Here is a 72,089-nt window from a genome sequence, read left to right as displayed (position 1 = left end):
AGTCGTAGACATACATCTTTACTAAAAAGTAAGGAGAGGCAGAAAGGTGAGTCAAATGTTGCTTCATCCTCTAGGACGTTCCATAGAGGTTCGACCTCAGGAACGAAGTTTGCAACTTCTACTTCTACCTCTGCAAAGTGGAAGAAGAAGAAGGGTGGTTAGGGAAAAGGGAAGGCACCTGCTAACCCACCGCCTGTCGCCCTGAGGAGGCGTCCATAAGTTGCTAAAGGAAAGTGTTTTCATTGCAACCAAGATGGACACTGGAAGAGGAACTATCCTCAGTATCTGAAGGGGAAGAAAGCAACCAAGGCTAAAGCTAAGGCGGATAAAGGTAAATGTGATTTACTTATGCTTGAAATTTAGTGGAGAATGATGATTCTGCCTAGATAATTGATTCAGGTGCCACTAAACATGTTTATTCTTCTTTTCAGGGGATTAGATCTTAGCGACAGCTGGAGACTGGTGAGATGATGATGTGAGTAGGCATCAGATACGTCGTCTCAGCTGTGGTAGTGGGAGGACTCCAGTTAGCTTTACAAAATAGCTTTCTCATTTTAAAAATGTATATATTGTTCCTGAACTAAAAAGGAACCTTATTTCTGTAAAGTGTTTATTGCAATGTAAATACACTGTTTCTTTTGATTTGAATAAAGTGTTTATTCATAAAGATGGTGTCTTTATTTGCACAGCAAATATGGAATCGAATTTATATGTGCTAAGGTTGTTAGCCATTAATTCCCTCCATAATACTGAAATGTTCAGAACTGTTGTAACTCAATCAAAACGTTGACGAATTTCTCCAAAAGAAAATGCCCAACTTTGGCATCTACGTTTATGGCACATCAATCTCAATAGGATTGAGAGATTGGTGAAGAATGGACTTCTAAATGAGTTAGCAGAAAATTCTTTGCTTGTGTTTGAATTTTTCCTTGAGGGTAAGATGACTAAACGACCTTTTATTGAAAAGGTTCTAGAGCCAAGAAGCCTCTTGAGTTAATACATTCTGACCTTTATGGTCCTATAAATGTGTGAGCCCAAGGTGGTTATGAGTATTTTATCAATTTTAATAATGATTACTTCAGGTACGGGTATGTTTATCTTATGCAACGGAAGTCTGAATCCTTTGAAAAGTTCAAAGAGTTCAAGGGTTAAATTGAAAACGCATTAGATAGACGGATTAAAACACTTCGATCGAATCGAGGTGGAAAGTTTTTGGGCTCTGTATTCCAGGACTATTTGATAGAACATGGAATCATTTCCCAACTCTCAATGTCGGGTACACCTCAATAGAATGGTGTAGCAGAAAGGAGAAATAAGACCTTGTTAGACATGGTTCGCTCGATGATGAGTTACGCTTTCTTACCAGACTCGTTTTGGGGTTTCGCAGTGGAGACTGCGGTGTACATACTCAACTGCGTTCCCTCCAAGAGTGTTGCAAGTACACCTCTGGAGTTGTGGAATAGGCGTAAAGTGAGTTTACGTCACTTCCGCATTTGGGGTTGCCCTGCACATGTGCTTGAAGCTAATCCCAAGAAGTTGGAACCACGATCGAGGTTGTGCCTCTTTGTAGGTTACCCCAAAGGTATATGAGGGGGTTATTTTTATGATCAAATGGAAAATAGGGTGTTTGTTTTAATAAACGCTACTTTCCTAAAGGAGGATCATATAAGGTAGCACAGTCCATGAAGCAAAGTCGTGTTGCATGAGCTTTCCAATGAAACTACTGAAACTTCAACAAGAATTATTGAAGAGCCTGCTACATCAACAAGGGTTGTTAATTGGAGTTCATCCAGTAGATCGGTTCCACCTCATATGGTCGCTAAGGGCCCAATTGAATCTAGGAACATGTAGGTTAGTTAGGGCACGGTCTTTCTAGCCTTAATTATTAATTAGGACGCTTGAATGGTTTCAAATTAATTGAGTATCAGCCTTTGTAGAGATTAGTTAATTCGCATCAATTGGGTAGCTATTCATGCGTAATTCAGTGACATGATTCATAGGCAGAAAATGATGATTTAAATTACATTGAATCGCCACTTGATTCGAGAACTAGATAAACCAATTATTGTTTCATCTATCCCTTGCAATTTATTTTTCTTGTATGTTTTCAAATTAATAAAAAATCAAAAACTAGTTTTTACTGTTTTTCCACAGTCAAATTTAATTCAAAAGAAATTAATTCTTTGCTTCTCTGTGGTTCGACCCCGCACTTACCACTATTGTTACGTTGTTGTAATAATAAGAGTAGTTCGGTGTTTATAAATTTTCTTTTGATCAAGTTTGAGGCTTATTAACAACGTAAGTCTCGGGCCTGTCAATTTCAAAGAGGAAAAAAATGACCAAGTGTGAGGCTTGCGTTGAAGGCCATGAAGAAGTCAACAGAGCCTACCAAGGGAATGGCTATCGAGGATACGTTGGCTTCATCAGAGGTTAGTGAAGGCCAGAGCATGCGGTATGCTTGCAGCTAAACTTGCCTAGAGAAGCGCATGAGAAGTGCCAAGGCAAGAGCTAGGTGGGCTGCGAGGCGCAAGGTATATGTTGACTAAGGAACAAAGAGGTTAGGTTGATGTGGATGACTAAAGGAATAAATGCTTGCTTGAGGGGTGTTGAGGTGTGCCATAGAGGTTAAATGAGGCCTTAATGAGCGGCAAGTCTTAATGCAAGTGCCTAAGGCAAATCGCAGGAGACAATAACCGAGAGAGAAAGGTCTAAGCGATGAACATCACCCTATGCGATGGTGTACAGCTGATGCATTGGGTGAGGCTAAAGTACTTAGGTTAATCACCCGGTTAAAGGGGCTAAGTGGTGTGTTTAGAGCTTTAAGCTAGAGTTAGTGGCCTATATGTCACTTTATTAAGCCCTCTAATCATGAATACACTAGTATAAAAGGAAGATTAAGAAGAAAAACTTGATTTGGGTGTTTTCACTCGTGCTATTTGAGAAAAGTTGCTACCAAACTTAGGGTTGATCAGTGTTAAGGGCGGTTTTAGGCTGCCAAGAAGAAATTCCCACGAACTGGAGCTGAAAGTTGAAGAATTCCTCAAGTGCTCAAGATTCTTAGGTTACTTGGATAGGTTGTAAAGATTGACGAATTTCAAGCTTGTAGAGAGAAATCAAATGCTGGAATTTTAAGGTAAGTTAGTTAAGATGTTTGAGAATAAATTCTTAGAAGGAAGGTTGATAAGATAAAATATGGAATTTAAGTTATTCAAGTTAGAAATTAAATCTGGAATTTTTTTTTTTTGATGAACAAATAGGCAGCTGCCACCCAAGCATAAGCAACCACCTGGCCGGCTGAGGCTAAGTGTGGGCGAACGCACGCATAGGTGGGGGTATGCAATAGAACAAGCAGGAGCTAGCCAACGTGTGCACACAAATTGCACGAGAGGCTACGTGCAATGGAATATACACATTAAGGGTTGCGCCCATCGCATAAGCGAGGTAGGCACATTCTAACGCCATTAAGCACCTGTGTGCGGATCACTACCCACTTAACTAATCGCAAGGTAAAACCTAGTTAAGAATTGGAATGCTTTGAATACCTATGTACTGGGCATGCATTAAGTAAAATGGAATGTGATAATGCATTGAACTAGATTTGGACTTAGTATATGTTAAAGTTGAATAGTGAAGTTAAGCTCAAGAGAGAGCTAAAGGTATTAACCAAAAGGTTCCTATTAATTTAAAAGGACAAATGCATATAAGGGAGGCTTACAACCCTTGGAGGAAGTAACTCAAAGACAGTGAGTGACTAGTTTTCAAAAGTAGCTCATTCTTTTAAATGTTTTCTCTCCCTAGTAGCGGTCAACATCCCGAAGCCTAGAAGATCTTCCAGTCAGTGTTACACCCCCTCTCGAGCCTCATCTCCCAAACCCGGAAGGATACGTGAAGACAACTGATACCACTCTTGTGATACCAACTGCCCAACTTCATACCATTCCACAAATAGCTAATAAATGAGAACTAAATTAATTTTGTGAAAGGTTACAGAGTTTCTACTATTACACAATATTAGCTTTGACAATCCTAATGACTTTCAAAGATAACCCCAATCCAAGTCCCACACAGTGAGAGAGTAGTAGTTTCAGACCTTGCATGGCTTTTCCCAAAACGTTCCGCTTTTCATTACCTAGGGGAAGTAAACATTGAAAAACGTGAGCTAGAAAGCTCAGTGAGTGGTATCCTTCAAAAAGGAAAAACAAGTTTGGTTTAAGGAATGCATGTAGAAAAACAATTTTCACATGAAGATAATCATCACAACAATAATGCAACCCTTCCAGCCTGGTAACTGGATAACGCTGGCATGATCATGTATTTCCTCGGGTATTCCTAGAAGTTCCTGATATGAATGATGTGGAAACAATTCCAGTACCCTTATAGCTCGTCGAATGTGCACATGTCGACATTATCCCACTAGACGTTTTGTAGGCACGCTAACAATTCCCTAGGGTACAATCCCAGTTTTCAATGCAAATCACAACAAGCAATATATCATGAATTAAGTCAACCAATAAAATCCACGAAAAACACATTTCCCGTTCATGCCAATTTTCCAAACTTTACATATATATATATATATATATATATATATATATATATATATAGAGAGAGAGAGAGAGAGAGAGAGATAGAATTCAACATAACAAAATACTAAAAACCACTTACAGTCTTCCTGTTTATCCTTCAAGATTTTGCCTAGCACAGCTCCTGGCCCAAGTTTCCTTGAATTTCACCTCTTTTCAAGAAATCCCAAATTAGTCCAACAATTCCACCAGTAATTTTATTTTAATACAAAAATAACTTAAAGGTAAAATAACCAACTTACCCCCTTTAAAAATACCAAAATAGGCTTAACTTTCCAACAAAATAGCCTTTGGAGGTTATTTGGTGGGCTGATGGGCGCTGGAGCCAGAGGGTGTTGACGTGAGCAACTGGTCATGCCCCCTCCTGAGCCTTGTCTCCCATGCTCGAAAGGAGACGTGATGACGACAGATACCACCCTTTTGTGATACCTACTATCCATCTAAACATGTTTCACTCTTTAAACTTAAGCCAAGTAAATAAGCAACAACTATTTGGCTAAATTTATTTTAGTACAAACAGAATAACATTTATAGAACTCACAGACTTAACTATAATGTCTACAATAACAACTTAAATCCAGAAGTGTGACTACGACGTGGCAAACCTTGACCTTAGCAGCACCCTAGAACTCCTCATCTTCTGCTACCTGGAAAAGAGAAACATGAAGGAAACGAATGAGCTTCAAGAAGCACAGTGAGTGGTAACAACTTAAATAGTCTCTTTCAACTTATAGCGATACAATCATATCATAACACAAGGTTACTATGCAAACCTCCATCTTGAACGAATCTGTTCTCAATTTTACATACACACATGGTAGATAGTTAAAATTAATACTTATCATAAACGCTTAATCTTCTATGTGCACATAGATTCCCTTCTTATGGGCTTAAAGGCTAGGCCCGTCGGCCCTCTGACCATCCCATACAAGATTCCTCTCACAAGCTCAGGAACTAGGCTTCATGGCCCCCTGACCATCCCCTGAGATTCTGCTCCGGGTCACAAACTAGGTCTGTTGACCCCCTGACCATCCTGGCCACATATTCTTACTTTTGTTATGGTTACTTGTTAGCTCTCAAAAAGAGCTAGTATTCCTAGCTTAATTTAGGCTCCTTAGTGAATTTTATGTGTTTATTTCCCTATTTTGTAGGTACCGAGCAAACAAGAGGTAGAATTAATCATTTGGTGAAGAACGGGATTAATTTGAAGCAATTTGGAGTTAATTTGAATATCCGGTTTCAAAAGAGTTGAAAGGACCAAAATGCATCGAGTTCCACCGAGAATGACCAGCCATCGAGCATCATCGAGTACCATCGAGGAAGGCTGTCAAGTAATCAAGAAAATGCTACCAAATGAACGAGGATCGAGTATCGAGTCATTAAGCATCATCGAGTACCATCGAGGAAGGCTGTCAAGTAATCAAGAAAACGCTACCAAGTGAACGAGGATCGAGTATCGAGTCATCAAGCATCAAGTAGTCAGTATCTAGCAATGGACGCAGTGTAGCAACGCTACTCCAAGCATCACGACGCTCCAAAGTTGAATCATTACCAGCATCCCAACGCATCCTGGCACTTCACTCTAACACTTGAAGGTAGAAGCATCAACGTTGCAATGCTTCTTAGAGCGTTGCAACACTGCAATGAATGAAGGACATGGAGCTGAGCGTGCATGCAATCAAGCATTGGACTAAGTGTTGGACTTCTTGCCCGACGCATCCCTCTCACCGCATCAGCATTGCAACGCTACTAAGTGTTGTAATGCTATGTTGATCACTTTATATATCCTTCCTCGACCTCAGGTCGAAATATGCTAAATTTTGAGGGTACAGGCCGATTTTAGGATTTGAATGCATGGTGTTGAATTTTATATCCTAAAATTCGTAGTTTGTAAATTGATAAACATATTTTGTTTTGTTTTTCGATAAAATTGTTACTGAAATTGTAATCTTGAATCCAATAAACTAAGGTCTTGAGGCTATTTAATGTAGACTTAAACTTTATGTGATGACATAAAACATGGATCAAGATCGGGTATATAGCCTAAAATGGTCTATAGTATAGGGATGAGGTTTGACCCCTTGTTCTGAGGACACTATGGATGCGGCCTACTTTGTAATTAGTACAAACAATGTGATCCTAAATCGTTCATATAGAGATATGTGAGTAGGAGCATCCTATGCAATGAGTTTGTATAAGACTAGACCACGACTTAGTCACTTTTACTTTATAACACCATTTACTATTTAAAACTGACTAATTCAAATTTGATGACCTAGATAACTCGATCACAATCCTGAGCTAAATATGAACTCCTGTTTATTCGGGATTATCCTTAGATCTGCATGGGTGAGAGCAGCTCAACAGCGCTGGCTCAATAAACCTCCCATTTCAGAGGTAAGACGGGGTAAATAGCTGGAGACATAGGGTGCAAGATGGACTTCACTCCTACCCATCTCTAAGAGTAGTAGATAGGTTGTTCCCTTAAGTACTGACTTATGAATAAGAACAAGGGGCCCCACCCTCTCACTAGGTTGAAGGGAACTGGATTTGTTAGTTAGACCCAAATCAATTGTTCTTTAGAGGTTCAGTGGGACTGAAGGAACAAGAAGTGTTCTCGAGGGTAAAACAGTATTTTAACCCAGCCAACCACGAACAACCTGTGAAAGATTGAATTACTGATTATGGTTATATCAGATGGACAGAAATATATCTATAGTGAGGGGAATGCAACTACGAGACTTTAGTAGAATGACCCGTTAGTTAACAAATGTTGATTAATTATGTTAAAGAGTTTTACCGGTTAATCTCGGATTGTTAGAGCCCATGATCTGTAGGTCCATTAGGTTCCTCTGCTAGCTCATATGGATTAAACTTAGAACAGTATGTTGGATTAATTCGAATTATTTGAATTAGGAAAATGGATTAAAACCGACAAGTATAAGTGATATCGCTATCGATTTTTTGTATGGCGCTCTATATTCAAATGTGATTTGAATTTAAAAATATGAATGCGGATTCATGTTCGAGAGGTTAAAATTAGTCAAGAGGGTCAAAACTGTAAAAAGTCAAAGGGTTAACTTTTTCACTAAGGAAAGTCAAAGTTTTGTTGGGGTTGATGCCCTAAAGTCTCGTGTCCTGTAGTTTGTAAACAGTACATACGAACACCTGTGATTGTTAATATATGATATTTACTTCACCTCTTGTTGTTTTGCTCATTTACTTGTTTTATTTGCTTTACCACAAACCAATAAACATAAAATCCCTGGTTATCACTATATGACTCAAACATGTATGTGGTGACATACAAGTGGATCATGCCTTGAGTGATAACCAAAATGGTCTGTAGTAAATGGAAAAAGGAGGGAAACCTTATCCTGATAACGCTACGGATGCGGACCACTTTATGGAATGGTCACAAGTGTTGTGACTTGTCACATATGGTTTGATCCTGATCATTCGTGTTGGGGACATGCGAGCGAGGGCGTCCTATACAAAGAGTTTGTATAAGACCTGACCACAAAGTGTTAATGTCTCGTTATATCACACCGTTCATGATAGAGACTTCACTTCACTAGGATGACCATAGGTAACATGACCTCAATCCTGAGTAAGTTGGAAACTCCTGCCATTGAGGGCGGTTCTTTGATTTGTCTGGGCGCGAGTGGCTAGGTCGCCGATTCAAACCTACTATTTTGGGGATTCGTCTGATTTGGGAGTTGGCAACTCAGCTACACAAGATGGAATTCACTTTTTCCCTGAGGTAGGGGTAAATAAATAGATGGCTCCCTTAAAGGCTGATTTTGGGGCTTGAACGATGTGGCGCCATACACCTTCTCTTGGCCCGAGAGGTGTTCACACATAGTTGGACTATGTTGTATTGTTTATTAGAGGAATCAGTGGTACTTAAGGAGTTAGATGTAACAACAGGGGAAAAACGGTAAATTGACCCAATTGTACTTACAAACATCTGTGAAGGGTCATCGTACTCATGATTGGTTATATCCAATGGAAACATAAATATATCTATGATAAGAAGAGTTCAGTTGTTGGTCTTTAGTGAAATCACTGACAGTTAACGGATGGTGAATCTCGTGGCTAAAGAGTTTACTCAGCTATTCACGTATCGTTGAAGCTTCGAGCCATAGGTCCATTAGTTCATCTGGGCTTGGATAAAGTCGAGAACCAGTGTTTGGGTTAATTTGAAATGTTCAAATTGACAAGAGGAAGTTCAATTATATATGATATAATTGGACTAGTTAATTATATATGATATATTTGGCTAAATGTATGAGATACATTATTTAGGAGGAAATTAGACTTAAATATGATTTATATCAAATAGAGGAAAAATTACTATAGTAGATATATGATATCAAACTATAGGATATAAATATAATATGATTATATTTATTAATTAAATTAATTGATTAATTATTTAATAATTAACCAATTAATTCACGTATGAACGTGGGAACGTGGACCGCGAAGGTTAAGGTAACCAGCAGGTTGAAGTATGAAAATTGTTTTCATTTTGAAGAATAGAATTCATTAGTGTAATAGAGATCCCGCGCCCAAAAGAATTCATGAAGTAAACGATCGCGAGAGCCTATACGATAGAATCTCATTCGTCTAAATGATCGTCTAGTTCACGCATTCCCTAAACGATCGAGTACCAATTTTCTAAACGATTGTGTAGCTCTATTATACGATAAGCATCCCCGCTATACAATAGCAAAGTTCTTCTTATGCGCGCTTGTCATCTACACGATTTGTTCTCCTCCGTCTTCTACCAAACTCACCAGAGCCCACCCTTTAGGTTTTTTACACCGAGGATACCTGGGACTCCCTATTAGTGGTGTTGTTCCCGAGTCCTTGTTCGTGTATATTTGGATCGTGTAGTATTAAACGAGAGACTCACCGGGGTGCTAGTAGATCGGTGGAGTTCTTCCGCTGTTGTTGGTTCATATATTTGAAGATCGTCTTCCTCTGGTAATGAACCCATTCTCTATGCTTTATTGTATACTGAGCATGTTGTTGTTGAGTTTTATTATGCATAATTGTTAATTTAGAATGTATATCGTTTATATTCCGGTCACTGTGAAAATCGGAGCGATCTAAGTCTGCTCATGGACTTCTCGATTTTTAGATCCTTCAAGTTTGACTTTGACCAAATTGACAAAATGACCATTTTGCCCTTTGACTAAAATTAGTGGGAAAATCTAAACTTTTGTTGGATAATTCCACTAACAAGATAGTGGGCTAGGTGTTGACTTATAGTGGAGACATCAAGCCCACTTAGATAGTGGATTTTGAGGTATTGGATTTTTATGATTTGTTTCATGCAATTGTTGCATGACTTTTTTCTATAAATTTGAGCTTTCAAATTGGATGAAAAAACTTTTGACATTTTTGCCAAAACTAGTTTCTAAATTGGGCTGAAAAAAAAATCCAAACCAAAAAGAAAAATCCATTTCTTATTTCCATCTATTTCTCTCTCAGTTTCTTCATCCATCAGGTCCCACAATCCGGTTCTGAGTCCAGAGGATAATAGGTCAGCTCTAGTGGTTATCCGGTTCGTGTTCGAGTGGAGATAAAAGCGTTTCGGGAGCTTCAAAGGTAATTTTTCAAAAAACCCTAATTAATTAATTTAGGGTTACATGCTATTTTCCTTTTAATTAAAAGCAATTAAAGTGTAATTAGATTCTTATTCTGTTGCGTATGTCTCGTGTTCCATCATGTGGTATCAGAGCATGCTTTAATTACACTCAATTTCTTTTGAGGGGTATTTTTTCCCCTTCTTTCAAGTGTTGAATGAAATGTGGACTAAAGTGGATTTATTATGATTTTGGCATTATTTTTCTTTAAATTTCTTGTGGAAATTTGTAATTGCTCACATGTTTATGAGCATTATTGTGTGAAAAAGGGTCTATAAATTTGTTAGAGACATTAGAGTTGAAATTAGGTTTTAATTGCTCGGTTCTGGGAGATTGGACAGCTTCAATTTTTGAGAAAAAATTGGTTCCAGAAACCAGACCCACCCGCCAGCCCAAGATCCGACCCGGTTTGGAGTAGCTCCGCGCATGCCAACTAACAACAAAGTGCTCTGGCCCGTTCCACGACCCGACTCGATTTCTCCATCTGCACCGTTTCGACCCGGTTCGAAGCTGCCTCGTGCATTCACTCGCCCACGACTCGCGCGCCCGTGCGTTAACCCGGTTCGCTGCCCGCCTCCACGCGCCCGTGCTTTCCGTTCGACCAGACCCGGCTGCGCTTCCGTTGACTGTGCCAACACGCGTTGACCGACTGGTCCAGATGGTCTGGACCGGTTTGAGTGTTTTCTGAGCGGTTCTGGATGGTTCAAAGTGTTTGAAGCTGGTTGCTGATTTCTGTAATAAATTAGTTATTGATTTGTTTTTAATGCCAAAATCGATCCACTTTAGTGTTGTTTACCTATTATGCATGTGATTTATAATGTTGTTTGATTATGTGTGCATATAGTATGCCATATAGTTTTAAAACCCCACCATAGGAAAAGCATGTGACATGCATTTGTTATATGTTATAAGTGTTAAATATATACTATGCATGCTTAGTTTTAATATAAATGTTATATTAAAGCATATTTGTTTGAAGGAAGCATGTTATAGATGAATGTTCTAGGGTTATAATTGTTATAATTTATTTTATAATTGCTATAAAATAACCTAGACTTCCAAAATTTATAATACAGATAAAATGCATGCTCACTTAGGGTTGACCATCGAGCAATCCCAATTTTTCATAGAAAATAGGTCAATATCTTGTAAAACCGAAGTTACAAGAAAACTCACCCGACAAGATCTTGGCAAAAAGTCAGATAAAATGACTAAGGTTTAAGATATTTAAGTTGACGGTTCACGAAACACCTATTACTTAGAGATCGAGCCGGCGTCTGAGTTAGGTTAAATCGGTTTTGTGAGCATGCGTGAGCGGTGAGAGGTAATAAAAAAAATTTATTGATAACGGGCAGAAACACACGTTATCATAGTGCTAAGTTCTTAAACAATGTGGCTTGCGTTGATAAATTGTGTTAGATTGCATCCAAAAAGCATTAAGTTTATTACATTGCGGTCGCATGCGTTCATCGCATAGGAACAATCGATTTTTGTATTTTTATGCAGAATATACGTTGACGCAAGGGGAAAATTGCGATCATAGGAAATCATTGGTCGAACGCAGCATTACCATGAGGCTTTGCGATGATTGTGTTCGCAAACATTCGCTCAAGAAGGATTGTCGCAACTTGGTGGGCGCATCTGGGTGAAAGGCATAATTAATCACGATGGGACAGAAAGCTGACGACGGTCGAATCCGAATTAAGTTGACAGCCGCTTAACGATAACAAGTACATTCAGCTTTTCGGTGACAAATAATCGGCGCATCAGTCAGAGAATTAAAGCCATTCCATCTGTGCAATCATAAGAGAGAAGCCACCCTTCACCTCGAAGCTCTATAAATACCAAAGGCATCCTTCAGAAAAACGGTTGTTCACGAATTTAGGAGTTCAGCACGACCTTGTCCATAGTTTTTCCTTTTATTTTAAGTTAGAGCAAGAGGAAAGAAGAGACGCCAGAGATCACTCAAGGAAACTCGAGAGAGAACCCTGAGGTGTAGAAGCAGAAAGCGGGCTGACTCTCCCGAAAGCGAAATTATCTTGTGAACACGAGTAGAAAGACAATGTAAAAGCCTAGGACGCAAGAGATTGCTCCAGGCTCTTTATTCTATACTTGCATTGTTATTTTGTACTTCATCTTTATATTTATACTATGGAAGTTCTTATTCTACATCTATTCATTCTCTTAGCACGCATGAGTAGATAAACTAGTCGAATGGGTTGAGAAGAACTAAGCTAACATGACCTAAGAAGTTCATTGCTCGCGATTATCTTGTGTTATGTTGTGTCAAATACTCCTTTAGAGCTACTCGAGAGAGAGTCTAGAGAAAGAACCTAAGACTGGAGAGAGCTAAGTTAGAATCTAAACTCGAGAGAGCAAGATTAGAACTACATAAACAAGAGATAAGGACTTAGAGATAAGCCTTATTTGTCAACCTGCATCGCATGCAGCCTAGAGATGAGAATGGTATTATGTGGTCGCCTTATTTATGTGTGTCATTTTGTCATCGCATAAATAAGAATAGAGGCTTATGTGTACGTCCTATAGACTTATCGCATATATCGCATGTGTTCTAACCTTAGAAGTCGTGGCATTCGCACCGAGAGGTGGTTTACTGTTGTATGCATGTTGCATGAATGCATCTTAGGAAGTGCTAGCCAAAACTTTTCTCAACCTGTTCACCGCATATTCATCGTATCTCTTGTTTTATCAATTCTTTTCATATTCCACCGCATTTGTTTATATTTTTATTACCGCAAAGAACAACCTCAACAACTATTGACTTATTTGGTTACCACAGAGTTGTTCTAAAAATTACCATCGCAACCTGTTTTCACAAGTCCTTGAGTTCGACCCTAGACTTACTAGGAAACTCAGTGGAATTTACACTTGGATTCCACTGAGGAAACTTGAGTGCTCAATGCAATTTCACCATCGCATTTCATCCATATTTCCACATTAAAATAACACATCATTTATCACCTAGATATAATAGGTTAAAAATCCAATATAAAAGTTATACTTGAATGAATCACCTAGACTTAGGATATGTTTAAGTTAGCCAAAATGTATCCCTACATATTTTATACCCTAACCGTCTAGAACACTTCAGCTGGAGAGAAGTAATGTACTTTTAGCTCTAGCGTCCCTAAGAGTTCACACCGTGAGATTCATGCTTGACTTTAGGCTGCCCTGGGAGCGGACTCCATTCGAAGAGTGTTTGTATGAGTCAGTACCAAGGTGAATAGGGGAAGTTATTCATAGTAAGTGGGAGAAGGAAGTGTGTCAACACATCCTACGGTCTCTTCCATTAGGTCTCACTGTAAGATTCCTATAATGCACCTACATGTCTGCCCTGGAGCGACCTTACCAATCAGAGGGCTATATTATAGGATTCGGAACTCCACGAACACTAGAAATTGATAGGGTCTCTCAGGTTTGTTTTCATTCTTGTCTTTCTAACTTCGAGAGCATAATGATTCCGATCTTTGAGGTCTGAGAATGGAGGGTCACACTTACGAGAATTACTTAGTGTTAGTAAATTCTTGACCAAAGTAGCGATAACTAAGTTACTATAGGAATAAGAGTTATTCTGGTGATAGTATCTAGTTAAGATAGTCTTGGTTCAACGGAGGAATAGTCGATCACCCCTGGTGAAGGTTATTCTAAACGTTGAAATATCGTTGCAAATATAAATAATGATGGTTACATTATTTTTTGCTAAACTTGATTGGATTTAAAAGATTAATGTTTTTTTTACTAAAAAGGATATGTTTTTCTTTTCAACATGACTAACTCTTTAGTTCAACTATTAGCTTCTGAAAAACTTAACGGCGACAACTGCTCAACATGGAAAACAAATCTGAATACAATACTAGTAATAGATGACCTGAGATTTGTCTTAACTGAGGAATGTCCTCAGGCCCCTGCCTCGAAAGAAGCACAAGGTAAATATAATTTACTAGTTGCTGAAACATGTTTAGTGGAGTATGATACCTTCCTTCTCTTTTCAAGAAACTAGTTCCTGGAAAAAGCTTGAAGAAGGCGAGATCACCCTCAAGTTTGGAACATGAGAGGTTGTCTCGGCCGAAGCAGTGGGAGACTTAAAGCTGCTTTTCAACGATAGATATATCATACTTAAAAATGTTTTGTATGCTTCTAAAATGAGACGGAATTTAATATCTATCACATATATATTATAACAAATGTATAAAATATATTTTGAAATTAATGAAGCATTCATTTTCAGAAAAGGTATTCAAATTTGATTTGCCATACTTGAAAACAACTTACATAAGTTAAGACCAACTAAAGCAAAATTTGTCTTAAATACTGAGATTTTTAGAACAGCCGAAACTCAGAATAAAAGACAAAAAGTTTCTTCTAATGCCTATCTATGGCACTTAAGACTTGGCCACATAAATCTCAAAAGAATTGAGAGATTGATTAAGAATGGACTTTTAAGTCAGTTAGAAGATAATTCTTTACCTCTATATGAGTCTTATCTTAAAGGAAAAATGACTAAGAGATCTTTTACTGGAAAAGGTCTCAGAGCCACAGTACCCTTGAAGCTTGTACATCCGGATCTCTGTGGACCGATGAATGTCAAAGCTCAAGGCAGGTATGAATATTTCATCAGTTTTATTGATGATTATTCAAAGTATGGTCATATTTACCTAATGCATCATAAGTCTGATTCTTTTGAAAAATTCAAAGAATATAAGGCTGAGGTAGAGAACCAGTTAGGTAAAACAATTAAGATACTACGATCAGATCGAGGTGGGGAGTACATGGATTTAAGATTCTAGGACTATATGATAGAACACGGAATCAAGTCACAACTCTCTGCACCTAAGATGCCTCAGTAGAACGGTGTATTTAAAAGAAGAAACAGAACCTTGTTGGACGGTTCACTCAATGATGAGCTTTGCTAAGTTACCTGATTCCTTTTGGGGACATGCATTAGAAACTACTGTCTATATTTTAAATAACGTTCCCTCTAAAAGTGTTTCAGAAACACATTATGAGCTATGGAAATGGTGTAAAAGCAGTTTACATCACTTTAGGATTTGGGGATGCCCGATACACGTGTTGTTACAAAATCCTAAAAAATTGGAACGTCATTCAAAACTATACCTATTTGTAGGTTATCCAAAAGAAATAAAAGGTGGTCTATTTTATGATCCTCAAGAGAATAAGGTATTTGTATCGACAAATGCCACATTCTTATAGGAAGACCACATAAGAAATCATCAACCTCGCAGTAGACTAGTATTGAATGAAATTTCCAAAGACGCTACAAATAGAGCTAGTTCATCTACTAAAGTACTAGATAACACTAGTATATCTGGTCAGTCAAATCCTTATCAAGAGTTGAGAATGCCTCGACGTAATGGGAAGGTTGTTCATCAGCCTGACTGTTACTTGGCTTTAACAGAAACACAAGTCGTCATACCTGATGACGGCATAGAGGATCCATCGACCTATAAACAGGCAATGAAAGATGTGGACCGTGATCAGTGGTTCAAAGCCATGGACCTCGAAATGGAGTTATGTACATCAATTCTGTTTGAGAACTTGTAGAACAATCAAATGATGTAAAACCAATTGGTTGTAAGTGGATCTACAAGAGAAAACGAGACCAAACTGGTAAAGTACAGACTTTTAAGCCTCGACTTATGGCAAAGGGTTATACCCAGAAAGAGAGAATGGACTATGAAGAAACTTTCTCTCTCGTTGCCATCCTTAAGTCAATTAGAATACTCTTATCCATTGCCACCTTTTATGACTATGAAATTTGGCTGATGGGTGTCAAGACAGCCTTTCTAAACGGCGATCTTGAGGAGAGTATCTATATGGCTCAACCAGAGGGGTTTATTGCACAGGGTCAAGAACAAAAGGTTTGTAAGCTTCAAAAATCCATTTATGGGTTGAAACAAGCTTCTATATCTTGGAATATAAGATTTGATACTGCGATCAAATCTTATGGCTTTGAACAGAATGTTGACGAGCCGTGTGTTTACAAGAAGATCGTCAATTCTACTATAGTGTTCTTAGTTTTATATATTGGCGATATTCTACTCATTGGGAATGAAGTAGGTTACCTAACTGACATCAAGAAATGGCTAGCAACGCAGTTCCAAATGAAAGATTTAGGAAATGTGCAGTATGTTCCCAGGATTCAGATTATTCGGAATCACAAGAACAGAACACTAGCCATGTCTCAAGCAACTTATATAGACAAAATGTTGTCTAGGTATAAGATGCAGATTCCAAAAGAGGTCTGTTACCTTACCGATATGGAATTCATTTGTCAAAGGATCAATGTCCTAAGAAACCTCATGAGGTTGAGGATATGAGACGAATTCCCTATGCTTCCGTAGTAGGGAGCCTGATGTATGCAATGTTATGTACTAAACCTGACATATGCTACGCAGTAAGTATAGTCAGTAGGTATCAATCCAATCCTGGATATGATCATTGGACTACCGTTAAGAATATCCTAAAGTATCTTAGGAGAAAGAGGAACTACATACTCGTGTATGGTACTAAGGATTTGATCCTTACTGGATACACTGACTCTGATTTTCAAACCGATAAAGATGCAAGAAAATCTACATCAGGATCAACGTTCATTCTAAATGGAGGAGCAGTAGTGTGGAGAAGTTTGAAGCAAAATGTATTGCAGACACCATAATAGAGGCTGAATACGTAGCTGCATGTGAAACAGCAAAGGAAGCAATATGGTTGAGGAAATTCTTGGTAGATTTGGAAGTCGTTCCAAATATGCATCTGCCATCACCCTATATTGTGATAATAGTGGTACAGTTGCAAATTCAAGAGAACCAAGAAGCCATAAGCGCGGCAAGCATATTGAGCATAAATACCATCTTATCCGGGAGATTGTACATCGTGGAGACATTGTAGTGACCCAAATATCTTCTGAGCAAAACATTGTTGATCCTTTTACAAAGGCCCTCACGACTAAAGTGTTTGAAGGTCACCTACAGAGTCTAGGTCTACGAAGTTTGTAAACTAGGACAAATGGGAAAACTTTTAGATATATGTCCTAGTTTATTGTATTCATATGTTTATTGTACTCATATGTTTCTCACTTAAATTCAACATTGTGATACTCCACTAGGAGTTTTAGTCCAAGTGGGAGTTTGTTGGATTTTATGTCCTAAACTCGTAGTTTGAAAATTGATAAAAATATTCTGTTTTGTTTTTCGATAAAATTGTTATTGAAATTGTAATCTTGAATCCAATAAACTAAGATCCTGAGGCTATTTAATGTAGACTTGAACTTTATGTGATGATATAGAACATGGATCAAGTTCGAGTATATAGCCTAAAATGGTCTATAGTATAGGGATAAGGTTGGGCATCTTATTCTGGGGAAACTATGGATGCGGCCTACTTTGTAGTTAGTACAAACAATGTAATCTTGAATCGTTCATATAGAGATATGTGAATAGGGCATCCTATACAATGAGTTTGTATAAGACTGGACCACGATTTAGTCACTTTTACTTTATAACACCATTTACGGTTTAAAATTGACTAATTCAAATTTGATGACCTAGGTAACTCGATCTCAATCTTAAGCTAACTATGAACTTCTGTTTATTCGGGATTATCCTTAGATCTGCATGGGTGAGAGCAGCTCAATAGCGCTGGCTCAATAAACCTCCCATTTCAGGGGTAAGACCAGGTAAATAGCTGGGGACATAGTGTGCAAGACGGACTTCACTCCTACCCGTCTCTAAGGGTAGTAGATAGGTTGTTCCCTTAAGTGTTGACTTTGGAATAAGAACAAGGGGCCCCAACCTCTCACTAGGTTGGGGGGAACTGGATTTGTTGGTTGGACCACAAATCAATTGTTTTTTAGAGGTTGAGTGGGACTGAAGAAACAAGAAGTGTTCTCGGGGGTAAAATGGTATTTTGACCTAGCCAACCACGAACAACCTGTAAAAGATTGACTTACTAATTATGGTTATATCAGATGGACAGAAATATATCTACAGTGAAGGGAGTGCAACTACAGGACATTAGTGGAATGACCCGTTAGTTAACAAATGTTGATTAATTAGGTTAAAGAGTTTTACCGGTTAATCTCGGATTGTTGGAGCCCATGACCTGTAGGTCCATTAGGTCCCCCTGCTAGTTCATATGGATTAAACTTAAAACAGTATGTTGGATTAATTCGAATTGTTTGAATTAGGAAAAGGGATTAAAACCGACAAGTATATGCGATATTGCTATCGGTTTTTTTTATGGCGCTCTATATTCAAATGTGATTTGAATTTTGAAAATATGAACGCGAATTCATGTTCGAGAGGTCAAAATTAGTCAAGAGGGTCAAAACAGTAAAAAGTCAAAGGGTTGACTTTTTCACTAGTGAAAGTCAAAGTTTGACTTTGACCAAATTGACAAATTGACCATTTTGCCCTTAGACTAAAGTTAGTGATAAAATCCAAACTTTTGTTGGATAATTCTACTAACAAGATAGTGGGCTAGGTGTTGGCTTATAGTGGAGACATCAAGCTCACTTAGATAGTGGATTTTGAGGTGTTGGGTGTTTATGAATTTGTTCATGCAATTGTTGTATGGCTTTTTTCTATAAATTTGGACTTTCAAATTGGATGAAAAAACTTTTGACATTTTTACCAAAACTAGTTTCTAAATTGGACTGAATAAAAAACCCAAACCAAAAAGAAAAATCCATCTCCTATTTCCATCTCTTTCTCTCTCTCGATTTCTTCATCCATCGAGTCCCACAATTCGGTTCTGAGTCCAGAGGATAGTAGGTAAGGTCTAATAGTTGTCCAGTTCGTGTTCGGGTGGAGATAAAAGCGTTTCGGGAGCTTCAAAGTTAATTTTTCAAAAAACACTAATTAATTAATTTAGGGTTGCTTGTTATTTTCCTTTTAATTAAAAGTAATTAGAGTGTAATTAAATCCTTATTCCACTGCGTATGTCTTTTGTTCCATCACATGGAGGCTGAAGTCAGACTTCCTTCTTCTTCTATTCCCTTCAACTTTTAGTATATTTAGGTTAGTTTTTATTTTATTTTTGGATTATGAATCTATATTGGAATATATCCATTGGTTTGTCTATGAATCGATGAGGTAAATCTTTCGTTTAGTTCTTGGATCGAATGCTCCTTGTATTTTGATGAGTTTTCTGTCTAATTCTATGTTTTAATTCAGAATTATGTTTTTCTTGAATCTTGTTTAATTTGACTTGCTTTTATGTGTTGGATTGACGCCCCTATCACGAACGCATGTCTTCGCTAGTTAAATTCAAGCTCGCACGTATTCTTGTAATCGTCCATACTTTGAATTTAGCCTTGTAGCATAGATTAGATAAGCATGCTTAGGTTTTTAAGTTGTCCATGAATCTTTGCATCGCACTTTTAATCTAGATTTAAAGAATAAGTTGATTATTTGAACACGGTTGTTCTGACACTTAATCAACATAGTTGAATCCTAAATCTTAATGCATGTGTTTCTAGTTCTTTATGGCTACTGAGGACCCAATTGCATCTAGGAGCATGTAGGTTAGTTAGGGCACGACTTTCTAGACTTAATTACGACTTAGGATGCTGGATTGGTTCGGATTAATTGATTATCGACCTTTGTAGAGATTAGTTAATTTGCATCGATTAGGTAGCTATGCATGCATAATTGGAATATATGATATGTTGGCTGAAAAAAATGATTTAATTTACATTGAATAACCACTTGATTCGAGAAGTGAATGAATCCATTACCGTTTTATACATCCATTGCACTTTTATTTCAATTTTACGCATGTAATCTCTTCCACACCAAAATCCTCCCATTTATCGCTCTAGTTAAGCTCTACGGATCGACTTGAACTTACCACTATTACTGCATTTTAGTAGTGATAGGAGCAGTTCGGTATTATAAATTTTCTTTTGTTTCGGTTTGGAGTCAAATTAACGACATCGATTCTCAATCCGAACCCTACTCATTCACAACATAAAAATATAATCTAAAATATATGCTTAAGACCTTAAAAGAATACCACTCACCTTGAGTTGCAGGAACTTATCTCTCTTTCCAAGTTCCCTGGTTTCCTCTGACTTCCTTTTTGAACCCTAAATTCCATATTCATTTTGAAGCTCAGATTACTCATCATTCCAGACCTTATTTTGAGACACCTTCATCTACCAATATTTTTATAAATGTCCTTGTGTGCCGCAAGCCTCTTGTTAACGCATGGCACACCTTTCGGCCAACTCCTTAGCCTAGGGCATGCCTCGCACGCCAACGCCCATACCATGCGCCCTTCATGGTTTTACTGAGCATCACACCCATCACTTAGTGTCTTTGGCCACACACTCCACATAACACATGGTGCCCCTATGCGTCCACCACTTAGCCAACAAGACACATTCATGGTGCTCGTCTAACCTTTAATAACAAGACCAACGCCCCACGGCTTGGCCTTACACCGACGCATCATGGAAGTCCAACTCATGCGCCCATGCCTTAACTTCAACGTATAGTTTGTCTTTGGGTTCAACACTTAGCCTCACACAACCTCTATAAGCCTTAGTCACCACACACACAGACACAATGCCTCATGCGTCAATGCTTCCTAACACCAATGAATGCCTACTCTTGGCTTTTATACTTAGCCAATTTTTCACTTGTTAAGGCCAACACAAAGCCACCCGAGAGTCCTATTTCAACACTTAGAATTTTCTTCTTCCTTTTTCTCTAACCTTTTTCCTACAACATAAAATTAACTTATACCTTGTTTATCACCATAATTACTCACTTAAGTAGGGAAAATGGGATTCGGGTTTCACACATTAGGTGTCGCACAAGGTAGGCAGGGACGTAGCGCTGGGCGTGCGTCTGGGCGATTGCGCATGCAGGGTTGGCGATGGAATGCGCGCAAGCATGCACTGGCCGTCTGCGCGTGCCTAGCATGGAGCATCTGTGCACTAGTGATGACGCACGAGCAGGGCTGGGCGATGGGCTGCTAGGCACACGTGCGCAGGCATAGGCGATGGGCGTTGCGCTGTGCTATGCATCCGACTAGGCCTTCAACCTTCCAATGTTCTTAATGCCCCGCCTAGACAACTCTTTACACCATTGATTGGCCACCCACATCATGCGTCCACCATGGTCTTTGCCAGGCATAACACTCCTTGCTTGGTGCTTTGGCCTCAAGCTTCACACCAACGTATGGTATTCTTAGCTTTCCACACTTAATAAGCTTACTTAACCTCTAATGACAATGTCAACGCCTACACTTCAAATGGCAAGGCCATTTTTTTGCACTCCCTCATCCTAATGTTTAGTATCAACGCATGCCCTCCATACTTAGCTAAGATTTTGTCACCTAAAACCTCAAGTTGTAGCCTTTAAAGTCTAGTTTCAATACTTAAGGCATTTTCCTCCTTTTTTATCCTTCTTCAAGTTTCCTTACTAACCAAGTTTTAATCTAATTCACTTAGGTGAAATTCAAGGTTTTACAGTCAGTCACTACCCAGGATCTTCCAAGCATTTTGGAGTTTATGTGGTCCATTTTTCTATGCTTAGACCCTAGTTTTGTCTGTACATGTCATGGGAAACAGGGTAGAACTTGTTCGAACTATTGTATAAAACTTAAGTTTCCAAAGTCTATTAGGGCATGTTTGGGGGCCCAATATCCTATGTGGGAGATCATATAGCCTCTATAACACCGTTTGGCCCACTGATATACCATTTCCCCTTTTCACTTCCTTCAACATGTGTACAATAACCCTCATTTACAACCCCCCACTTTCTATGTTTCCCCCTTCTCATACCCAATCGTCACTCTCTCCTCCCTTCCTATGACTCACTTACGTTTTTATTTCTTTATTCTTTTCTTGATTTCATTTCATTATACTTCAGGTGTAATTTTTTTCCACTATATCCATTTTATTAAGAAACTATGGTATTTCAATCTAGTTCCATGCACCCATTTTTTACCTTCAATTTACATACATTATTTTTTCCTCTAGTGTCCTGTAATAGAGTATATTAATAATTTATTGTCTATAAATTATGTCATTCAAGTTTTCATTCTTATTTGCTTAGTATATCAATTATTTATATGTATAATGCCCCATTACAAAATCACAATATTCTGGATTAAATCTTTGTACAAAATTTCTCAAAAGTAAAAAAAAAAAAAAAAAAAAAAAAAAAAAAAAATCTTCGTATACAACATCAATATTTAAAATCTACAATTCAAAAACCCATTATAAAACCACAATAAAACCCTCATCCGTGAATATTTAACTGACCATTCACAACCTTTTAATTCTTGATGGTTTTTAAAAATTAAATTTTTAAATACTACTTTCATTCGTTTTTTTTATTTTTTTATTTGTCTTACTTTTAAAGACTCCTTTCAAAATTCAAGTCATGATTGAAAGTTATATATATATATAGTATTAAAAATTGGAAAATTGTTTTAGAAAAAAGTTGGTACGTCCATCCCTGGCTAGACTTCGTATTTTTAAATGTTGGTATTTCGTTGACTATTCACGATTAATCTTAAATTTTGACTGGGTTTTTTTAAAACAACAATAACAAAGAATTATTTAAAAGACAATAATTGAATAAAAAAAATGAATTGATACAAGAATTGAATTATAAGATTAAAAAAATGTGTTCATATAGCACTGATATATGAACTCTGCACAACCAAACACATATCATCTCAGCGCCCCAAACAACCCCTTAATGTATATTGGATTGATAACTGGTTATGAGTATATATATAAATGTAGTGGAAATGATGATAAGGCTATGGTAGGTTGTTGAGATTATAAATTGTTAATCAGGTTTAACAGGTACTAAGAGACAGATTCATAGGAATAGGTTGGACCCTAGTTGTCATAAGAAGGTTGACGATTGATGTCTTCACATCTCTCAAGCTAGTATTTAGTAATAAATATATTGAAAAATATTTTTTTTACATTCTAAGACGTTGTTTAGTTAAACATTTTCTGCATGGGAATTAACACATACATACAAAACACATGTTTGTTTCACAAAATTTCAACACTTTACCACTTATTCCCAAGCATCCCACAGTTAAGAGTTTTTTATTTCCTTATAAAACTGTGAGTTTTCTCTTTTACCTTCTCCATCTTTTTTTCATTATATATAATTTCATTTTGAATATAATTAATTACTTTATTAGTTGATGATAATTTAACAAAATTAATAAAAATATTTATTTTAACAAATCAATAATAATCTATTAAAATATTTACTAGACTTATTTTTTTCAATAACTTTTTTACATAAACAACTAATTAATTGACTGACAATATCTTAAATATATTCAATTAATAAATTAGAACTAGTTAAATTCAGTTAGTACAAAATTTTATTTTGAATAATAATAATCGATTTCTTATTTATTTTTTATAATCAAACAATTATTTATTAAGATTAATTTAAATTTAAATTTTCACGCTAAACATATAAAACTCTATTAGTAATATTAATTAATATTATTTATTAACATATCATACTTTTTTATATGATGTTTCACTTTTTATATAATACTGTTTTTTAAAAGATATTTTCTTATGTTATTTAATTAAAATGACTAACATTGAACTTAATTAATTATAAAAATAATTAAGCATTAGATTATAACATGCATTTAATATATTAATTGATTAATTTAAATTATAAATTACTCAACTTTTAAATATCTATAATTAAAAAAAAATATTGATTATTAATTAATTAACTTTTATCGAATGATATTTATTTTTTAATTAATTAATCTCAATTATATATAGGATTGTAATACTTGATTTCATAAATTAAATACAAACATAACTTTTGTTCATAAAATTATGATAACATTTCTCATACACAATCAAATATATCTTTGATTTATAGACATATCTTATTCTCAAACATCTTATTCCCAAACAAATCTCAAAACCAAACCCATAAAAAACTTTTCATGTAAAAGTAAGCTATTTCAGTTTGCCAATAAATATGCAAGAACTACTCAATTCTCATTAATTTTTAATCAAATCCTTCCTAAAGCTAGCCCCTCCCCAAATACAATTCCTCTGGGACTAAATCCAACCTTAAAAAGGTTATACTAACTACTAACTACTAATACATATACACCAATGAATCATTTGAAGGTTTGTTGCAGAAATCTTATGGTAGACTATTTAACAATCATAATATACCAAGAGGCACATGTTAATATCCTCCTGCATGTTTCATGAAAAGTAAAGTATGAGTTTGGAAATGCTTTTGATTTTTGCTTTTAAAAGATTTCAACAAAGTAGTACATAATTTCTTTCACAAGCACCACTCGCAAAACATCCAATAAACTTTAGTTCAACGAAAAAGAAAATACATCAGACAAAATGGAAGGCTTGCGAAAAACCATCTTTAACGGAAGGCTGGAAGCGCCATATCCTCCCCTATTTGATCTTCTAGATTCAAGGAATTGATCTTGCTGATCTTATCCCTAAAATGCATCCAACCAATATACGAATCTAGCATGAACATCTCTTCAATTATCGGTTGAATTCTTTCAGGAACATATGTATCATGAAAGTCCTATGTATCATGAAAGATCAGACAGAATATAAAGCATGCACAATTACTAATATAACTTCTTCTACATTCTAACATGTTTTTCACTTCCATCTCGATATAGACATGATGGAGAATATAGATTCCAAGTCTGAACCTGAAATAAGATTTGGTGTCACAAAAGAAGGGTCTGACAGTTATATCAATCAACTGGATAAGCACTTCATAAGGTCAAACAGGGAGTTGAAAATGAACTTAGATATATAAACTTGCTTTCCATTTGAGGGTTCATTGTGGATAATTTCTAGTGTCATCCACCACAATCTCTGAAAATACAATATAATAGACAGATATCCTGCAAATTACGAGAAATCTGACGAGAACATTCGAAAAAAATTAATAATCTCAGCTTCCCGTAAAGGATGCATATTATAAGAGTTTTGGCAGCTTACACACAGGAGCATATATATGAAAATGACTAATGAGATTCAATTTCATTCTTGAGATTGTTGTACTGATAACCCAATACCAATGGTGTTAATGTAGAATGATTCGAAAACTAAACGTATGTCATAGAGCATTCCACCCCGCTTGAAATGCATTATCCCTTTAGGAATGTCAAGCATTATCCCTTTAGGAATGTCTCACCTACCACGAAATAGCTAGAGCTCTAACGTGATTTTCATCTATAATCATCCATTGACTGTTATTTAAAAAAAAAAATCTCAGATTGAAATGAATGTTGCATTACGCTCCAAAACGTACTTTAGTTTTCATTTTATTTGTCAAGGTTGGTTCGTTCTGCATTAAAGCCTCCAAAAATATGTCATCGGTAGAAAAAATAACCTCCTCATTCTTCATTAACTTACCAGTTCTAGCTTTTCCTTATTATGTTGGGATTACTACAAGTTAAAAGTGATATCCTCCAGTTAAAATTGCAAAACCCCACATTGGAAAGCATCGAGTCTCAAACAGGTGATGAAAAAAAAATTAAGCCAGGCACAATTCCTTCCCTTCTCCCTCCCTCTATGATACATTTTTACATCATAATTGACATAAAAAAGGAACACCCTGCCTCAGTTCTAGGGTTTCCAAGGGCGAGTCATTTATTATACAAAATTACATATCGCAAAGTTGGAAACGAATGTAACCCACTTCCAATTTCAAATCTTCAGAAGCCATTTGTTATAATAAAATGTAAAGATGAACCTCACAGACTAACAGTAAAGGAAAAGAATAAATACCTGGAAAGAGAGGAAGACATTAACGACATTGATGAACTGAGGAATTGGGTTGGGGCCGCGCGAACGCAGGCCCCACTACCACAAATTATGACGTAGGAGCTACCACTTTGGGCAGACCTTAGGCGGGCAACCCTCCGGTATGTGCAGTGGGGGTCACCAACCTAGGCCATGGAACTAGCTGATCACCCATTGACCCCGTCCAGGTAAGTATGTCTAAAAGGTTGGGATTTGTCTTGTATTTATCGTACAATCTGAGGTTCCTCTGTTGCTTGCTTAGCCGATGTGAGTCTTTCTCAAATCTCAATCTCCTTTACTCGGTCACATTGCACTTTCTACTCACAATTTATTTGACTTTTTTAAATCATGTCGAGAGATTTTTGTTTGAATGATCCAATTTCAACGATTTTAGTATTGAATGATTCTATCCTTGAAAATTGATGAAAACTAATATCTACCTATGTCATAGAGCACACTCCACTAATGTTTGTAATGTATTATCATGTTAGAGATGCCTCACCCATCGCAAAAGGGTTGAAGCCCTAACACGATTTTCATTTTTAACTATGGACGGTTGATTTAAAAAATCTTGATTGAAATGAATATTGGATTAATACTCCTATTATTTCACAATGGGAGGGACCCCAAAGCAATAGTGCACTAGTAAAAGGTTTGTTTTCATTTTCCTATATACATATATATTCATAAATATCTTTTTTTTTCCCTATTTCCTTCTTAGATCACCAAAAATAAATCCAATTCCCAACCTTCCCAATTAAATTCAATTTTCACTAATGGAACTAAATCCAAATTTTTTATCAAATTTAATTTAAATTGAATTATCTTTCAAAATAATTCAATTGAGTCTTAAAATTCAAAATACATCCCAAGTAACCATAAATGATTAGATTAAAAAAATTACTTCAAAAAATTTGGAATACATTCTTTGGAATATTTCTATCAAACCAAAGTAATCTTAATTAAGGTACATGAGGTCAATGAAGCCTCAAAGCCTCTAAGAAAGTCCAAGAACACATAACCATTCTTACACACCATCCTCCCTAACCATGAATGGACGAATCTTCTAGCCAACTCATGACAACTCCAATATCTCCCAATAAACACATAACCACTATTACACACAATCCTCTGATAAGACTCAGTCACACGAGCATCCCTCGAACTCGTTATTTGATCGACCGAGAGAGGACTTCTGACACCTTTTCTTTGGTCCATCAGGGACCAATGTGAAGACATAGTATTCACCCCCTGACCGGATGTAAAAGGTTTCAAAATTTCAAATACGAGCACAAAAATCAACCCCCCAACACACTCCAAAGAGGCTTTAAGAACCCTATAGAGAATCTATATGGCCCAGGAGCCTTGTCATTCTTCAGGGAGTACAACAGCCCCCTAAACTTCCTCCACTGTCACAAGCCGACACAAATCTACGTCACACTCCTCAAACTAATGGAACTGAACTATTTCCTCAATTTGCGTCATAAGATCCCTATACTCAACAAATTGGGAACCAGGCTACCAGTCACATCCCATCCCAGATTACCCTCTAAACCTGGGTAAAATGGTGACTGCAGCAGTTATCAACCCTTTTGCTAGCACTTACCACCTAACTATCCTGTTAACCTTTACTCAAACCCTGAATACATACATATCATCAATATACCAATATATTAACTCGGAACTTAATATATTTACATTATAGGGTTTCACAACATTGTTCATACATGAATATTACAACTTAGTGAGCCTCATCTAGTATACTAGTCACTAGACAGACACATGTGTACTAACTAACATACGTCTTTAATTACGCTTCCTTCAACCTATTTGCTTGAGTGGCAGAGCAGCAGCAAAATAGTCTTTTGGGAACTGACCGCTACCTGAAAGAAAACATTTGAAAACGTGAGCTAGAAGCCTAATGAGTGACTTAATAAAAATATAAATTTCATGCTCAAAACCGGAAGCTTGAAACCATAACACTGAAACTAAAGTATACCAAGCAACGTGTACATAAAACCTTTAAACCACTATTAAACATCATTATTCCTTAGTTGGAACGAGCATACATCGCTCTAGCTCCCAACGTCTCTTACCGGCCAAGAGACTCATACTTCGACCTCCCTTTGCTGGTATATAGCCTAGGAGACCCATACTTCGGCCTCTCATTCAAAACTACCTACAGCACATGGAGTTTTCTATGTACCGTCAACGCCATAGGTACATTTATTCAAATACCTTCCTTACCTTCAGTATCCGGCTCACTTAAGCAATCAGGGTCTCAAATATAGCATAGAAAAATCTTTAGGTTACCTTCCTTACCTTCAGTATCCCTTTTCATTATGTTTAGGAATACCAATGCATGTACTTTGACAATCTTAGGTATTTAAAACATAGTTCCTCAAGCTTCATTCAACCTTAGCTTTAACCCTAACGCATGCTTCATACTTTGTAAAAGAAGTTGACTTAAATCATGTTGAACTAGCTTGTAAAAACTATTAGCATGCGTTAGATATGGAAAACATACTTGGAAAACTCATACATTAGTAACATCATGCGTTGATAAACATTCAAAGCATTAGAAATTCCAAACTATCCTTCTAGCCTAGGCGAAGATATGACTGCCCTTATCCTTAGTTGAGAGTGAATTTATTATATCTAACCCTCAATGTCAACCTTGGTCGGGGAGAACCCTTTTGCTCAATCTCTCGATGTCGTACTACCTACGTGCACGTGGTTATAACTGAGTACCGTCATACCTTAGGTGCTTGACTAGGATACCTTCTCATTGTCCTTCAGTATTCTTAGGATACATTCTCATTGTCCTTCAGTATCCGTCATATAACTAGTCATAAACATTTAGTTGAAAGGATACCTTCTCATTGTCCTTCAATATCCGTCATATAACTAGTTATAAACATTTAGCTGAAAGGATACCTTCTCATTGTCCTTCAGTACCCGTCATATAACTAGTTATAAACATTTAGTTGAAAGGATACCTTCGCATTGTCCTTCAATATCCGTCATAAACATTTAGTTGAACACTAAGGCTTAGTGCTCAAATCATCATACTAGTTCATCCATCACACTGGTTCATCATAAAAATGGAGTTACTTAAACATACTGATAGTATTTGGATAAGATAACATATCTAAATCATGTCAACTCCATGGAAAACATGCTTTACTTAACATGAGAAACAGTTTCACAAATATGTCGCTTGCAATCCATTTAAACACTTAGCATGGAAAATATCTTCAAGAAATCATAGCTTCTAAATCATTAAAATAGTAAGTCATCACATAGTCACTCACAATTCGATGGCCTCTTAACGGGTTATACGCCTCTTCTAGATCTTCTTGGTCTGAAAGGACATAATTCCCAGTTAAACTACTTAGAATTCTTAGCAAAATAACTCAAATAGTTCATTTACTATAGGAACTTCCATCAACAAAGACAACTTTACTAGCGAGATCCTCCTCATGAGCGAGATCCTCATGAGTGAGATCCTTCTCATGAGCGAGATCAGAGAGACCCTCCTCATGAGCGAAGATCCTCATGAGCGAGATCAACGAGATCCTCATGAGCGAGATCAAGCTTTTCTTGGCAAACTGTCATTCTAGTGATACTAACCTTACCAGCGAGATTCAGCCCAATTTCTAGCGAGATTCCCTTCTAGAGCGAGATCCTCATCACAAAATTAGCGAGATTTCCTTCATTAGCGAGATCCTCATCACAAAATTAGTGAGATTTCCTTCATTAGCGAGATCCTCAACACAAAATTAGCAAGATTTCCTTCATTAGCAAGATCCTTTTTTTCCATATGAGTTGTTTGCTTGTTCTTCCCAAGCAGTTGTCTGCTTATGCACAACTTCTCTATTACAACTTCAAAAATTCATAACTCAAAATCCAACCCTCTTTCGAAGAAACTTCCTTCTACAAACATGTTTAGAATTGATTAGCAACATTACTTTAAAATTTCAACTTGAAATTCCTCGTCGTTTAATCTAAAGATTCAAAACTTCATCATTGGCCCCAATTCAAACAGCTGCCTGCTTGTTCAACAATTTCCAGTTCAAACTTCAAAATTATATAACTCGATTTCCAGGCCTCATCTTAAAAGGTTTCATTCTACAAGGTTGTTTATAACTGAATTAACAATATTTCCTTAAATTTTAACTCAAAACGCTTCGTAATTCATTCTAGAGCTTCAATTCTTCACTGATGGCCTAGATTCACCCGAGAAACAAACCCTTCGTCTTTATTTTTCCCTCCGGCCTTATTTCGATGAGTTTTTCTTCCAGCAGCCCAACCACAGAAAATAGACACGCAAAGCTTTTGAATGCCACTGGAATTACACAAATCGCCTAAGTAGTTTTTCCAAACCGACCCAATGAACTCAACCTTCATACTTATATTACCGCCCAAAATCCAGCATGAACTCTCCTTGTGTCACTTGGCCCATTATTGGTGATGAAGGGCTAGAATTTAGCAGATTTTCTTTTGTTAACTTCACTCACGATATTACTTCAGCACCATACCTCATTAGATGGTATAGTCTCATTCATATGCTTATTATGCATTCCATCATCAAGCATGACCCTCCTTAGTCTAGCCGAATTTTGTCCTACTTTTACACTTAGCTACCCAAGAGCCTATTTCTTCTTGCTTACATCTTCTGCCATTCCTAAGACATGGCTTCATTTAGCTCATTAAAAGACATCACATTACTTACTCTTACTTAAAGTTATTAGGGTTCGGGTTTTACACTACCACGATAAAATCGAGCGGAAACAGCCAAAATTTCTCATGCTTGGTTATGCAAATTTTCTAACTCATCCCGAAGAGAAGTCAGACCATTCCCACCTTCCTAGCTTGAGCACTTCGGTGGAAGAAAGCAAAATTCTAATTCTTCAAAGACAACTAACGGAAATGCAACTATTACCTCAAAGAGAGCTTTACTTGAACATAAGAGAACTTAAGTTACAATAATGGAAAAAATGAGACCTTTTTTTTGAGCATAAGAGGTGTAATTTGGAGTTTTTCCCAAGCTAATTATGGTTGGTAGGGTTCTTAAAAGAAAAAATAAAATAAAATAAAATTTTGAAATCAATCACGGGCTCTCCCTGATACTTCTAAGGGATGTTTGGGCAAAGGATTTGGAAAGTATGGACTTGTGAACTTCACTCATTTGACTCAAGGAGTTTGTGGGTCTCACTTCACTACTAAAAAAATATCGATTTTATACTTTATTGACTCCGAGTCTTAGAAGTTCACAACTTCCTAGACTTCGTAACTTCATGGAGCTCACAAATTCCATCTCTTGCTCCAAATGTCTCCTACAGAGATTTCCCTCTCAACTCTCTTTACCTATACATTCTTTCAAACCTCTCTCTCATTTGTATGTTTATGCTGCCACCACTGATAAGGTTGTATCTCATCGTTACACTTATCTCTCTATTTCTCACACACCTTTGGGTGTCACACGTACCCCTAGAGTATGCTAGGATTGAAAGCTAATCAAACTAGAACCTCTTTCTTGAACCTTTATGTGTTTAGGTTTTGGACCGATTAGAATGATTAGATTGAACTGATGAGTTAATATTGGGTAAAAACTAAGTATTAACTCTTAGAATTGAGTTTTAGAATTAGTAAGAGTAATTTTTAAGTTTTAATTTCATAAATCTGCTTTAGGTTGATTTGAGAATATTTTATTAAACGAACTGTGTTTATACTTTGATTAGCAACACCCCTACTAGACGGCTTTGAGGTTAGGTTGAATATATGTGTGAATTGTGTTGTTTATGTGATATGCATGTTGTATTATTGATGAATGTGATGTTCATGCATGCATTTTATCATATACATTGAAGAATGAATTATGGGACCTCATGCATATCTATAAACGATAAAGCTCAAATTTAATTTGATGAAATGAAAATAGTGATTTTCAAATGCTTACGTTAGTAGGTAAAGGTAAATTTAATTATATACCATTTAACATACCCTTTTACTTGTGGGTTTGAAATATGAAGAAGATTCAATAAGTGAAAATCAATATTAAATTGGAAGGAGAGGGGAATAACATTGCACAGATTTAAACGTAAGATATCTTGAACCAACATGTTCTAATACCATATTAAATCATAAATTAGTAGATAAAATAAATTTAATTATATATCATTTAAAAATCTTCCAGATAAAAATTGATACAACATAATATAAGGTAGAAAAGGTACTTTTCCCTAATCTCTTTGCAACGCAACCATGAACCATATAAATTCATGAGCATAATAAGCCACAAAAACCTTTTTCCTTATCTTCTCGATAAATGTAGAGAGAGAGAGTATGATTACAACCCCACAGACTTTTTTCATTATCTTCACGCAAGCTGGCTTTCCCCAATTTTCTTTGTTTTTTCTTCACCTTATGGTCACAATATACATAGAAAAATGATAACAATAAAAAACAAAGGAAAATAAAGGTCTAAATCTACTATAATTGATAACGTCTACTTGAGTTCCAAGCAAAATTGTTCACGCAAACCTCTTCCCCCTTTTTTCTAACTATATATAGAATAATGTTAAAAAAAAATGAGAAAAAAAAATCTAAATGTATAATTGATTCTATGCTTAACGGATAGGAAAACAAAAATTGGATCTATTATAGGTCACATTCGAAATAGAGTTCCATTGATATATCAATCGTAATGGATCTCAATCAAAAATTTAATTGAATTACTTTTAATCACATTTACTTAGAATTATGAATCTTTCATATTTACTGTTATCGTTAGCATTATCGTTATTATTTAGGATCGATCTAACAGTAATAATAATAGTAAATGTGACAATCAAGATTCAAAATATTGATATCGATGGAAATATTGAAGTCCCAATTTATGGAAATATCAATATTGATCAAAATTTTGGGAAACTTGATGGAAATTGATGAAAATTGTTATAATTAGTTAATGAAACTTGGATTGTGGCTAAATTAGATTATAATTAACTATTTTTAATCATCATTTCTCTAAAGTAATACAACATTTAGATATAAATTGTAAAATATCTATGTAAATGTCGATGTGATAGCAAAAATTTTAAAAATGAAAACAAACTACAAAATAATATCAAATACTGAAAATTAATTACAAATTAACGGACATGAAATATTTGTATATAAAATAATTGTAAATTGTTTATTACAAAATAAAGTTGATACAAAAATGAAAAATCATAGCATTGAACTAATATAGCATAACATAATAAGAATAGAAAAACCATAACATTAAACAGAACATAATAGAATGAAAAAGAAAAAAGAAAAAGAAAATTCTACAAGTACATAGGAGCTTGAGAGAAAATGAAAGAAATATTAAAAAACTCACGTTAAATCAAGTTTGAAGTAAAATGATGTAAAAATTCAATAGAAAATATTTGAATGAAAATATGTGGTTTCTTGAAAATAAGAATTTTGTATGGTAAAAGAGGAAAAAAAAACTTCCCTTGAATTAGCATAGCTAATTACTTTTTTAAAAAATCAAAATTTCGAAAGAAATTGGAGGAAAATTGAAATTCTTCGAAATTTCAAAATTTCGGGATCTTGACCAAAATTTTGAACTACGGTGACAATAAGTATGACAGATTCATAATTCTCATATGGTAACAATAACACTATCTATAACAGTAATAGTATCGACTAGTGGGTCCCACGTAATTGTGAAACGCAATCGGATTGATCACCCACACCTTAATTGGATTGCATTATTCCATTACAAACTTGGATGTGGCCCCACATATCATTAAGATTACAGAAACAAATGTAATCAACTATGGTCTACTTTTCAATTACCACTGATTTATTACATTTCCCTTGGATAAATGTGGCAACTCTCACCTATGAAATAATGTTTTGTTTTTATAGTAAAGCTTTTTTAGGCAAACCGATACATAGAGAAGAAAGACAATTACAATCTAGCATCCTTGTCAAGGATGATGAAGAAAATCAAAATATTATCTGAAAAAACATCTTTCCAAATCAAAGAACAACTCATAGAAGATGTCAAAGTAGCAAAAGTATGGATTGCTTTATTCTCTTTCCCACCAGGGCGCGCCGCCCCTGGACCCCGACTCGCTGACCAGGTAGCGAGACCCCGTACTAGATTATTCAAAGCGTCAGCAAACAGATTCAAGGCATTTCAATACTTACCAATAATTATAAAACTAATGTCCTCAATAACCACTTAAATATAAAAAAAAAAAAAAAAAAAAAAAAAAAAAAAGATGAATTCACAATATTAACGAGATTAACGACCTTAGGGGCATTGAATTCAACCACTCACGGCGGTTTGAGACCATTCACTCCCGCTTACCTGCTTTCAACCCCTCATAATAGCCTCAGCTTCAAGAAGACTAACACCTTCCCCCTCCTTTTGGTAGATTTACAACCACTTAAGAGCATGACTTTCATGATCACGAACAATCCATCCAAACTCTCTTCTGTCATTTTATAAGATCATATCACATCAACATTGAACTTCTAGATATCGACAATATCGGAGGAACCCAACGAGAGTGGGATGGCTAAGGAATGGGAGGGGGGTGTTATATATTATATATAGACATACATAACATATATATGTATGTATAGGTATATATATTAAAGCTTAAGATTCATCCAACTGCCTTCAAATCTCTCTCTCTCTCTGTGTCTGAAGATGGATTTCAGCGATTCAATTTGGATGGTGATTATGGTGTGTTTAGTGGGATGGGGATGGAGATTTCTTAACTGGATCTGGTTGAGGCCGAAGAAACTTGAGAAGTGGCTGAGACAGCAAGGATTCGCCGGAAATTCTTACCGTCTTTACTCCGGCGACGTGAACGACATGGCCGCCGTGATGGAACAAGCCAAATCCAAACCCATGAGCTTCTCACATGATATTGCTCCACGTGTCATCCCATCAATACATCATACCATTCACAAATATGGTAACTCATTTTTTGTTAGAGCGAGCATACCTTTTAATAAAGCAATGAATAGGGACAATAAAAGAAAATTATTTTTTAGTTATTTTTTTTTAAAAAAATAAATGATCACGTACGAGTTACACACTGAACTGCACTTAAGTTCTTATTATTATTAGTGTTTGCCAGCTTAGTGTGAGATATACAGAAATTAGTACAAGTCTTAAATGAGTTTAGAATTTATATACTTCTTTCTTAGAGTTTGAGGATACAATTATTGTATTCAAAAAGAAAAATAATAACAACAATAAATAATGTTTTAAATATAAATTATGATTGAAAAGTTGATTGAGATGCTCGAAATTGGAGTAGCCTAGAATGCACCTAAATATTTTTTTCTTATTCATATATTCATTATTATTTGTATAAAAATATGATTTTCTATGTCTTACCTTTAATTCTTTAGCCACTTTACTTTTGTTTTTACCTAAAAAATCTTATAGTGCTTTTTTAGAAGGATTCATGGTAGCTTTCTTTGTCGGGCGCTTTTTTTCCTTTTAAGTTGTATTGTATAGTGTGTTTGGTTGTTTTTTTGTCGTTATCTTTTCACTCTTCGGATTGTGTTTTTTTCTAGTTGTGAAATCTAATTCTTTTTATTAGAATTCAATATCTTTGAAGAAAAAAAATAATGACATATACAAGTATTGGGATTGATATAAACAAATTATGATAATATAAAAAATTTAGAACATCAATCTAACACCAAGATCTTCTCCTCAAAATAATTTTTAACTTGAACTTCACGACCTTATTGTTATCTTTACTTGCATATACGGGAGAAGAACAATTTTTATCTTAAACTTCATGACCTTAGACTTGAATAAATATTATAATTTTTGTCTTCTGCTTGGCTTTTTGCTACATTTACCATTGATTGAAAAAAAAGAAAAAGAAAGAAAAGAACTCTAACTAATCAATCTACCAAATTCAACAAAAGTCCAACCCTATGTGTTTACTTTCGACCGACACTTAGTTCTTTTATTTGTAATCTATTGTTTTTTATTTATTTATTTATTTATTTGAGTACTATATCCTACTAATTAAATATAAAGTTGTTTTTAAATATAAAAGTAACTTATTTACAAATATAGAAAAATGGTGTGTCTGTCACGAATAGATAATAACATTTTACTATAACAGTAGTTTTATCATTTAAAATAATTATCCTTAAATAATATATAAAAATATATATGTGTTTTTTAATTTGTGATATTCAACATGTAAAGACGTTACTTCAACTTTTAAAGTTTAATCTAAAAGAAATCGAGAAATTTAAAGTAAAAATAGACTCACTCTCATTAAATTAAAAGACTAAAAATTGAGGGTCCATTTGGTAACTATTTTATTTTTATTGTTTTTTATTTTTGGAAATAAAGCCTATAATTACCTCTTTCACTTCTAGGTTTCTTTATTTTGTTATCTATTTTCTACCACCGATGTTTTCAAGAACAAGTCAAGTTTTGAAAGAAAAAAAATTAATTAATTAAAAAGTTATTTTTGTTTTTGAAATCTGGTTAAGAATTTAACTCTTTACTTAGGAAAGATGAAAACCAATGTAAGAATTTAAGAAGAAACAAGTACAATTTTCAAAAATCAACTGACTACTAACAAGACCCGATTTTCTTCTTCCGTTTTTTAGTTCACCTTACAAACAAGAATATGTTCCAAAGTTCTAACCTAAGCACTATATCATGCATTAATGGATTTCCTTGTTTAACTATATTTTCTAACATAAAGTGTAGTGTTTGTATAAATGTAGGGAAGAATTCATTCACATGGCTTGGACCATATCCAAGAGTGTACATCATGGACCCTGAGCAATTGAAAGCTGCCTTTTCTTTGTACACTGACTTTCAAAAGCCAACTATCAACCCTCTTGGTAGGTTGCTTTTTGATGGACTTATTAATCATGAAGGGGCAAAATGGGCTAAACATAGAAAAATAATCAACCCTGCTTTTCATTTTGAGAAGTTGAAGGTATGTTTTTCTCTCCCTCATCTCTTAGCAAATCTAAGAAGAATCTTTCAATTTTCTTATGGGAAATTTTATTTCAAGTTTCTATATATGAGTACGATGAAATACTTAGAACAAGATATGCATTAAAATATGGAACAACTGCCACTATATTGATTTCATTTTTAGTCTTACGTATTTTTAAATTTATGTTTGTTTCTTCTAAGTTTCTAAATTATGGTTTTTATCTTTTAAAAGAAACATTGAATTCTTAACATAAGCTCCCAAATAAATAAGTTTTTGAAAACTACTATTTTTAGTTTTTAATATTTGACTTGGATTTTAGAAAAAGTTTTAAAATGCAAAAAACGAAATAAAGAAATTTATAGAATAGAAATAATGTTTATAAACTTAACTATTAAAAATTAATAAACGAAGAATTTTAGGTCTCATTTGATAATATTTTTATTTATTTATTTATTTTAATGTTTTACTTGTTTTCTCATGATTAATATATAATGGCTTTCCTCATAAGTGGAAGTATAATTATTTTTATCAAACTATTTCTTATCAATTTGATCTCAAATGGTTGACAATCACAAGAATACGATTAAAAAGATCTTCAACGCTTTTGGTCTCTTACATGATCTTTATAGGATCTAAATAACTCCGTCCTATAATTCCTATATTCTCCTTGATATGTAGATTGTAAAACATACCTAGCCATATTTGCAGGAGTAGATGTTAAAATTCTTTTAAAGATTCCTTCATCAGTAGGTTGGATAAATAAAGGAATAAAGTCTTCTCGTTTTTCTTTTAATTTTCTCTCAACTCAGCATTTGTTAATTAGTGATTCTATGTCGATTCTGAACTTGAGTGTATCCTCTTTCAGCAATATCTCACAAATTATGTGAATGGTATAACATTCTCGTTTGTATATTCTATTAACTAAAATTCTTCCCATTAAATTTTGAAAGTTGAGATTTCAACATGTAACCATTTGATGACATCTCTGATCTTGACTCTAATAACCACATGTTGGAAACGTAGTAGACCCTCACAGTATAATTCAAGAGACTGAAAAAGCGTTAGGATGACTTGTCACTCGAAATCCAGATGTTAAACAAAAAGCACTAACAAGAATTGTAACAATAAACAAAAACAAGTAAACAAACACAAGAGTTGGTAACCCAATTCAACGATAAACCACCTACGTCTAGGGGCAGTGTGCTCAGGAAAGACAATCCATTATATTGATGAGTTAAGTAATTTACAATGTAGTACTTATCTATAATACATCAACTACTACAGTGACTCACGTAGAGCTCAATTCCCAAGTCAACTAGACTTCTCCTAGATGTGAGACTCATTTTCAAATGTACTTAGGCTCCCTTAAGCTTGATGATATTAGTGATGAGATTCCTTATCTTCCCTTCGAGTTAGTGGACTCCTTTCACTGATGAATCTTAGGATCCCCCTATGATGGAGAACTCTCTCTCCGTAGCTGAGTCTTAGACTCCCTCTAAGACTGAGAATCCATTCTCTGATAGCTAAGGCGTAGGCTCCCCCTAAGTCGTGATAATCTTCTATGTGTTGCAATCAACGGACGAAGAACTTGCATAGCGAAATAATGAACAACTACAAGTACACAATGTAGAACAGTTTGGTCGAGGTATAGAAAACATCTTACTCTCAAAAATACAATTCGGCTTCTTCGAAATGGCTCTCAATAAACCACACCTTTTATACACGAATTCAGAAAAGGAAATAACTCCCAAATAAGAGAAAATAATCCATGCCTCATTAAAGGAAAATATTAGGAAAAAACCAACCGCCAAATTTTTTCAGAAACCAAGGTCTTAGAAAGATATAAAACCAATCGAATGAAATTTTCAACAAACTCCCCCTTTAGCTTATATTTTTATGGCATAACAAAAAAGTAGCTATCAAAATAAGATGTATGAATGTCAAGAATAAAGTCTTAACAAAAACAATAATAACAAAAGGTCCAGAGAAGAACATCCAAAATCAACAAAATTTTCAATATTATACGTACAGAAAACAAAATAACATAATCACGGCAACAGGATATCAAATCATCAGGCCATCAACATTAACAACCACAAAACAAAACATGGTCACAACATTCCTCCTTTAACAAATGGAGAGAAAAGGTATGTGGAAATACATTCTTATTACTTTCACTTATTGTATTTACATACTTCAAGTTCCTTTTATAGAAGAACTTGTTAGTTTGCTTGACTAACTAACAGCTAGAAAATACAAACAAACTCAAACAGAATCATAACTGTTGTAACAAATAAATTGTTATAACAGAATGTAACAAATAAATTGTTGTAACTAATAAATAGAATGTAACTGTTTTACACTTGATACCCTTTCTAGCTTAAAAATTAAGGTTGGGCATGAGAAGAAGAGGCCGCAGCAAAACGTGCCAATGTTGCATGTATTGTCTTTAACACTTTGGCCACAACTTCTCTTCATTCCTGAAGCTGCAACTATTCATCATCAATATCTTTGAATTTAGTAGATAGATGTTGTAGAACACGACTGCCAAAAGGAGATTCTATGAACCTCGAACTCAGACCATCAACATAGGCTTCAATAGGGGGAATAGCAAGATCAGAACATGAAAATTTTGGAGAAGCTTTGGGTGAATAGAAATAAGTGCTGGAGCAGGGTCAACAGCCTCGTCAGGGCCAACAAGATTGGGTTTTTGAGCCAACAAAACAACACATATCAATCGAGGGTAACAAGTGGGCAGTTTAAAGCTTATGACTCAATGTGTCGTTTAATCTAATAGAGTGCAAAGGTACCAAAATCAAACTGAATACCAGTGCCAATTTGGAATAACAAAGTAGCAAAAGAAACTGACAACCCAGACTTGTGAGAAGAGAGACATCAGTTGAAAATCCCCATTTTATGAAGAGTTGTATACTTAAAGCTCATAATTGTAGTAGATAATTGCCCTTTCTTAGGCCAGGATGTCCTTGCTCTTCTTGTCAACTCAAAGACAAGCTCTCTCCAGGAAGGTCATTTCTTAGGAATATCAACAGACACCATTTGAATTAAATACTTATTAATCATATCAGCATTGAAAACAAATGGATGATGACACACATGAACCTTTTGAAAATATGGACTGGTTGGATTCTCAAAATCTGGAGGAAGATTGACAATAAATTCTCAGACAAGTTGGGGATAGAAATGACCCAAATTTAACACAATCCTATCCAATTGAGCTTATAAAATTAGATTGACAAGATCAAAATATTTTTTAGTTCGGTCAGACAGTTTCTTTTCATCAACAATCTTCCTTTGAATCACATATTTCCACAGGCTGGCTCCCAACTCAATATGAAAGGACACACTGTCTAAAGGAACAGAGGACACATTCAAGGAAGCAAGGTTCTGATAGAAGCATGGGTAGCTAGGCTAGGAGGAGAATCCTTCAAGACATTGTCTTCAAGAGAATCAAAAATATCTTCAGAGTCGCCCTGATCAAATTCAGACTTTGATGTTTTAAAGAATGTATCACCACCACTTTTAACATCTTTAATCTTCTTGCCAGTAAGTTCTGAAGACATACATTATCATTTGAATCAGAATCCTCAACATCCTGATGAACATCTTCCTTCTCGGCACTAGTTTCATGAGACACGCGATCCTCTGTTGAGACAACACTAGTTGTCACAAATTCAGCAATGTGAGGAACCACTGCAACACTTTCCCTTCCAATACTCTGAACACCCTGATCAGCCAAGCAGCTGTACCAGGAGAATACTGAAATCCCTTTCATCAGGGTTTTCAATAATTCTATTCCCATTATCAGTAAAAGTCTCAAGTCATTGCAAATGGGTAAAGAAGACACATATACCAGAGTTTCAAAAACAATTTTGTCAACAAAATCACTTAATGCATTAACATCAGAATCAGACAATAATACATTTTTTGTCTCCAATGTAGCAGAACCAACATTTCTCTCAGCAACCAAACCAGAGTAAAAAATAGTAGAAGTCAAATTATCTAAACCAGAAATAAGGTTGTTGTCATTCGTAACCCTACCCTCAAAAACCCTGTCTTTAGTTTGTTCACGGACAAACTCACTAGAGACAACCTTAGGGTTTCTAGGCAAAACGATAAACTCATGCATGCTTTTAAGAGAACCATCGGAAAAGGACTTGCCTTTTTCAGGATAAATGTCAACACCCTCACCAACCAAATCAGTCAAAGTGGGAGACGAAGAACTTACTTTTTCTTTTCCTTTCGTTTTGCTCGATTGACTAGAACCAAAATGTCTGTGTTTAGCCATCGAAGGAGGGACACCAACTTCATTCTTTGAAGTAGACATGCCACGAACACGAACAACATACTTATTCGTGGAAACTAGAGGAACATCCTTTTCAATAACCTTTTTCTGTTTTACTTTCTCCTTATAACGCACCATTTTTTTCATTGGAAGTGTGTGTGTCTATTCTAGTACTGACCATCAGATAATCATACTAAACTCAAGTAAATAAACCCTCGGGGATGGTTTACAAAAGATAGGCATGAATTTGAGAGAGGAACTGTCACTTTCAGTCAATGAGAGTTCAAGTTTGGAAGATATTTGAAATCAGATAACATTTGAATTTCTTTAACCCAATACCAACCATAATTAATATAATTTGATCATCAATTAACCGTTTCACCTTCCACGTTTGATAAGCTGAAATCAGTAATTGTTAGTCCTTCAAAATGCACAGATCCAAGGCAACTCTTAGGGCCTCAAACCGACCAGCATCAAGAGCCTTGGTAAAATTGTTAGCTAATTGGTATTTCATGCTGACATGCTCTAATAAGATATGCTTACTCTCTACAAGATCACGAATGAAGTGATGTTTGATGTCTATGTGTTTAGTTAGACTATGTTGAACATGATTCTTTGATATATTTATTGCACTTAAGTTGTCACAATAAAGAGTCATGACATCTTGTGAGACATCATATTCTTGTAACATATGTTTCATCCAAATCAATTGTGTATAACTACTCCCTGCAGCAATATATTCGGCTTCAGCTATATAAAATGAGAAACAATTTTTACTTCTTGCTAAACCAAGAAACCAGATTATTCCCAAGAAAGAAACACCTTCCAGAAGTACTCTTTCTATCCTCTGAACTTCTAGCCCAATCAGAGTCGCAATAGCCAACCAAAGAGTTACTAGTATCAAATGAGTATAATAGACTATATTCACTTGTCCCATTTATGTATTTGATTATCCTATTGGCACTCAGCAAATGACTATTCTTTGGACATGATTGATACCTTGCACACATGCCGGCAACAAAGGCTATATCTAATCTATTAGTTATTAAGTAGAACAAGCTTCCAATAATGTTTATGTATAGACTCTCGTCAACTGGGTTCCCATCAGAGTCTTTTGATAACTTTACATGCATTGGAGTCAGAGTTCTCTTAATACTAGCATTTTCAAGGCCAAATTTCTTTACTAAGTTCTTGGCATATTTACTCTAGGAAACAAAGATTCCCCTTTGAAAGTCCAGAAAGTAGAACAATTTCCCTACCATGCTCATCTTAAATTTTTGTTGCATTTATTTCATAAAATGCTTGACCATCTCCTGTGAAATTCCTTTAAAAACAATGTCATTGACATAGATTTGGACAACAACAAAGCTCTCTAGAGAGATCTTCACAAAAAAAGTTTTATCTACACCACCTAGTACCCATTGTTGACCAAAAATTGGGTCAATCGTTCATACTAGGCTCTAGGAGCCTGTTTAAGACCATAAAGTGTTTTGTTGAGTTTATATACATAGTCAAGATGAGAAGACTAAACAAAACCCTTGAGTTGAGCGACATGCACTTCTTTTTTTAGATACCCATTTAGGAAGGCACTCTTTACATTCATTTGGTATAGTTTAAATTTCAAAAAACATGAAATATCAAGCAACGGTCTAATTGTTACCAGCCTTGCAACAGGAGCAAAAGTTTCATCAAAGTCTATTTCTTATAATTGTGTGTAACCTTGAGCCACTAATCTAGCCTTATTTCTGGTCACATTCTCATTCTCATCAGTCTTGTTCTTAAAAGTTCACTTTGTTCCAATGACATTTACAGACGAGTCGGGAGACAAGTGTCCAAACATCGTTTCTAATAAGCTTCCCAACCTCCTCTTACATTGCATTGATCCAACATCCATTTTCAAGGGCTTCTTTGACATTGTTTGGCTCAACCTGGGAAGTGAAACAAATATTACTTATCATTTCTAGATAGTCGACTTTGTCTTTCCTTTTCGTTGTCACCCCTTCAATAAAATCACCAATAATGTTACTAGAAGGATGGTTTTTAAGAATCCTATTAGAAGGTTGCTTGTTACTTCTTTCTGTCTGCTCAGAAATATCCAAGATGTCTTCCATCGGAGTACTCGACTGCATATCAGAGGGCTTGTCAAAAGGAATGTTAGGAGCATCAGTATTAACAAGCTGAGTTGAAGAGGGGTCTTCTTTAGATGTAGAGGAGGAATCGTAAGAGGAGACATTATCATCAATTACTACGTTAATATGATAGTGCAAGTACATTTATTGAAAACCGGGTAGGTTCGGCTATTTAAGGACTACCCAGTGGAAAATACTTCATCTGAATTTGAGTCCCATTTCCTCATGGCCTCTCTGTTAACCAGGATGTAACAAGTACTACCAAAGATGTGAAAATACTTTGTATTTGGTTTTCTTCCTCTCCACAACTCATAGATAATGCTCGAAGTTCCTGGTCATAAAACAATCTTGTTATGGATATGACAAGATGTGTTCAGTGCATCTGCCCAAAACTGATATGGTATCCCATTGGCATGCATCATCAAGTGAGCCATTTCCTGAAGAGTCCTGATTTTCCTTTCTGCAACTCCGTTCTAATTAGGTGTAATAGGAGTTGAAAATTCATGATGAATTCCAACACTTTGGTAGAACTCAGCGAACTGAGAGTTTTCAAGCCCATGATCACTCCAAATTTGAATAACATTCAACTCCTTTGTGTGTTACAATTGGGGATATAGAGTTTAAAACACAGAAAAAGTGTCAGATTTATCTCGAAGAAAACGAACCCAAGTGAATCTCGAGTAGTCATCAACAACAATTAAGACATATGGTTCCCCCCCCCACCCTAAACTTTCTGACTACATTGAACCCTTAATGTGCATATGAAAATGTTTGAGAATACGAGATGATCCAGAATGACCTGTCTACTTGTGAGGAGTGTGAGTTTGTTTCCCAATTGACAATCCCTATATATAATTCTAGTTTATATAGGCAAATAGGGGAGACTAGGTATAGCGTTCTTGCCAAAAGCCTTTTGTATGGTCTTCATGCTAACATGCCTAAGGCATTTATGCTATAGGCTAGCTTCATCTATCCTAGAAAAATGGTAAACCTGCGAAGAATTATCAGAACTCCACAAATAACAATTATCAGATGAGCGCGTACCTGTCATGACAAGTGCTTTGACATTGTCTATAACAACACATTTGTTTATGGTAAAACTCACGTTCAAACCTTAGTCACATAGCTGACTGATGCTAATGTGATTGGCAATAAGCTCCTCAACCAATATTACATCATTCAATTTTGGAAGACCTGGATAATTCAAAGTTCCTTTTCCAATGATCTTACCACTCGCACCATCACCAAAAGTGACTTTTCTTAAACTGTCAGATTTGAGATCAGATAAATAACTCTTTTCACCAGTCATATGACGCGAGTTACCACTATCTAAGTACCAATCGCCTTTGGTGGACGATATGAGGGAGATCAAGACAACATTGCATTTGTTTTAACTGCTCTTCTCTCTCCAACCTATTTTATCATGCTCTATCTAGGTCTATAATTTTGAAGGAAGTGAGCAAACCTTTTGAGAAAAGGGGGTCTGTAAAGATCTTTCAATAACTGATAGCAAAAAGGACGTTTATGACCCAATTTTCCATAATAGTGACAAATTCATCTCCACCTAAACACATTATTACCTTTCTCAATTGGATTGAGGGTGGGAGGTTTTGTAACACCTTAGGACTCTGGATTTTGAGCTTTAACAAACATAATCGTTTGTTTCCCTTTAAACTGTATATTATGCTAACTACTGCTTGCTAAACAACCAATGCCAAAGTTATTACTTGTTGCCTTTCCTATTTTTAGGGTCCTTTCAAGAGTCTCAGTACCAGTGTTCAACATTCTCACATTCTTGCTCATAGTGTCTTTTTCAGATTTAACCTGTGAAAGTTCCTGCTTCAATTCTGCAATAGTAGACATTAGCCTACAATTATCAACAATCAGAGTCTCAATGCTTTTTTTTTTGTACCTCAAGGGCTTTCTGGTCTTCTTGCATTAAGGAAGAGAGAATGATATAAAGGATCTTATGCTTCAGGGCTCGTAGCATCAAAAGACTTTTCTGCATAAACATCATATTCACAAACCTCGTAGAATGAGGTGTCTAACAAAATGTTACTAACAAGAGCTTTAACATGTTCCTCTGAGTCACTACTATCTTCTATTTCAATATCAGATAGAGCAAAGACATACTATTTACTCTGTTTCTTAAGGAAGTTAGGGCATTCAACCTGAATGTGACCATAACCACTACACTCTTTGCACTTAATGTGCTTTTCTTTTTTAGACCCAACTAAACCAGACTTTTAGACTTCCTTCTTGTTGTTTTGATGTCTAATCTAATTGGAGGGGAAAGAGCCATCAAGCTTGTAGGTGTTGTACGTGGTTGGTCTCTTGCCAAACCGTTTGAGAATACGATTAAACTATCTTAAAAGTAAAGATATAGATTCAACAAGAGAATCTTTTAACTCTCTATCATGATCAACAAGCTCTTCCCACAGGGGATTGAAGAGCAATACCCTTATTTTTCTTCTTGATCTTCCCATCCAAGGGCATCTCAAAAGTAAGCAAATAACCAAACAGTTCACCTACTCTCAACTTGGTTATGTCTTGAGCTTCCTAAATTGCAGTAACTTTCATATAAAATCTCTTAGGTAGAGATATAAGCACATTTTGGACAAGTTCTTCTACTGAGATTTTCTCTCCAAAAGCGAAGGACTCTTTTGCAATATCTAACAATCTGAAATCAAAATCAACAATAGACGCATCATGATGCACTCTAAGGTTCTCAAATTTTGATGTCAACAACTATAGTCTTGACATCTTGACTTTAGAAATTTCCTCATGTGGAATGGAAAAAAATGTTCCATGTTTCCTTAGTAGAGACACAAGTGCTACTTATTATGAATATGTTGCGACCTACACCATTAAATATGGCATTCAGGATACGAGAATTACCCAACGAAGCTTCATCTTCTTCTCCAGACCACTATGACTCTAGATTCAATCTTTTTTTCCCATCATTAGGATGAGTCTACCCAGCAATAACTGCTTTCCATGTTTTTCTATCGATCAACTTAAGAAAGGCAGTCATTCTGCTTTCCAATATGAATAGTTATTTCCATCTAGAATTGGGGGACGAGTGGTAGAGTTACCTTCTTTGATCTCATCCATAATCGAAACACCTAAGATAAAGGTGACCCGCTCTAATACCAATTGAAAAGCATTAGGATGACTTGTTACTCAAAATCCGGATGTTAAACAGAAAGCACGAACAAGAATTCTAACAATAAACAAAAACAAGTAAACGAACACAAGAGTTGGTAACCCAATTCAGTGATGATAAAACACCTACGTCTGAGGGTAGTGTACCCGAAAAGATAATCCACTAATATTTATGAGTTAAGCAATTTACAATGTAGTAACTATCTGTAATGCACCAACTACTATAGTGGCTCACGTAGAGCTCAACTCCCAAGTCACCTAAACTTCCCCTAGATGTGACACTCCCTCTCAAATGTACTTAGGCTCCCCCTAAGCTTGATGATATTAGTGATGAGACTCCTCTCACAATGATATCTTCCCTTCGAGTTAGTGAACTTCCTTCACTGATGAATCTTAGGATACCCTAAGATTGAGAATTCCTTCTCTGAGAGCTAAGGCTTAGGCCCATAAGCTGTGATAATCTTCAATGTGTTGCAATCAACAGATGAAGAACTTGCACAACGGAATAATGAACAACGAGCAAGTACACAATGTAGAACAATTCCGTTGAGTTACTTCAAAATGGCTCTCAATATTAATTATTGAATACCAATACATGAGACTCTTCACCAAATAGTTGCACATTTATGAGTATACTTGGTGATTCATGTATTCAATTAATCATATATATATATATATATAATTAAATGAAATTCATGTATTTGAAAATGTATCTAGATATAAAAAGAGTCATCATATATACCTTTAAATTAACATGTAGGACATGGTGCCAACAATGTTTGAGAGTTGCAGTGAGATGATTAGCAAATGGGAAAGAATGATATCAAAAGATGGATTTTGTGAATTGGATGTGATGCCTCATTTGCAAAACTTGGCAGCTGATGTCATTTCTCGAACAGCATTTGGAAGTACTTATGAAGAAGGAAAAATTATATTTAATCTTCTCAAAGAGTTGACTAATTTGGTCATTAAAACTAGTAATACCGTTTACATACCGGGATGGAGGTAAATTTAATTTTTCTAATTGAAAATTACTTGTTATTTATTTTGAAAATGTCTTTTTTTTCTTTTGAAGAAATTTGAAAATGTCTTAAATGCTTAGATGTGGTAAAATACATATTTGGTCATATATTGATAGTTTTCATCAATGGTTTGTTTTTATTATCAAAATTACTTTATCTTTTAGTTAAGATTATGATATTTCAGGCTTGTCTGATAATTTTTTTTTTTTTTTTTTACTTTTTTGGTTTTTTAATACATTACAACAATTATCACATTAGATAGCACTAAAAAACGTTATCGTAGACTTTTTATAGTATTTTCGAAATGGTTCGTAGCCAATGTCATTAAAAATCCGTGATTTTCTGTAGCGCTTTTTTAACACTATCAATACTACTATAAAAAAAAATACATTGCTTAAGTTTAATGCTATGAAAACTTTTCATAGTATTAGCGAAAAACGTTATAAAAAAATTTTTATAACATTTTTTATAGTGAAAAAAACGCTACACAAGACTTTCTATAGCATTTTAGGCAAATGATAGCTCATGTTATTAAAAGTCTCCAACATTTCATAGCATTTTTAATGTTAAAAAAAGCACTATAAAAAAAAATTTTATTGCATAATTTTAATTTATGATTGTCTAATAGCGTTTATAACAATAAGTTTTTGCTATGCTTGTTTCTGTAGCATTTATTATGTGCATAATAACTATTTCAATATTATATATGTTTTAATAGCTTTTTTAAATGTTTTATCGTAGATTTTATAACATTTCCTTTCTACTATTTGTTATTAAATAGTAGTTATAACCATAAATTTTTATAACTTTAGTGTCACAAATAATTTCATTTGTATTCTTTAAAATATCATATAAAACTATTTAATTCCAAGCAAATGTAATACACATGTTTGTTTATAACTAAAATAAATTATAAATATCCAACAATAAAATAAATTCAACAAGTAGATTTCAGCAAAAATTGGTTAAAATATTTATACACAATTTATTGAGTAGAGTAGCAAGAGTATAAAATACAGAAAGTTAGGTGAATTGTTATCCCTTCTTGACATATTTAGTCGATTCCCATTTTAATTTGTTGGCTGCTAGTTCATAACTCTAATTTGAGATTCTACTCTGAAGATGAAAATACCTATGAATAATGTTCTAATTTTCATATTACGCTGGAATCTTTGTAATCTTAAATTTCCATTCAAATACAGCTAAAAGTGTACATATTTAAGCACAAAGGGACATATTTTGAAAATTTTAACACAATGCCAAAATCTAAGAAACTAGGCCAAATTTTAAACAAGAGAACCTAAAATCTTACAAATACATAAAACAAAGATATCCATTAAACGAGTTGCTGAGAGCAAGGACGAAGTAAAACTTAAATTAAGAAACTTACACAGTTATATTATGTTGTTTTTTCATACAACTTTTTAGTAGGTTTCTATGCCTTCTAAAAACACATTTATTCTTAACCAAATTTTAAAAACAAAATCAAGTTTTCAAAAACAATTTTTTGTAGTTTTTAAATTTTTGCTTGGTTTTTTAAAACATGTTTAAAAAGCAAGTAAGAAAGCAAGAAAGCTTGAGATAGAAGTATTGATGGTAAAATAAAAAGGAAACGGTTATCAAATAAAGCCTAAACTAGTTGGCTATACCATGTTGGCAACTCGACTAATTTATTCCTAGCTAAATGAGTCAATGACATTTTCCATACTTCAAGCATAGTTATTTATTTATTTAGGGCCCATTTGGTTTTTTTACTTTTTTTAGTTTTTAAAAATTTAACCTTATAAACACCCGCTTTCACCTCTAAATTTTTTATTTTTGTTATCTACTTTTTACTAATACTTTCAAAAACCAAATTATGTTTATTTTAAAAACTAAAAAAAATCGTTTTTAAAAAATTTGTTTTTATTTTTAAAATTTCGCTAATAATTCAACTATTTTACTTGAGATATGAAAGTAAGGGAAATAGACTTAATTTTCAAAACCAAAAACAAAAAATAAGATGGTTACTAAACAGGACCTAAGGATTATATCTATGTTTTATTTATTTATTTATTTATTTATTTCTTTTATTATTATTATATATGTATATTTCTTTTTCTCTTCCTCAAGCGTATACAAATTCACTTATTTGTCGTTTAAATATGAGAACTAATTCATCTCATTATCATCTTTTTCCAGGTTTCTACCAACAAAGTTAAACAATAGAATGAAAAAGATAAGTAAAGAAATGAAAACTTTGCTCTTGAATCTTATCAATAAAAGGCAAAGGGCAATGAAGGAAGGTGAAGCTATACATAGTGATCTATTAGGCATTCTCTTAGAATCAAATTTCAATGAAATTCAAGAACATGGAAATGTGAATATTGGAATGAGCATAGATGACTTGGTTGAAGAATGTAAGGTTTTTTATTTAGCTGGTCAAGAAACCACGGCTATCCTACTAGTTTGGACCATGGTTTTGTTAAGCTCATATACAAAATGGCAAGATCGAGCAAGATCTGAGGTCCTACAAGTCTTTGGCTACAACAAACCAGATTTTGATGGTTTAAATCGACTAAAAGTTGTGAGTGATAGATTCTCTCCTTGTATTTATTTTCTGTTTATTGTTTCCTTGTTATTTCAATTATCTCATACTAACACTTAGATGAGTAAGATATATCAAGAAAACATAATAAGTAAAGTGTAACTCAACAAAGTACGTCAACATTATAGCTTTGTTCAAAAGATCAAAGATTTGAATCCTCCACCTATATGAAGAAATTTTGAGGGGCTTACCTAAATTTTAACTACTCATTTACGTTGTTTTGATTCCTATAAGATGAAAAAAAAAAAAAAAAAAAGTAGAGTGCAATATAGGACATGTCCCTTCCGTTGAAAACTTGATGTAAAGGGTCTGCTTGGAGAAACGTTTCCCATTAGATGGTATAATATCAAATTTTATAACTTCACTCATTAATTTAAGCTTCTTGACCAATTAGTGATTTAAAATGGTACTAGAGCTTGTGGTTTAGAAGGTTCTATGTTCAAACTCTTTTACTTTCACTTATTAGTTTAAGCTTTTGACTAAAAGATCATATGTAACACTCGAGTTTAGGTAGAGCACATAAATTAATTGAGATCACATTCAAAATAGAGGAATTTTGAGAATATGAAAGTATGGAAAATCACCTAAAGAATTGAAAGTTACTACCAATACCAACAAGGTGCACCTTTCTTTTCTATAGCTCAATCATAAGAATTTCGAAGTTAAGTATACTTACTTAAACCAATTCTAGTTGGGTGACCTCTTGAGAATTTTCTTAGGAAGCATGTGAATGAGAAGAAAGCATGATGAAAAGACTCGTGTTGGTATGTAAGTTTATCCTAACATGGTGTTGCCTAGTGTTACATTATAGTTTCAAAGCCTTGCCTGATGCCTCGTCATCCTTTTTATTTTTTTTTTATAATGTGGACTTTATATATAACATGTTTTATTTTTGCAATGTCATAGGTTACTATGATTTTGAACGAGGTTCTGAGATTATACCCACCAGCAAGTGTGTTTAGTCGTCGTCTTGTTAAAAAAGAAACAAGACTTGGAAATTTGACTTTACCAAGTGGAGTGTTGTTGAGTTTTCCAATTCTTCTTATCCATCAAGATCCAGAGCTATGGGGTGAAGATGCAAATGAATTCAATCCAGAAAGATTTGCTGAGGGAATTTCAAAAGCAACAAAGAATCAAACTGGATTCTTCCCCTTTGGTTGGGGTCCTCGAATATGCGTTGGACAAAATTTTGCCATGATTGAGGCCAAAATTGCACTGTCAATGATTCTACAACACTTCTCATTTGAACTTTCTTCATCCTATACTCATGCTCCTATATCCATTTTAACCATTCAACCTCAGCATGGAGCTCATATCATCCTACATAAACTTTAGTTAGTCATAAGGGAAAAAAAAAAAAGAGAGAGAGAGAGAAATCAAAGCTCAAACTTGTATACTTCTCTTCTTTGATAATGTCAAGTTATAAGATTTAACGGTTCTTTGAACGTCAAATAAGCCATAATTAAGAATTAGTTTTACATGTTTGAAATGTCAAGTATATTCTTGACATCTGTTACCAATCATCTTTATTCAAATATATTGCTATCTTGATGTTGTGGAAAGGGTAAGTTTAAGATCAGATTTATTGTTACCTTGACGTTGTGGAAAGCATAAATTTAAAATGTAGGATGTCAAGTTAATTAGTTATTGACAGATTTTGTGCATGTTTATGCTTTTTTCTTATTCTCTAGTATCTTGAATTTTCTATGTTGTACCCAGTACAAAACATTTGAGTTGTTTCGATGATATTTCTTTTGATGTATCATTTCGTGTTGGTTGATATTCTTTCTAATGTAACCCCTGAATTCAAAAGACGTACATGATTGAACCGATATCACACCTAAATGAGAAAGATCCTAAAGATATGAAAGCATGATTATGAAAGACTTACCAGAATTGAAAATTATTACCTGTACCCACAATATGCACGTTCCTTTTCATGACCTATTGAAAATTTTTCTAGGAAACATGTGATGAAGACAAAGCACATTGAAAGGACTCATGTGAATTTGTGAAACCAACTTTCCCTCATCAAAGTATTTAAGACAAGTAAAGATAATGTTGCATGGAAAACAAAGGAATGCTGAAGCCATCCAGTGCCAAGTTCAAACTCCAAATTTTGGGCCTAATGCCAATGCAAATAGCTTGCATCAGCAGATACACGGGATTTTCCTAACACAAAATTGTTGCAATCAAAAGGGTCAAATTGCAAAACGAAAAGTTCCATTCAGTTCACGTTCTAGGAAGGCAAAAGGATGAAAGAGGAGATCAAAGTCTCACTTCCGGAGCGCAAACCAATAGCAGGCGACTGTACAAAAACAAAATATGGAGCTACCGTCTTTTTGTAGCAACAGCATTACATTTTTATCCATGTTATGTACCTCTACAACCTTCTTTTTTAATCTTTTTCTTTCTCTTCTCTTTTCTTTGAATACTTGTTTTTACATTTCAAAAATATACAATACAGCCCCACTCAAGGGAAACCAAAAAGGAGTTTCCTTATTCACACTTGAGAAAAATGAGCTATATCAATCTATGGTGTAGAATTTACAGAAATCTCTTGCAGCACCGATGAACTTCGCTGGTCTGAGTGTGGTGGTAGGACGAGCCGCTGCAGCGGCTTCAGAATGTTGGCTAATTGTGAGAATGAGGGGCGCAAGTTCGGATCGCTGGCAATAATGATTGCATGAAAAAGCAGTCAACAGCATAAACAAAAGGAACATAAATATTATAACTTGATGTGTAAAAAAGTGTACTAAAAACACACAACTTACGTTTGCCAGCATTCCCAGATTATCCTTGCAACCGTGGGATCCACTTCCTTGGGTATTTCGAGTCGTCGATTCTGGAAACCTACTGCACCAACAACTTGCATAGGATTCATCCCACTCCAAGGCAGTCTCAATGTAGCAAGTTCCCATAGAATGATTCCAAAGCTATAAACGTCGCACCTGTGCATTTGAAGAAAAATCTATTCATATCCTGTGACAGTTCCTAGTCATCTTAGCCACATTGCAACAAAAAAATAACCACAGAATCATGCTCGAATTCTCATCTGTTTCGCAGCCCAACATATACTAGATGGAGTTTTTTGGCTAAGAAATTTTGAAATTATTCCTCTTCATCGAGTATATTCTAGTCATTTTTCACGGGATTTTAGTTTGAAAGCATGTTTTTCCTCTCCCATTGAATTTTATGCATGGTTCTTAACTTGACAAATTGTTTTTTTTAAAATTTAGTATGATCAAAATCATGTTTTCCGACATGCACAAAAAGATTTTCAATTATATTTTTTCGGAAATCAGAAAAAGATTAGCAAAAGCATTTCGATTACAAATTGCAATATTTTTAAAAATCCCATATCATATTGCCAAATCGCTTGCATATCCAGGTTGTCATGTTTCCACTGTTATCATGTTGACCTACTTTTTGGAAAATACCTCCCATTCTACAATTAACCATCTACCTAGAATGTAATATGATGCCATATCGAAGGATCGGACATAAGATGACATAGATCTCATGCTCAAACGTGAACTGAAAATGAACTTGAGAAATACCATCATAACTCCAACTTACTTCTCATTTGAAGGCTCATTCCGAAGAACTTCTGGTGCCATCCACTCAGGCTAACACATAGAAAGCAAATGAGAGACCAATGATATAACTCAGCTATGTACTGCATTTTAGTAAATCTGAAGAAAACATCAAAGTAAAAATCAACATTCTCAGCTTCTCACCGTTCCTCCAGTTGATTTGGATGATAAAAACGTATTGTGCTTCAGGCGTGACAATCCAAAATCTGATACCTACACAGTGAAGAAACCATACAACAGACAAGACTGTTACAAATTCTAATATTCCTTCTATTTTTAAGCATCTAAAGGTAATATAATCCATACATATCAAAGATTGAACAGCCAATATTCTTGGTTAAGTGACCTAGCTTATTTTTGCTTTTTCTTTGACCTGAAGAAGACAAATTCAAACTTTCTGTGCAAGTTCACACATTCGAGCCCCATGGCAAAGTTCAAGTTTGGTAATCACTGTGCCTTCATCTTCAGAAAGGATTCTTTTTCTTCTTTTTTTTTTCTCTTTTTCGGAGTATGGATGCAGTAAAGAAGATTTTTTTCTTTTTTCCTTTTTTTTTCTTTTTAGAAGAAAAAATAAGAGAGAGACAAAACTGTATTAAGAATGAAAGAACGAGGGAGTAGAGGACCCGTACAAAAATAAGAATACCAAATCAAAGAAAACATAAGCAGAAACAGGCACATCCCTCAGGATTGCGCAGCTTTAGAAAAAGACACTATTAAAGAGAGGCTGAGATTTTGTCAAGTGTATTTCGATGTGATGCTGATTAAGATTAACTAAGCTAAAAGCCTGCATTGTGGACCAGCACATGTAAACCAACAAAGCCAAGAGACCATTTAACACTGGCACCAGATCAGCAATTTCAAAATTAACCTAATTTTTAGTAGGTCAAGTGAAGAGAAAAGGAGGGGGCATAGAAACAACACAGCAATGGACAACTTTCTAAGGAGAAGGCTGCAAGAGACGGAAAGAAAGAAGCTTTCAAGACTTGGAAAAGTTCTGGTTTCATTTTTTCTAGTTTATGGATATCTCTATGATTCAGAGTTCTAGTAGGCACATAATAACGGAGGAAATTGTTTTGAACCTACCATTTCCAAATAAATATCATTTACTTTGGCTGTTTGATTTTTAGTTATTTTGTGGAATATTTATTCAAAAAAAAAAGGGGGCAAATACTTTCGCCACTAATAGGTGATGGGAGGTAGTTTTGGCTGGAGCACTTTATCGCCTCTCTTTAACTTCACTTTTCTGAACATTCTTTTGTTGGTACTCATTTTTCTTGATTACCCAACAGTCCGTGCCCCTTTAGGTACCCTTATTATAGTTTTTCTTTTTTCTTTTTTCTATTTTAATCTCCTTGTTATCTTCTGCACGCTCCTTGTGACCTTGATGACATTTGTTTATTCACTTAAAAGAACTTTTGGGTGACTTCAGAACTTGGTGAATGAGTCACAAAAGCAGTAATTAATAGAACCATGGACGAAAAGCATCAGCAGTAGGAGACTTGTTATACCTTCACATTCCAGTTCTTATCAACCAAAAGATTCGGTGACTTCAGGTCTCGGTGAACAATTGTTGGATTACTTGTATGCAAGCAATTCATGCCCCTGGCCTGCCATTGTATAAAGAATTCAGAAGAGGAAATTTTTATCAAACATTAGTTGAATAAGATATTAAAATTAGTCATATACCACATCAAGGGCCATTTTTATTCTGCGCTTTTCATCAATTTGACAGTGTGGGCGGTGAATGATCCGGTACAAGCTTCCTCTGGAGTTCAATTGCATCGAGAAAACTTCGATCAAAAAACGGACAAAGGCATGTATAAGATGATCTAAACATTTTTCTTCTTCCTTGTTTCTTCGTTATTTTTTCTTCCTCTTACGGGGAGGTTGGGATGGTGGTACCTATTGAGAAACTTGAGCAAAATTGAATGCATACCTTGGAAGAAACTCAGTAACAATGGAAAGGTTAGGAGGACGAGTGACAGCACCCATAAAAAGAACAATATTTGGATGACGCAGCTGCCGCATTATCAGTACCTTACATCAGAAGAGATAATATATGAGTCCATTGTCAAAGATAGTTGATTGAATATATAAATTCAAACAAGATGCAAGTATAAAAATCATTCCCTGTAACTACTTTTTTATATTAACTATTGCTCATTAAGTTGCATTTCTCAAGTTACTAGAAAACAAATTGACCATATGAAGCAACACCGAACTTCATAAAAGATTTCATATTTTGCCCCATTGGTTTTTAGTCCACACCATCCTGCATTATCTAATATAAACTAGAATCAGAACAAAAAGTTCTCTAAATGGTGTTGGAATCACGGTAGAAGAATGGTGGTCTTATTGAAGAATTGAGGGAGGAGAGAATCAAGCTTCGAGGAGGCATCTGGATTGAAGAGTGAAGAAATGAGTTGGAGCCAGAACTCGTGTCATGGGGATTAAGAAGTGGACCTGTAATATATTTTTCATTAAATTACAAATATTCACGTTAGTGTTAGCATCAAAGAGGCTCCTAAACTTTTTTTTAAAAAAATGTTTAATAGGTCTTTAAACTTTCAGTTTTGTGTCTAATAAGTCTTCTCTCTGAACTTTCAAAGGTTGTCTAAGAAATCCCTCAACTTTCTATTTGGGCCTAATAAATCTAAGAGCTTTCAATTTTGTCTAATATGTCCTTAACCCTATCTAACATTTTAAAAAATTCACAAACCTATTAAACGCAAAATTGAAAGTTTAACATCCTATAAAAACTAATTTCAATTTTAAGTTCAATAAATTCATAAAACATGTTGTATATGTCAATGACCTAACGACACAACTGAAAAAAACCCATTTGATATTTTTAAACTTTGAAAATCTATTAGACACAAAATTGAAATTCAAAGACATTAGATCCTTCTTAAAACTTGAAGGTATTAGACACAAACATAAAAGTTCAATGACTGAACTTTTAGTTTAACCTTTTTTTTCTTTTTAGAGTGATAAGTTTTATGAACAAAGACCATCATTGGTCTCATACTATGATCTAAGAAGCATGGACATCACATAAAGGTGACATGTTAATTTTCAAAAATCTAACATATACGCATGGCATTTAAAAAAATTCACGAACCTGTTGATCACGGAATTCAAAATTTAACATCCAGCAAAAACTAATTTCGATTTTAAGTTGAATAAATTTGTAAAACATGTTGTATATGTCAATGACCTAATGACAATTGAAAAAAATCTATTTATATTTTTAAACTGTAGAAATCTATTAGACACAAAATTAAAAGTTTAAAGACATTAGATCCTTCTTTTTCTTTGTAATTATTCATTGATTGGAGCCCCCTTTTGTAATTTGTTGCATGTCTCCTTTTTTGTGGGCTTCCTTTTTGTTTTTTTGCTCTCTTTTCTTTTTTGTGGGTTTCCTTCTCTGTGGGCTCTCCTTTTTCGGTTCCATTTCTTTCAGGAGTCTGGTTTCTCGTTTGCTCACCAAAGGAATATCAGGGATATGATCACATAGTTGCCCCTCCAACCCTTTATAAGAGAAGGGTCGGTTCTTATAGTTGATTGGCATGTGCGCATTGTTACGGGACTTGTGAGGTGGAAGTAATAATAGAGTTTTTAAGGCATGAAGAAGGACCCTTTGATTTCAATTTTTTTTTTTTTTTTTTTTTTTTTTTTGTAATTGTTCCACATGTGACATTTCTATAAAGTTGGAAATTGGAATTCCAGCAGAGGGGCCCTTTTTAAATCTCCACGTGCATGGTTTGGCAGATTCACTATAACACTAATTAAAAGTGGGATCTTATCAATGTCAAGCTTATCATGCCTTGTTCGAGAAATCATCAAATAGAAAAATTGCAATTTTGATTGTATATGCGAATGATATCATCATTGCAGGGGAATTATCTGGAAGAGATCCTCAACCTTAAAAGGATGTTAGCAACTAAGTTTGAAATCAAAGATCTGGAAAGTTTGTGGGATTTTTTAGGCAAGGAAGTGGCACACATGGTATTGTAAGTTCACGGAGAAAATATATTCTAAACTTATAAAAGGAGACAAAATCTTGGGTATAGACAAATAACCCATGGATCCAAATCTAGATCACCACAAAAATGAAGGGTTATTTCAAATGACAAGCATATATCAAAGACTACTGTGAAAGTTAATTAATCTTCGATGCACCAGGGAGTATTGTTCGTCGGTATATGAACAATCCAAATGAATGTCATCTTGAAGCCGAGCTATTATTCAAAAAGCCATCAAACAAAGTGATAGAACTTTACACTGATGCTAGCTAGGCTGGAAAATTAACTGACCAAAGATCTACAATTGGCTATTGCTCTTATGTTTGAGAGTTAGCCACTTGGAGAAGTAAAGAATAACCAAGTGTAATAAGTGGTGCAGAAGCTGAATATATCAGAAATGTGGTTCCAAGAACTTTTTAGAGCTGAAAATTGAGACTCGTAATTCAATGAAAATGTTATGGGATGGTAAATCAGCCATCAGCATTGAAAAAAGTCTCATGCATCATAATAGACCAAAATGCATAGAGATAGATCATCATTACACATTTGAGAGAGTGGACAATAACATAGTGGAGTTAAATTGTGTTCCATCACGTCATCAAATTGCTAACATCCCCGCCAAAGTATTGTCAGACAATTTTTAAGAAATTCGACTCGAAGCTTGGCTTGTATTCTATATACAATCCAGTTTGAGGAATGTATTTTCTTTAAATCACTAATTGACCCAAAAGCTTAAGCTGATGGATGAAGGTAGGTAGATTTAATTACATCAACTAACACTCCCCCTCACTTGTGGGCTTGATATATGAAGAAGACCCAACAAGTGGAAAACAATATTAATTTGGGAGGAAATAACACAATAGATGTTTTGATGTAAAGGTATTTTAGTAATTCTTGTATTTTTATTCTCTTTATATTTTTGTAAAACATTTTTAGTTTAGGTGTGAACAAGCCCTTCCTCTTTGGGTCTATTTAAAGAGGTTAGAGTTAAGTTTAATTGGGTTAAAGTTAAGTTAGTTAGGTGTGAACACACACTTCACCTTTGGGTTTATTTAAAGATGGCCTTGTTATCTCTTATTCATTCAATAAAGATCTCAGATTTTTTAGCTCCAAGATTTCTCCAAGATTTGATTGCATTAGTTTTGGTATCAGAGCACCCACGTGAACGGTGACCTGATGACGGGAAAGAATCCCAAAAATCCCCCTCCACCCCCTAATGAAGCAGAAGCTTCTTCGTCTCCAAGATCTCTTAATATTTGGTTGCAGCAAGTAGAAGATTTTGTGGGAAATCTCAAAGAAGTACTCAATCTACAGTAAATGACATGAAGCTAGCCATTGAACAACTGACTCGAGAATTCAGTAGGATGAATAAAGGTAAAGAACCCGTGCAAGAAAGCTTGAATGAACAAGAAAACCAGGAAGTCCAAGGATTATCATTCTCGACTGCTGGAAAAAAAGAAGAGGCTTTTATGTGGACAAAAAATTAAGAAAGGCCAAGATTCTCTCCAAGAAAGGATCCCCAAAGTGAAAATTTGTGGCAACAAAGGTTGATTCCTCAAAATCAATTGGTATTAGAGCGACCACCAGCCAAGATTGACTGTTGTCAATAGAAGACCGGAAAACCCTTGGCGACGTTGATCACAAGAGGGAGCTTCGTGCGTTGTGCTCATTGCCAAACAACACACATCTAATTAGGGAGATACCTTGAAATTCCAAGAAAGAAAGAAGAAACTAAAGATTTTTCAAGATTTTGCAAGAATGGACTATTACCGACCAAAGAAGACATCCAAGAAAAAATACAACAATTGGAATGGGCAAGAAAATCAAATTTACTTCAAAAAATAGTGCTGGAATTCTGACTCAAGTGATTCCAAAGAAGAATTTCAACATACTAATTTTGCCCTGCTCGATTTTCTCAAAGAACCTATCATTATCCACATTGGAAATTTGATTCTAGTGATTCCATGATGTATCAAGGGCAGTTTGGGACGGAATAAGAAGGCGACAATATCGAAAAAGGGCCCAAAGATCCAATCAAACCCATTTTTCAAGATATCAGCGTATAGATTGGGAGTTAGATGAATTAAAGAATCATCAAGAATAGATTTTTACAGCCCAAGAAAAACGTTCAAGACTTAAAATTACTCTTTTGGTTATGAAATACGATCAAGAAAGGTTGATTCAACAGAATCAATGGATGAGTCCTATACCCATCATGAGATTAAAACATATTCAAGAATCCAACAAAATGATTACTTAGATCCTGTAGCATTGGAGGAAATAAAGAAAATAACAAAAGAAATCCAACGTTCATTGGAGAAAATGACTCAACATATTGATCAACTATCAATTCATTTGCAAGAGTTCAAGAACGGATTGATTTCGTATACCGAAGAAATAACAAAAGAATCACGGTTGGAAAATTTTCAAATAGAAAATTTTGAAGATTAAATTGAAGAAAAACAAGAATTTGAAGATGTTGATATGGAAACAGTTTCGAATGAAGAAGAAAAATCCAACGAAGAAGATGAAAAAGAAGTATCAAACACCAAGCAAAAATCTAACAAGAAAGGGACACGCTGATTGCGATGGAAATGGATCACCACACTGTCAAAAAACTTGAAGCGAATGATAAAGAAGACGTTAATCTTGAATGATTTTCCTTAGAAGGTGGTCTTTTAGTGATTGGTCCTTTGAATACGGTTTTGAATGAGCTTGAAGGAAACATCTTTTTTGGGTTTATACCCAATGGAGAAGTTCATCTTTTGGTAATAATATTAGATTTTTTGTCTCGAATTTATACCTTTGATCATAATATTTTTGTTCAAAATGTAGGAGGTTGGTTTAGTCATACTCCGTTGAGCAAGTTTATTTTATTCCTTGTTTGCTTCATAATTTTTTTCTTTTTAAAACTCAAAGGCGAGTTTCTTTTTGGAGGTAGAATGATGTAAGAAGAATATGGGTCAATTGGGTAATTAGGTAATATTCTAAGTTAATTCCCTTTTTACCCCCACTTGTAGTAAAACTCTATAAATAGGAACCTTCCCCTCTTGTATGAAATATATTATTCATTCTAATAAAAGATCAACAATCTTGATTCTTGGAGAGAATTCTCCTTGTATCTCCTTTAAGCTACATCATGATTGAACCCAGGACCTCTTGAACCAACTTAATCTGATACCATCTTAAATCACCAATTGACCCAAAAGTTTAAGTTCATGGGTGAAGGTAAATTTAACTATATCAACTAACAGATTTATTTGATTTGTTAAAAGTATTTTATTTTTATTTACGTTCATAGATTAGATACTATAATAATGTATCCTATCATGCGTTTATTAGTTATTTTCTTTGGGTTTTTTTTTAGCAAATTTTCCTTTTCTTTATTTCCAATTGTATTACATAGGGTTTTTCTAGAAGAAAAAATCGACTATGACTAATCCAAGCATAAAGTCAACCGACTGATATTGGTTTAGTTAGTTTCAATCGGTCAGATCGGTTTTCAATCCAGTTTGAACGCCCCTAGTATTACATATTGTATTTTGGAGATTTAGAGAGAGACATTTGAAATGTCTCCCAAAAACTACAGTTAAACATTTTTATGTATTGCACCCTCAAAATGTTCTCAAGTGTTGAACACGTGCTTATTGTGATTAACTAGTATTTGACATTGTGCCTGACAAGTGTTGAACTTGTATTCATTTGGACCTCTCTTATTATTATTTCTGATTTATAAACTCCATTAATATTTAGTTTTTTCTGTATATTTAATATGTACCAATTGTTATAGGAGTATCATATGTTAATAAAAAAAAGAGTAAAAGTATACAAATCATTATTGAGGCAAATACTCGAGATGTGAATACGATTGAAAAAGTTTCATTATTTTGATAGGTTTTACTTTTATATAAGAGAAACTATTAAACATATACTCTTTTTCCATCAAGTTATGCACTGAGAAGTCTATAGTTGTCATGGAAGTAACGGCTCCACTTACTTCTCTTTTGAACTCAGCTAAAGCAGCGCCAGAAAAATCCTGGTCTAAGAATTTCTTCACAGCGACCTCCTGCAAATCCGTCAATAACATCCAAATGTTAGGTACTGTTGCTCATATAGTTAACAGCTTAAAATTAAATTTTCTAAATAATTGGAACACGGTAACAACTGATCAAAGCTAGAGTTCTTGCATTCAAACTTTAACATTGTCATTTCTTCCTTAATTGATATTCAGATTTAGCACAAATTAATATTTAAGCCCATAAGTGGGTGTTAAGACAGCCTAGGCAATTATTTCAAGCTTTTAGATTTAATGGTAATTAAATGATTGGATATGATCGGGGTTTAGTGATAGTTTAATAATTTCAACATAATAATTCAGGCATTTTATCATAACCCTGACTAGAGAGTTACCAGAATCAACATGAATCAGACAAGTTATTGAAGCTAAAGAAATCAAAAAATGAATGTGCCAAGTTTAATATTGGAAGACTGGCTACAGAATGAAATAACATAGAAATAGAGATAATATAGCTCACTGTTCCATTCCAATCAGCATGGTAGACTTCTCCATATGAACCTATATATAGAAAACGTGAAATTAAAAGAAGGAAAAATGAAGACCCCCCAGGGAACCAAAGGTAAACTATTTCAAAGATTTAATCATTACAGGAGAGAGCAATTTGGAAATAAGTTTAACCATGGAGTGATCAGTGAAGCAATAAATATTTTATTTCCAACCTCTGCCCATATAATGTGTGTGAGATCGATAGAAAGATTCTTATCAGCCATAGCGTACCTAGTCCAATCCTTTCACCAATAATGAGGTCCTCCCATTGGATTTCACATTGACCTACATCCACATCATCATAAACTTGCTCAAACCTATTCGTACTTGGATTGACCAACAGGCTGGGACTTCCCGGATCCTTCAATATCAAATTGGTCCCCACAGATCTGTCGTATGTGAACTTTCTACGGTTATCAAATCTGATTAAATTTTCGCGCCCATCAACAGCATCTACCTTTTCATCCTCCATTTCTGCATTTCCCGAATGTTCTCCATTGGAATTTCTGTTTTGTTCGTCAATCAAAGGCAAAATATTAGGCTCAATCATTGCAGATGCTGGCCGTGAGTTCATTTTAGATGAAGAACTTCCAACTTCAGCACTTCTGGTCAATGTACTCAAGTCGGTAGGTGTTCCTGAACCACCAGGATTGACATTTTCAGAGACAGTAGAGTTGGAAGAAGACAATGCCAGATTATGATCATTAGGTCCACGGCTAATTCTTGGAAAACGGCCCTCCATATAATCATACTCATTTTTATTGGGAACTGCATTGAAAGCAACCCGATTTTTCCATAACGGTACAGCAGGATGCCCAATAGTAGGTTTCTGGAGCTCCTCAATTTTATTATCTGAGAGTTTGTTAGGAATGAAACTTTTTCCAGTTCCTTTTATTTGGAAGGGATTAAGGTCTGCGAAAAGATTTTTGGAATCCTCGGAGCTTTGACCAAATGGAACTACATTGACATTCAATCTAACATTGCCATCGCCAAGATGGGCCCCTTTGTATCGGGAAGTCCCAGTTCCTAACAAGGAAAGATTTTCCTATTAATCTGAAGTTATTCTAGCAGGTACAGAAATAATGTAAATGTCATCTACACACCTGAGCTTGACGGCACAGACTCTGCCCTTCCATAGCTCAGTTTCCCATCCACCAGTGAGATGGCCTCTGCTTCAAAGTTTTTACTGCTGCCTTCCTCAAGTGCTGATGATGGTTTTGCAGAAGAAATTCCATCTTTGGAGTGGTGAAGAGAAGGAATTTTGCTTACTTTAGGGTTGTAAGGCTTAAAGTTAGTAGTGTCCTTTGCATTAAATATGTCTGCCGGTAGAAGTGTTCCAGGAGCTGCCATTAGATCAACCAAAAACTCCCTGAAAGTAGACATTAAATATTTGTATAAATTGATTTTAGAAGTCGGCATAACACTAAATGAGCCTTTTAGGACTGGTTTTACATCATTCTCATTTTTAGTTTCTATTCATAAGAAACAAAGTGTTGTTTATTGAACCACTGAAATTCCAAGGGGAAATAAACCCCAACAACTGCCACAGAGTTAAAACAGCTCCCCAATTGATAATAGTAGAATTTCTTAACAAAGTTTCCTTTCAAGTAAAGTTTGGTTTCTTGTACAAAATTGAAATTCTTAACAATGATTCAATATTTTATAGAAACAATGGCTTTCATTGGGAAAAAAAACGAAAGAATACAAGGCATACCAAAAATGAAGCCCACCTAAAACCCTCTAAAGGAAGGATTTCCAACTAAGTAAGATACTACCTATAAGATAATTACAAAAGTCTTCGAAACCAAAGTCCAAAAAGAAACATAAAAAAGAAACATAGAATCTCACAAAGGACCAAACATCATCAATAATTCAATTTTAAGCAAGGCAAATTAAATGTATGTATAATATAGGGGAAGACCAACTACAACAATAAATGTTTGGGATGGGAGAGTCGTAAGGATGGCCCAAAATTTGGACCCAAAATGAAGTATGTCCTACCTTGTAAAACTCAAGTTTTTTTTTACCAGGGCCTTACGTCATATCAAATAGAATTACCAAAACGGATTATTTTGCATGCAGATTAGGATCTCACTCTCACCCTCTTAGCTCCTTTGAGTTTAGGTTTTTTTAGCCCATCTCTCTCTCTATTTTCTCTCCCTTTCACTCCTCTCTCTTTTCCCATTCCTTTGGGTTCAGAATTTTATGCTTCTCACTCTCTCTATTTTCTCTCACTCTCTCACCCTGGCTACTCTCGATTCTCTCATTCCTTTGAGTTGAATTTTTTGCTCCTCACTCTCTATTTTCTCTTGCTGCTCTTTGCTCCACAGTAGTAAGAGCCCAACATGCGTGCATGATAAGGTTGTTTTGGTAATATCCACGGATGATGACACAAGTAAAACATTTTTTTTTATTAAAAAAGATGTAAAATGTTGGCCATATTCATCTTGGGTCCACTGTACAATTATCTTCATAATTATTACAGCTAAAGGACACCATTAAGAATTAAAGACTAACATTTACTGAAAAATATATCCACAAACATAAGAACCCAATTATCCTCATAATCATTCTGTTATGCTTTATTTTATTACTTGAGTCTTAGGTTTTTGTCCTAGTCCCTTGTGGTTAGTTGTTTACGCTATGTTTTTGTAGTATCCTTTTGTATCTCAAAGCACTAGTCTCTTTTCATTTCCTTAATGAAAAGTTTCGTATCATTAATTCCTAGGAAGAAAAAAAAAAAAAAGCATAAGAACCCAACCAACAAATGAGGCTTTACAAAATTTACAAGGAGAGTCCAACTTCTTCTTCTTTCTTTTTTTTTTTTTTTCCTTTTTTTTAAAAGTAAACAAGACTTTTCATTGATGAAATGAAGAGACTAATGATCAAGTTACATAAATCCCGAAGGAAGATAAGCAAATGAAAAACAAGAAGAGCAACAAATATAAAGATAAAGAACTAAAACACGATAGAGGAAATATTAAGCATCCCAAATAAGACATAAAACATGAATAGAGAAGCCAGGGAAATGATGGAATGGATTTGAGACGAGCCGACTCCAGATGATCAAAACAAGTGAGAAGCTAAACTTGAAAATGTCGTTGAGACTAACATTCCAAATTACCAAAAACAAGGCCTACATCGCATGAACTTGTAAGAACTATAATCTTCCAGCAACTTTGCAAAAAAACGAATTAACGGGAGGATCTTTTCGGAAACATGGGAGATGCTTCAGACGTGGTATGTTTACCTTCACTTCAATAAAAACTGAATAAAGTAAAACAAAACATAACAAACCGTGAAGGAGTCCAGTGGAACTGATTATCTAAGAGAGCTTCAAACGGCCAACTACCTTACCCAAACAAAATAGTATCTATTACATATGACTCTTTTACCCAGTTATTTAAATTCAAATTCACCATTACTGATGAAATAAATGGAACAGAACAAGGATATACCTTTCATCCTCCAACTTTATAATGTTGACAGCATCTTCTTCAACGCCAGTATAGTGACTACCTTTAACAAGCCTACAAGGCATCTTGATACTGTCAGCTAACACCTATATCCAGAGAAGAAGGCGATATGTTCTTATAAAGTCAGTAAAGCTTTGGTTCAATAATGATAAAGCTTTAAATAATATATATATATAACAATATATCACCAAAAACAGTATGGTCGGAACTTGTCACACCCAGAAATTTTTATTTTCCTGAAACCTTATTGGGGTTCTAGGATCTTTATTTCAAGTGTGTAAAAACCATGAAGCTATGAAACCATTGGGTTATTTCAAGGGTGTAATAATAACTAAACAAGAAAACGGAACTTTATCAAGTTTTCCATATTAACAGTATAACCACGTGCTCTATTACCATGAACAAGCCATTTCACATAGGAAAGCTCTACCATAAGCCATCATGAGTCATGACCACTCATGATGCTACAAGGTAATCTTCAATAAAAATCAGGCTGCGTGATACTACAGATATTTTAGAGACATTTGCAACTACCAACCTTGAAAAGTAATGCCCGATGTCTTGAGAGGCCAATATTAATTGAACCAATAGGCAATACACTGGTCTGAAGAGAAGTCCTTAACTCTGTGCTTCTTTCCATCCACCTTGCTAGCATAAAATGGGCGTCCTTTACAGGTCCCCCCATATGCCCCATAACAAGCTCAGCAAGCCTCTGAACCAAAACCCTGACCTCAGTCCCAGGGCAATCTGCAATACATTGAGCAATTTGCACTAGCTCTTCTAGTGCAGGATCAACAGTCATATTGACCATCACAACTTCAAATCCAGAACTACCAAAGCTTGCTTCAATATCAGATAGAGATGGAATTTTTCCTTGGACTGCTGAATCCGTAGAAAGGACATCATAAAACCCATTGACCACTTTTTCTTCATAGTCAAGCAGATTGTATTCCTTAAAATGCAATAAAAAATAATATTAGTTAAAGACTGAATGGTCCTACAGTTTAGAGTAGCAAGAAAAAAGAATATCAATGCAATGTGAAAAGGCAAATGTCTAAGTGGCAATTCCAACTCCTCCAATGTTTTTCTTATTGAAACAACTGTTTTCATTGAGAAAAAAATAAAAGAATGTTTGCGTTGAGAAAAAATATAAAGAATACAATGGCATACCCAAAAAAAAAAAAAAAGTCATAAAAAAAAAACCCTACAAAAAGGGGCTCCGACTAAGTAAAATGTTTTATGATGAATAATTACAAAAAGCCATCGAAATCGAAGCTAAAAAAAAACATGAAACCCCACCAAGGCCCAAAGATCACAAGGGTCCCTCTTCACATCCCTAAAGACTCCATTATTTCTCTCCCCCTAAATATCTATAACAAAGCACGCACCCTAGCAAACCATAAGAAGCAGCATTTCTCGTTAACAGACAGATTGAGGTGGAACTCCCTGACTGTTTCTTTGATACCGCTCTAATGAGCATGCACAAACACAAACTTTTGAAAGAAACGACTCCACGTGATTTTCACAAATTCACAGCTCCAAAGTAAGTGATCCAAGTCTTCCTCCACCTTCTAACAAAGAATACAACAAAAAACGACCCACCGAAGAAGGGCAACATCCTCAAGAGTCGATCCATAGTGTTCACACAATCTAGTAAAACTTGCCAAGTAAAGAAATTGAAATCTTAATCCTCCACAAGATATCAAAAACATACACGCTAGTGGGAGAAGGATAAAGATGATGAAAGAAAGATTTACAAGAGGAAACCTCTAAGGGATCAAGACTGCATCCCTTCTCCCAATCCTAAATGAAACTTCCCCAATCAAAGAAACAGAGAGGTCATCTTTGTCCTATCCCTATTGGTCAAGAAACGATGAAACCCAAAAAAGAGAACAAAAGCAGCCCCTCCACCCCCCCGCGCACACACAAGAAAACTAAGAAATCAAAGATCAAACGATCTTTAAGAATGGACAAAAGATATAAACGAGGAAACATAGAGCATGGGGGGTCTGTCCCCCGTCCAATCGTCTTTGTAAAAATACGTTTCTTTACCATCTCCGACCACACAACAGACGAGATGGGAGAAAAAGGGAAACTCAAGAGCGATATCCTTCCACGGATTCCAGTACATGTCTTCAATCCAACTTGCAACTCGAAGAGATGTGGACCATACTTACCACCGATGAACCATACTTTACAATACATTGATGCAGCAACTACCTTCTGAATTGACTAGAAAATGTAGCAAACATAAGAAGCAACTAGTTTTCTTAAACATAAGTAATTTAAAACAATTAATTTTTTCCTTCTTGTTTCAAATATGCTTCTTTTAAACTTCTCTTAAATATCTATTTATATAAGGAGTCGTGATTTTTCCAATGAACCAAACAACTCTACAATTATGCAGGTGCCTGATGCTTTTATGTTCATGATAATTTTTTAATTTCAGTCCTTGAAGTAGTTAGTCTAAACCAATGGAAATGCTAGACGTTGTAAATCTATTCTTGACATATGAACCATCCCAGACACGATGCAAATGTAGGGGGAGCAAAAAAATATATCCTGAATTCTAGTCTACTCAATATGCTTGTAATGTAAAATTAATAATTAATGCAGTGCCCAAGTACGACTATAAATGGCCAAGTTTCGCGCACTTAACCACATAGCTGTAGGTTGCGTGGTACAATGGGATCAGAGATGGAACTACTGTCTTTTAGCTGCATAAACCTTGAACCTTTATCTCATTAATTCTGTTTTTTATGCTAATATTCAAAACTTGGTCAAATGAACTCCCAAAAAAGCAAGAAATCTCACCCAATATTGTCTCGAGAGCACCTCCGCAGCATCTCCCTGGTCCCTGGCAGTGGAATCAATCCGATGATTTCCCAAGCTCAAAAGTGTCGCAGCTCTAATTTGATCCTTCTCTGGATCATCCCGGAAGTCCGAATTCGATGCACTAATAGCTAGGGCAAGCTGAACCTGAAACTCCTCCTCTGAAGAAAAGTAATCAGCGCGATTGGGAGGCACCGAAACCGGAGTAACGCTTCCACCCCCTGGAGGAGTTGTTGCCAGCGACGGCGACGATGAAGGACTGGACGGAGAGTTGCCGGAAGTCTGACCCGGAGCAGTTGCAGGACGATTATCAGAAACACATGGTGAAGACGACGCTGCTACAGGCGACGGATTCTCGCTGGACCGATTCGGCTCGTGATTGCTTCCTATATGAAACTTCTTGAAAATGTGTTTCATCCCTCTTCTGCAATCTATCTTTCCCACACTTTCCTTCACTTCCCCTCACTTTCTCAGCCACTTTCAATCACTCACCAGCTCTGCCAACTTCAAATTCCTCTCTCTAAAACCACCGATTCTCCTTCTCTGCTCCTCAAAACTCGGTTCTAAACTCTCTCTCTCTCTCTCTCTCTCTCTCTCTGCTGTTGCTTTTCTTGGTTACGACGGTCAGAGGAAATGGTTGGAACTTGGGAGGGAAAATGAATTAACGCGTGAAGAAAAAATACGCACCCACATTTATGTCTTTTTGCACACACTCGTCTTCATATCCGTCAATGTGGGTGTGGTGAGTCTTCTTTATACGTGTTGGTGTGTATAAAGAAAGTGGCCAAAATTCAGTAAATAGTAAGAAATTTTACATTCAACTAATCAACGGACCTGCGCTGACTGTTACCTCACTGACCGTTACAGCCCAATCACAACCCGCCAACTCAGCAGTTGATTCAATCTGCCGGGTGAAGGAAAAGGACTATCCATTTTCTTTTTAAAAATAAATAAAATAAAATAACGCTTTTGGTACTAAGTTTGAAGTTTGTTTTAAATTTATCCCTAGATCTTAAGACTAAATTGTGAGATTTCATTAATGTTAAAATTTAAATTGATTATTAAGCTTTAAAATGAAGTTCCAAGATTGGTTTGACTAAAAATTATAAACCTTGAAATTATATTCAAGGCGATAGAGGGCATGTTGAGTTAAAGAGTTTATAATTTACTAGTGAGATAAGCAACACTACTCATATAAAATGTCTTTCTGTCGGTCTAGGATTGGTCAATTATATCTTTTTGGCTTTGCCAACAAAAATATATGAGTCTATGTTGATTGAGTATGACTCTTTATGTGATGTAATACATAAGCACGACGATCGTGAACAATTATATATATGTTTAGCATGATCAACGTGTGTATGTTATACGAAATTATGTATTTGATACATATCTGATGGAATGTACAAGCATATAGCGGAAGTAATTAGAATCAATAAACACTCTAATCACATTTAATTTGAGTTTTAATAACATGCAAAAACCGTTTTTCATAAAAGAGGGCTTCAAAAACTTATACCTTTGAAGATTTTTACCAAATCCAAGCCGCTCTCCATGAATTTGAGCTCCAAATGAACAGTAGACCACCAAGAGTGTCTTCTCTACTGTTCTCAAACTTGGATTTGAGATGTGAAACTCTAGATTGAGCTTAGTTATGAGAGGGAGGAGAGGATTTGAGAGAGTAGTTGAAATTTTGCATAAATTTCCCAAATTTCTGATATATCTATCTTCAATTTCGAAAATTGAAGGTTTTATTCAACAATCACGTGCAACCACTAACTCAGTCAGCATCTTAACACTTCAAAATGCAGTATGGAAGTGGGCTAGGTGTTGGTATTGTGTTGAATCCACCAAGCAACTCAAAAAACTTAGAAATTTCCACTATCTCAAACCAACTTTCAAATTTAATTGATTTTTCTAAAAAAAAAAATCGATTAATTTTAATTTAACTAAATTAAACAAATTTAAATTAAATTAAATTAGACAAAATTGAATTTCCCAAATTGAATTTCTTAATTTGAATTTGATTTATTTTAATTAATTAATAACTTAATATCAAATATTAAATTAAACACTCAATTCATACATGAATTCTATTCATGTAATTAACATTTAAATTAATATTTAAATAGTTTAAACTCTCCAATTACGTTTAATTTTGATAAATTAAACGTCAATGATATCGAATATAATTATCCAAACCCTAATTTGAAATTGAACAATTCAAATTCAAATCCTAATTTAAAATTTGTACACTTCAAATTCAAATCCTAATTTAAAGTTTGCACATTTCAAACTGAATTTTCAAATTGAATTTGAACGCTTCAAATTCACTAAATATACTAATCTAAGATTTACGAGCTAATAGATGGATTTTATAAACCTACGGATCATGAGCTCCAACCATTTGAGATTAATTGGTTAAATTCTTTAAACCGAATTAATCAATATTCGTTAACTATCGAGGCACACCATTATAGTTCAGTAGTTGCACTCTCTTCGCTATAGATATATTTTTGTCCACTTGATTTAACCATAATTAGTAAGTCGACCTTTCACAGATTGTTTGTATTAACGGTCGGGTCCATTGTTGTTTTACCACTAAAATTACATATTGCTCCTTAAGTCCCACCGATTCTCTAATGAACAATTGGTTTGTGATCCAATCACTAAACCGAATCTCTATCAGACCAATGAGAGGTTGGGGCCCATTGTTCAAGACCTGGATTCAGTACTTAAGAGAACAACCTCTCTACTACCCCTAAATTGGGTAGGTGTGAATTTTGTCTTGCATCCTATGTCCCTAGCTATCTACCCGGTCTTACCCCTTAAATAAGAGGCTTATTGAGTCGGCGCTGTTGACTTGACCCTCGCCTATGCAAATCTGAAGATAATCTCAAATAAACAGGAGTTCATAGCTAACTTAAGATCAAGGTCGAGTTACCTAGGTCATTGATTTGAAACAGTTAGTTTTAAACAGTAAACAACGTTATAAAGTAAGAGTGACTTATTTCTTTGTCCGATCTTATACAAACTCGTGGCAAATGATGCCCCCGCTATTCATGTCACTTCATGAACGAATCAGCATCACTTTATTTGTAACATGATAACTTATAAAAATGCAAGTTATCGTATCTTTTTCATTTAAAATAATAAGGCAAAAGCATAAAATTTAGATAATTTTTGCCAATAAATCTATACAAAAAGCGAACTATGCGATCACATACTTCTAACGCATAACATATTTAAATTCCAAACTAATTTCATTACTTATGTGCAGAATATCCTTCA

At 35.0% G+C, this 72,089-nt stretch overlaps 2 protein-coding genes, 1 long non-coding RNA gene and 1 other non-coding gene across 6 annotated transcripts; 1 reads left to right on the top strand and 3 right to left on the bottom strand.

The window, feature by feature from the left end:
* Positions 1-24,529: 24,529 nt before the first annotated feature.
* Positions 24,530-26,394, bottom strand: LOC120071476 (uncharacterized). The gene is made up of 2 exons (XR_005480270.2): positions 26,079-26,394; positions 24,530-24,991 (listed from the first exon to the last, which is right to left on the bottom strand). It is a non-coding gene; the product is annotated as an uncharacterized LOC120071476 (long non-coding RNA).
* On the bottom strand, positions 26,127-26,289 carry LOC120072409 (U1 spliceosomal RNA). The gene has a single exon (XR_005480469.1). It is a non-coding gene; the product is annotated as a U1 spliceosomal RNA (small nuclear RNA).
* An 8,020-nt stretch (positions 26,395-34,414) lies between the features above and the next one.
* Positions 34,415-51,867, top strand: LOC120070852 (cytochrome P450 CYP72A219-like). The gene is made up of 5 exons (XM_039022739.2): positions 34,415-35,083; positions 36,879-37,096; positions 47,457-47,701; positions 49,900-50,284; positions 51,212-51,867. The coding sequence occupies exons 1-5, from the start codon at positions 34,813-34,815 to the stop codon at positions 51,638-51,640; spliced, it is 1,548 nt and encodes a 515-aa protein (XP_038878667.1). The 5' UTR covers positions 34,415-34,812; the 3' UTR covers positions 51,641-51,867.
* Positions 51,868-52,590: 723 nt separating this feature from the next.
* On the bottom strand, positions 52,591-69,525 carry EDR1 (Protein kinase superfamily protein). 3 transcript variants are annotated; one of them, XR_016527657.1, is made up of 14 exons: positions 68,781-69,525; positions 66,505-66,918; positions 65,949-66,052; positions 63,594-63,859; positions 62,722-63,516; positions 62,462-62,502; positions 61,924-61,992; positions 55,838-55,938; positions 55,588-55,691; positions 55,410-55,508; positions 54,046-54,114; positions 53,885-53,934; positions 53,080-53,256; positions 52,591-52,974 (listed from the first exon to the last, which is right to left on the bottom strand). XR_016527657.1 is itself a non-coding variant. In XM_039022737.2 (14 exons), exons 1-14 carry the CDS (start codon positions 69,213-69,215, stop codon positions 52,839-52,841), a joined length of 2,835 nt encoding a protein of 944 aa, XP_038878665.1. In that variant the 5' UTR covers positions 69,216-69,525; the 3' UTR covers positions 52,591-52,838. The 3 variants fall into 3 exon arrangements, 2 of the variants coding, with proteins under 2 accessions (XP_038878665.1, XP_090166822.1); XM_039022737.2 differs by having other exon boundaries at positions 55,588-55,666; XM_090310696.1 differs by lacking the exon at positions 62,722-63,516 and having other exon boundaries at positions 55,588-55,666; positions 68,781-69,510.
* Between the last annotated feature and the right edge of the window lie 2,564 nt (positions 69,526-72,089).

The sequence above is a fragment of the Benincasa hispida genome, chromosome 2, assembly GCF_027475165.1.
Source record: "Benincasa hispida cultivar pf3 chromosome 2, pf3_genome.v1.1, whole genome shotgun sequence".
Lineage (NCBI taxonomy): Eukaryota > Viridiplantae > Streptophyta > Magnoliopsida > Cucurbitales > Cucurbitaceae > Benincasa > Benincasa hispida.
The sequence above is the reverse complement of the archived record's forward strand: the minus strand, read 5'-3'. Positions and strand labels throughout refer to the sequence as shown.

What these genes read in the sequence shown, in the direction of transcription:
- LOC120070852 (XM_039022739.2), top strand. Translation starts at nt 34,813, where the DNA reads ATGGATTTCAGCGATTCAATTTGGATGGTGATTATGGTGTGTTTAGTG. An exon ending in TTCATTTTGAGAAGTTGAAG is followed by an intron (nt 37,097 to 47,456) that starts GTATGTTTTTCT and finishes ATTAACATGTAG; the next exon opens with GACATGGTGCCAACAATGTT. An exon ending in GTTTAAATCGACTAAAAGTT is followed by an intron (nt 50,285 to 51,211) that starts GTGAGTGATAGA and finishes GCAATGTCATAG; the next exon opens with GTTACTATGATTTTGAACGA.
- EDR1 (XM_039022737.2), bottom strand. Translation starts at nt 69,215, where the DNA reads ATGAAACACATTTTCAAGAAGTTTCATATAGGAAGCAATCACGAGCCG. An exon ending in ATCGGGCATTACTTTTCAAG is followed by an intron (nt 66,053 to 66,504) that starts GTTGGTAGTTGC and finishes CTCTGGATATAG; the next exon opens with GTGTTAGCTGACAGTATCAA. An exon ending in CCAAATCAACTGGAGGAACG is followed by an intron (nt 53,935 to 54,045) that starts GTGAGAAGCTGA and finishes TCTATGTGTTAG; the next exon opens with CCTGAGTGGATGGCACCAGA.